The sequence below is a fragment of the Podarcis melisellensis genome, assembly GCF_964234715.1.
Source record: "Podarcis melisellensis genome assembly, chromosome: 9".
In the NCBI taxonomy this organism is placed as follows: domain Eukaryota; kingdom Metazoa; phylum Chordata; class Lepidosauria; order Squamata; family Lacertidae; genus Podarcis; species Podarcis melisellensis.
Window position 1 is genome coordinate 30,200,122 of NC_138541.1, and position 72,089 is coordinate 30,272,210.

The window sequence follows — 72,089 nt, forward strand, 5'->3', positions numbered from 1 at the left end:
CTAACAGTAGGGCCTGTCATAGTGGGAATTCGTGCTTTTGGTGAACAGATTTCATACTTCAAGCAGCTCACGGTTTGCACAGTATTACTTTACATGCTTTGATGCATAAAAGGTGTAAAGCCACTCCCGATCTTAGGAGGGGGGTTTGCGGGCTCACGACCCCACCCACAATCTCGCGGGGCTAACGCCAGCCCCGCGGGACCTGGATCTCATTATTATTCAGTGGCGGCGCCGCCAGCCAATGGGATGGCTTTAGGGGCGGGTCTTCCTGAGGGCACTTAAGGTCAGGATAGCTTGGGCTCGCCCCTTTTCCCTCTTTGCAGCAGCCGGGTTTCCCACCCACCCTCCCTTTAGGCGTGCGCTTTGGACTTTGCTATGGGCTTCAGCTGGTCGCCGCAAGGGGCCTGGTAGGAGTTTTTCCATTTGGCTAATTGGCTGAATTTGAAGCCACTTGGTTTTTTCGCCTACCTCGTAGCAAAACGTCACAACTCCTTAGTTTTGGCGGTTAGGCATTGGCCGGGGTATTGTTATGCAAATGAGATCGGGGGGAGGATCGCATCACCTCCCCCAATTCTTGAAGGGTGGTTCGTTAAAGGATTCCGAGGAGCGTCGCCTTGTCCGAAACCTACGGAGGCTAGGGCCTAAAGCGCGCTCCCGAGCGGTAACCCCTTGGGGAGCACCTACGGATGTGCATCTGGGGGCTCCCTCTGTCGGTGTTTAACCCTTCCCGGTTAGATCCGGATAGTCTGTTAGGGCCAATGCCTAAGGCCAATACCGCTCTTACCTGTAATCAATAAAGTTGTGGCCATTTTTCGCCCATTAACCTAAATTCTGTTGTCCGTGTCTTTATTTACCCATCTGTGGGAGGGGGCGGGTATTGCCACGCAATGTTATTTTTGTTCCAACTCCTCCTTCAGTAGGTCTACCTTTCCCCCCTTTTGCTATACTGGCTTTTCATGCCTTAGTTGTAAACTTTGTATTATAGCTAGATTTTGCTTTGGTTAACTTGGGGGGCTGCTTAATAAATCTATTTCTTTAACCTCTTCTCAGCTACTTGGATGAAACAGGTGAGGAACAGTGAACAGTGTTAGGCCTGTTTAGCATGAAAGAAAATAAAATATTTCAGCACACAAAGAGCTTGACGGTTTTTGAATGCATGACAGGTGTATTGATTTCTGCACCTTGCCATTTTCTGAGTAAGATGAAGATTTATTCTTCAGGAATCATATGGAAATGAAAGAAATAGTGACATTGTGATCAGAACATAAACAACATGAAATGCACTATAGCATAAGCCACTTCTTCATTGTTTCATTTTATATTTAAGCACATTTGTGATGTATAAAACCCACATGTGTTGCAAGCATGTAAAAATCACTACTTTTTCTTGAAAATATGAGAAGTCACAAGGAGTAAAGTGTGTGTGTTTTAACACCAACCTTGTCGGGCATTGTCGGGGGGGGGGGAGCAGTCAGGTTGCATTTTCTCCCATGATGACCCCTCTCTCCTTATGACCTTAAAAGCCACGATTTATGTGTGGAAATTACCATTGGGGTGTAATGAATACCATGCATGGGAACAAATTTCAAAGCTTAATACTATATTCCAGTGGTTCCCAAATAATGATATATAAGCTATCAAAGTTTCATGGAACAGATGGAAGTAGTCTATGGAAAGTTAGTTTTAACATAATTTAGCATTCAAAAAGTATGTTTTAAGCAACTTTCCTATTTACTTGCCCACTTGGCTTTTCAATTTCTGCTATTCAGTTTCAGAATGTCACAAGATTATCACCAGCTTATCTACAAAACCAATGAGGGATAATATGTCTCAAAACGTAATATTTCTACTGAAAACTCTTTGAAAAATGCATTGTCTAGATGGCATGAGAAATTAAAGTAGAAGTTAAAATATATACCTTGGCTGTTATACCATAGAAACTATAGTCTTCTTAATAACTTGGCATTAAGAATCAATTGCAACATGCATTGCATTAAAAATAAACCCTCTGTAATAATATTTCATAGTCAGATATACTTCTTTGTTCCAGGCACTGAAAATAAGTAGGATTCAAGGGTTCATAAAACTGCAACCTTATGATGGAAAAATTGATTGCAATCAAACTCACCTTGTATTACAGTTTTCTGACTAGGAAATAAGTTTAGCAAATAAAAGAATAAATGTACAACCAAAAGTGATTTTATCCTAGAGCAAAAATTGCTAGGTACTGAAGTTCCTCATACTGGAAAGCATTATACTGTGTTGTTCTTGTTCAGCTCTTTAAAATTTTTGTTTATGAAGACAAGGACAAAGATTGTGGTGATATAAGAATAGATTGCTATTATTGTGCTACATTACTGGCAGCTAAAATCAAAACCTTAGATTTACCAGAAACTAATACATTTGTGCTCGGAGAATAACTTTGAAATATTAGCTTTCTTGAATTTTGTATTTTGTGTCATTATTTTGAGAGCCTAACAGCTCGTGTGAATAAAGGACTCGGTAAAAGGAAAAAATAAGTTACTGACCCCCAACTTACTGGGAATGCTAATTTGTGGCCCCACATGGACAGGAGGAGGAAGGGAGCATGACCATTTTCCAACAGGGTCATGGTGATGGCTGGAGGGATCCTGGCTGGCTGATTGAAAGGAGAGGTGGTCTTCCATCTGGGAAGCCAATCAGAGGCTGCATTGTGGGAAAAGACCTGAGAGCAGAGCAGACTGAAGGCTTTTATTAAAAGGAGGGCTAGACTACTCTTCACATCCAGTGACTTCCTTACCTTCTAATGTGGGGGTGGTATTGTTTATTCTTATTACTATATGTTATGCATTTTTGTGTCCTTATATTGTTAACTGCCCTGTGATCTTTGGATGAAGGGCTATTTGTTTGTAAAAGAAAAGAAAATTGTTGGTTTATGCATTTCCCTCTGGGAGACTCGACTTCGAAATATTGCTGTAGATGTCAGCCACTGAGTTGTTCAGGGTTGGACAGAAAGTTTACCCCCAGATCAATGGGTTTTCACCTCCCTCACAGCATTATCATACAGAGATGTTAAATTTTGCAATCTTCTATTACATAAATATATTGTGTTATCTTTGTACTTAAGGTTCTCCCCATTTTATTCGGATTTTAAAATTCTCATTGCAGGCACCTTGAGACGGTTACTGAAATGAAAACAAGGTCAGACAAATGGAATACTCTCTATATTGAAGCCCAATTATTAGCTGCACTCACTGTTTAAAAAATGTGCAAGGTGATTGGCTTTTACTACTCCATGTAACAGTTGACTTGTATTATATGCTTTAAAAATATTTGAGTGGCAGATTGCAATGTCTACCATAATGTGATTAAATCCATACTTTAAACTATGAATGGCCATTACCCCCACCCCCACTTTTGACTACACATTCGAGTCATCAATTAAAATAAAACCTTAACATTCCACAGGAAGCTTGTCCCACTTGATTCAATCTGGCTACGTAATTAGCACCCCATTTATAGACTCCTCTATTTATTGTGACACTCAATTTATAGACTATTATACTAAGGTAGACGAGAAGTACCAAATTGTTTCAGTGCTTTATAATGTGCAAATTGAAATTCCAGGTATAGTGAAACACCATTTATAAAATACTGTGGAAAAAAATGAGTTCATTTTAACAACTCAATTTTATATAAAACCCTTTTGCATCTATTACAATCATGTTTTAAAATGATGTTCATCCTTATTAGCTGCATAACTGTATATTAGAATTGCTTTCATTAACTATTTTTCTGTTCTGTATATTCTCCGAGATCCTTGCAGCACAGCCGACTTTCCCCACGTCATCACGGCAACTGCCTTACAACTGCTGAGAGTTCAAGGCTGGCCAGAGATGGTCCAGGGAACTTTGTGGCTAAAGAGATTTGACCTCAGGCCTTCACAGGCCAAGTCCAACAATGAATCACTCTGGGAATTCAAAAGAAGCTATGAAAATGTTGTTATTGTTACACATATATAGCCCAGGCCATCTGTCACATCAGCTACATGGCTTCCCAGATGAACAAGTACTTTTTCCTTTCTGTAGTTACCAGACCCTGGTGAAGGAGGGATGTTCTTACAAGAGGGGAAAGAAGGGCAGCACATTTAACAGAGTTAGAACAGCTACAATTCCCATCAGCCCTCACCTTCCCTTGAAGTTTAATATTCACCTGAGACTTGCTGGGCTGAAGCTGCTTTGCTTGTGCTGCCATACAGGTAGAAATACCAAACGGTATAAAATATAGTATTGCAATCTCTTGGAAGTATGAAGGAAACCTCAGTTTTCTGTTGCATATGAATAGTAGCAATGTCAAGGGATGAATAGTAGCAGTGTTGAGGATGCTTATTTTACTGACTTCTAATTTTGTAACATGTACTTATGGTTTTGTTGTTATTTACTCTTTAGAAAGATGCCCTGCCTGGCATCAGATGGTGAACTGCAGATTAGAAATTTCACAGATAAAATTAAATGATGGCTGTGAGCTTCTTTCTGGGGGTACTGAAGGGTACGCAGTACCAGCACCTAGAAAAGCAGCACAGTGATGGGGGTTGAAGTCCAGCAACTTCTGAAGGGCCACAAGATTCCCTCTTAGAATGTTGGACCAGAACTGGGGGATCTGGGTTCAAATCACTAGTGAGCCATGAAGCTCAGTGTGTCCTTGCCTCAGCCAGTATTTCTCAGCCTAATAGCTTCCTTGTGATTTTTGTGATGATGGGTAGGGGAGAACCATATGCCCTGCCCTAAATTTCTTGAAGGACCGTGTGGTATGTGTGTGTTAAAATGTCCTTGAAAACTGGTTGTGAGATTAAAGGTAAGCTGAAATTTCCCAGAAATCTATTTTTTTCCAGCCGCCATCCAATTCCTCCTCCCAAAAATATTCAGACAATATGGCTTCCCCATTGCTGGCCATTGATAGTGTGGAGAATTTGGGAGCACAACTGTGAGTCCAGTTTAAATATTCTTTGGTATTTTAATATTGATAAAATAAGCAATAGGCTTGACTCCTTCTGAGACTCCCCCTCTTAGTCTGCTGTGTCCTGGATCCACCAGTTATGAACCAACTATATTTGTAGCATATATTCAACAATATATTTATATCATGTATCAGCAATCATATGTATATGTAGCTTTTTCATATTTTATTATTTTATAAGTATTCAGAGTTCTTTATTCAGGGTGTCTGGGGAGAAGGCTCATAGCAAAGGACTTGTGCAAAAGTAAAGGATACAAACAGTGCTTTCTTTCTTGGGGGGCGCGCGCAGGGTTACGCATACCCCTAAACATTTTGTGAATCTAAGTTTGGCCTCATTGAGGGGCAGTATTTCAATATGAGTAGGAAAATGAGAGTACCCCTAAACATTTTTTTTAGAAGAAAAAAGGACTGGATATAAATAACATCAGTCATTAAATGATACCAGTCTTCATGTGTACATAAATATATGAAGATTTTACATAAATGACACAAAACAATAAAACACCCTCCTCCCAAAGTTCTGCCTATAAAGCTGTCACCACTGAAATTGGTCACTATCACTTGCTCTCCCTAAAGCCTGGGGCAAATCCACACTTACCTTTTGTCCTGCTCTTTCAATGCACACTCTTAAAAGCTCCATGCTCAAGCATGTTGCATACTGTTTTGTTTGCCCAGGAGCTTTCCCCACGATAACTTGCTCTTTTGCACTCAGAGCAAATGTCATTTTGAGTTTTAAGCCATTTGCAACCATTGAGCCTTAAAAAGCAGGTTTTCACAGGAAAGTTCTGGAACATAGGGGAAGCTTTAAAGTATGGACCATGCATAAAAAGAGTGGCAGAAATGTAAGTGTGGATAAGCCCTTGGATCTTGCTCCTGGCACAGAACTAACATTGTATTGGTTCATTCGCTTTGACTCCCCAGCAGTCTTCTCAAAATGGCTACCAGCGCCACTAACTCAGGAAAATGAAATTTACAGGCTCTTTATAACATAAAAGAGCATAAGCAGATAAGGAACTTGTGGTTTTGTAGAACGACATAACTCATTCCATTTTCTTTTTTTAAAAATTCTCTACTAACATCTTGTGGGCGTTCAGAGCCTTACAGAGCTATGATCACCAGCCATCATGCTAACTGCCTGAAGTGGTAGCCACTCCCTCCTTTAACTCTCTTACTGAGCATGTGTAGAATTATTGGTTGCACATGCTTAGAGGTAACTGAATCTGTGTTCAATGGTGCTTACTGTCAGGAAAGTACGCTTAATATTTCAGCCTCAGTCTTTAAAACCCCACAGGACCCCCTTTTGTTGTTTCTATCATTGGAAGAGTCTAGTCTCCATGATGGATTTTTAGTAAAACTTGGAAATTTTACATATCCTGAGGCAGGGCAACTGTGGTTTGATGTGTAAATGTATCCTATGCCCCATTCCCTGTGCACCATTCTTGGGGAACCTTAAAATCACCTCACCAATAAACTACTACATGTATTTCTCAGTCAGCCCTTATGGGAGAGCTAAACTGAACCTAAAAAGATGAACAAAACTTTCTCTAGGCCATTTAACGGGGGAAGAACTCCATCTTATGTGAAAATTGGAAAGAAATAAAAAATAATTGCAACAGTCTGTGCTGAGGAGCCCCTTAGTGTAGTGCACTTAAAAGTACTTCAAGTAATAGCTTGGTGGAGTCTCAGAAAGCATATGAAAATGTTTCTTTTTTCCTCCCTCCTTTCCCCCTTAAAGGATACCAATTAAGCATCTCTAACTATATACAGACCAACAGTTTTCAATTATAAATTGCATTCTCCAGCAATTACAAAGCCCCTTTGTATCTAAACACATTCATTGGTTGTATTAAATACATTTTATTGGCTTAGGATCAGTAATAATCAAAGAAAAGCCATTTGGTCAGCCACCCTTGGAGCTCTTTTCAACCATGACTTAATATAAGGCTCTAACCTACATAAATCATGGGTGAGTGGTGCATATACAACACAGATTCAAGACTGGTCATTAGTTTTAAAAGTTCAAAACAAATGATTCCTTTCTGTGGAAAAAAGGGGAGAACAACATTAACTGCTATTAATGCTGACAATTCAATTGCTCAGGTTCCAATATTTTCTCACGTTTTAAAGAAATGCAACTTTCAAACAGTTATCCACAAAGAAATTACCAGGAGTAGTTACAAGGAAGCATTATCTAAGAACCAGATATGTTCATAAAAGCAAGGGTTCTGTACACCACTCCCAATACGTTGCACTTTCCTATTTGATCCAGCCTTCAAACACTTTTTGGGAGGAATAGTTGACACTGGGTTTGTCAAAAGAGTCTTCATGGGCTTCTCTTGGTTTTTCTTGCAGCCATTGGGAGCTTAACAGTGACACCACCAATGGTTCTTAATTAACATCTCCCCAGTGATACTTTGTCTATTTGTGTGTGAGAAAGATGCCCAGAAAACATATATGAAAATGGAGTATGTCACTGAAAATGCATTTCTTGGAAAGCAAGCAGCCTTTTCCACAGCAAGATCTTGTGAACATGCTATGAAATAAAATGTCTGTTTCTAGAGCGATGGGGTAGAAGTAGTTTTCATAGAGAAGACTGTAGCTTGATGCATATCTAACATGAGTGTCAGTGGGAGAAGACAGTCTATGCTAAGATTTGTATAATAACAGCATGTAGAAGGTAACTAATCCAGCCACTTTTAAACCTTATTCAAATGCACATTGTTATTCAGACAAGGCAAATAAGCCCAGGCCCTGTAAGGCCCAGTATTGTGAGTATTTCTAAACTGTTCCCACCTATGCCTTGCAATTGTCAACCTTGCATTAGCTGGTTCCAGTCAATGAATACGTAAAGTAATTCCAAGTTCCAACTACGGACTCAGCTACATTAGTAAAGAAACAGCTATTTGAATGTGCCATAAACATACAACATCAGATGGCACCAGAGAGCAGGAAATTTTAAAACGCGATTTTCCATAGAGATTTTTTTCTTTTGTTAAAACGATCTAATTTCTGACTTGCAGAGTTTTCTTCTGGTATTTAGATCCATCTATGGTTGACCAAAAATCATGCAACCTCAGCTGCTGGAAGTGTAAAAGCCTAAGTAGGTACTACTGCATAGGCTTTCTCTTACACTTTTTGCCCTGAATATGTGGACATTGGTGCTGGGTCAGTAGAATGCACAGCCATGGCACCATTATGCTAAGGATAACAACTGAAGAGAGATAGATTTTTCACAGCGGGCCAGTTTGCAAGATACAGGAAACCAAGCTATGGCTTAGTGAGTCTACATGAGCCTGCAGGCTTCTGGGGAGAAGCTCACAGCCCATTTGCTCCTCTCCAGCGCTTTTTGCTGCTGTGATACACTGGCAGTGGAGGCTGGGAAATTAGGGCAACAGAGGCACTGCCCAACCAACATCAGTTTGTCTCAGCCATTACCACCTCATCTACCTGCCTTCTTACTGATACCCCTTCCAAGGGGTGACAGTGGCTACCAGCTGCCTCTTCCTTATTCTCAGTGTTGCCCCTTGTGTAATGCAACAGAGAGGAGGATATAGACAAAACTAGGATTAGTTAGCTGTGCCCATCAGTGACTCTAGTTCTACATACTGTTGGCCTCTTTGCCTTCTGCCCACCAGTCCCAATGGCTACCAGTGATCACAGCATGCTGGGCTGAATATTCAAGAATGCACTGTGCTACCCAAGCTGAATTTTTTTAAATTCAAGCTAAAAAACATCATTTTCTAGCTCTACCTGGGAAATTGTCCAAAGAAAACCCAGAATGCGCCATCCACATTTGTGAAAATTTCCCAATACATGCACACACCCCAATATGTTTTCTTTTTCAAAAACTTTGTAGACAAAATATTCGAGTCCAAATTATCAACAAGCAGTCAATGAAAAGAGAGAGAGTGAGTTAAAGTTCAGGAAAAATGAGGGGAAGGGAATACCATAGGGAGAAAAAAAAATCATTGTTGCCTAACACCGTCGTCAGCTTTTTGGAGGCCATCAATCACCTTTCTTTCTGAAGTGTTGATACATCTGTTGAACTACTTGGCATTGGCACACGGGTGATAAAATCTTACACCTTTCGCCACCCCTTTGTGCATCTTGAGACAAATTAGCTACTGAAGAAAGAAACACTCAGGTCCTTCACAAGTCAGAAGGAAATGTTAAACTGTAAATATTAGTATCCCTCTCCTTCAGAACTGGCAGTAACTCTTCACTTAGACATAGGCAAGATCCATAGGCTCACAGATTATTTTTATTCCTCCTGCATGTTTTATTAATGCCACCCAGGCAGCCTCAAGTGGGCACGTGGGAAAAGGGGAATGAATCCTTCTGCTTTTAATATTGACGATGTGGGGATTGTACCGAATCTAAATGATATTAAAATTCCAGAAGATAAAGTTATTGCTCTCCTTTGACTTTCTAATGTTACTCGCTATAATATTGACGGAATTGCATTCTTGCAAGACTAAAAACCCATCTAGAGCGCAAAGGAGTATTTTGCATCAAGTCAGCAAATAGGTTTCCCCCCATTTCTGCCCCCTCCATCAGCTTCCATAAGGAAGCAAATGAGGCCTTTGTGGGAAATCATAGCACACTGTTCCATTCGATTCACAGAGATCACCGTGGTTTATTATTATTTTGTTAATAAACATTCAGTAATGTGATATTTTCCAGTAGCCTATGGTTTATATGACAATTTTAATCCTATTGTGTTTTGTAATTGTTGGTGAATGGCCACTTGGAACATGGCATACCATGGGAAAGTGGGGTAGAAATAAATGATGAAGACATGAGAACACAATACAAGAAGTTACAATGTCACTGGCCGTATCAGTCATAAGTAGCACCATACAGTATCAGAACAGAAAAATACAATGTGTTGGATTCATCACTGTACATTGTTCAAATGTAACCAACTTCTGCTTGCAAAATGCGACTTCTGCTTCCTTTTTCCCTCCCGTCGCACACCATGTCCAAGGCTTGGTGTACTTTTTCTATGACTAGATAGAGTTTATGTTCTGTGAAAAGTCACCTTCTGGGCAATCGTGTGACTTAACTAAAATGATATCAGTTGATGGACCAAAGTAGTATAGAAGCATAGAATTGTAGAGTTAGAAGGGTCCTGATTATTACCTGATTATTACCTAGCTCAACCCCCCCCCCCCATGATACAAGAATCTCAATTAAGCATACATGACAGATGGCCCTCCAACCTCTGCTTAAAAACCTCCAGGAAAGGAGAGTCCACCACCTCCCAAGGCAGACCTTTCCACTGTCAAACAGCTCTTACAGTCAAAGTTCTTCCTGAAGTTTCGTTGGAATCTCCTTTCTTGTAACTTGAATCCATTGGCAGGGGGAACCACTACAATTTGAGAGCCCAAAGATCGCCACTGCTTTCCCCCAATAGCACTTCATCTTCTCCACACAGAATGCCTGCTACTTGCTTGCTCTTTCCCTTGCTTCAAACATAGCCAAATACACCTTTTTATTGTTTTTAACCCCTCTTGGAAGCCTAAAATCATTCTGAGTTTTGCCACCTCCCTTTACCTTATCTTGGTTACCCTTGTATACACTTCATGATTTCTCCTTTCTTCCATTTAGCAGACCCACAAGAAGCTACTGAGACATTTGAGAAATTTAGTAACAAAGTTCTGCAAAACTGAAACAAGAAGGATGTAAATCAAACTACTTAAAACTTGTTAGCCTGAATGAAATAGTCAGGACTTTGAAACATTTCTCATTTTTTAACAATACAGCCTGAGTCTACATTTGCTAAAGATGAAGGGACTCACACACCAGCCCTCTGAAAATTTAAACATTCACACACACACACCCCATTTCAATTCTTGGAAAATAACACTGGATGGGAAAAGGAATGGGGTAAGGAAAACACAACACAAATCTCATGAAAAGCAGCTTTGTTCAATGCCATTGATATACAGGGCTTCACTTTTATGTCTTGTGTGCTCATAAACCAATACCAGTTATGTTACCAAAATAGTAGTTACTATTTCTCCATAGAAATTAGTGCACTTCAGGGAATTTACAGTGCAAGGGGCGAAAGTGCTCTAAAGCATTTGGAGCCATCTGAATAACCCAGCATGTTTTCTGGCCATGTAGATGTTATTGCTGCATTCTCCCAGCTTCATGTTGTTTCCCTAAGTAAATCCAGTTTCTTTGCAAGAGAACCAGTCCTTTAAGATAAAAGCCAGGCCTGGATTCTCACGGGAGATATGATTTTTCTGTGAGGATGTGCAGAAATGTCAAGAGATTCCTTATCTTGAAGGGTCTGGGGATTGACTGATAATGCAATCCCTGGTGGGGCTGAGTGTCTAGACTTGCTCCCTATATGTTATGTAGTCCACAGGTTACAATGTGGTACCTGTGGATACACATGTGCCTGCAAAGGCCTTTCCTGGTTCCCTCAGAGTCCCCTCCTCCCTGCTGAAGTTTCACTTTGAATAAGCATTCTCTTGTAGTCATGATAATAGGTTGCTGTTTGTCCATGATTACACTATGTGTGTGGTGTCCAGGACAGTTTCTCTTTATTTGCAAATATGCCCATAGGCTCCTAAAGGTTGGCAACTCCTACTCCGCAATGACTGGAACAGGCACTCCAGAGTTTCTGACAGGGGTCTTTTCCCAGCCCCAGTTGGAGATGCTATGAATTGAATCTGAGGTCTTCTGCATGAAAAGCACATGCTCTGCCATGGAGATATGGCCCTGTCAGGTGACTTTGGAAACCTCAACCTTTGCAGAAGTACCAGATAGATAGAGGTAGATAGATGATAGATAGAGATAGATAGATGATAGATAGATAGATAGATAGATGATGATATAGATAGATGATAGATAGATAGATAGATAGATAGATAGATAGATGATAGATAGATAGATAGATGATAGATAGATAGATAGATAGATGATAGATAGATAGATGATAGATAGATGATAGATAGATGATAGATGATAGAAAGAAAAATAGAAAGAAAGATAGAAAGAGACAGAGACAGACAGACAGACACAGACAGACACACAGACACACACACACACACACACACACACACAGTGTTCCCCCGAAAAAAAGTATTTTCAGGGGTACTCTCATTATGACTCAAGAAAATCACCATTTTAAAGTTCAAATCGGGAAAAAGAAATACACTAAATGGACAAAAGTACAAAGATTCACAAAATGTTTAGGGGTATGCGTACCCCTGCGGCCCCCCCAGAAAAAAAGCTCTCAGCTCTCTCTCTGTGTGTGTACTCTCTCTCTCTCTCTCTCTCTCTCTCTCTCTCTCTCTCTCTCTCTCGGGTTGGGGAATAGCTCAATTGAAAATTGCCCGCCATGCCTAGCATTTTTTTTTAAAAAAACAAACCAACAACACACATCCAGATAGGGTTGCTACCCATGCAATTAGCCTAATGTCTAGCTTGACCCTCAGTTTATATGCTTAATGTTACATTTAAGTAAGCCTTTTCCTGCTCATTTGTAATGAGATTGAAGTGCTGTTGTTGTGGGTATTGCTATTTTTCTGTATATACCTTTCCTCCAAAGAATGGTATGGTTTAGAAACCGGCAGATATACTTTTAGCGTGCTTTCGTTCCACTGTGATACAATTTTCTTGCAAATTGAAAATGGAAATTATATTATTTGACTTGCACGAGAGCTTTAGCTCTTTGTATTCTGGTAATTTCCAGCATTTCACCCCCTCATGATCCACATTTGTTCAGAATATTTGTTGATAATCTCTTTATGTGGTCGAAGATTAAAGTCTAAGATCAGAGCAGCTTGACCTCTTTATTGTCTTTTTATATGGCTTGTCTGCAATTAGGAGGCAGCTGTGGAACATGGCATCATTAAAGGAATAATTTGCTGACGGAATGACAAAGATAATATGCCCAGAGGGATTTTTCCCCATAGTAATTGTGCTGGGCAGTTACGCATGCTGTGAGTGATAGAGATTTTGGACAATTTGCCATAGACCATGTAAAGCAAGCAACAGCTTTATGCAGACAGAAATAATATATATAATTTCATTTTTAAATAAGAGAATTCTAAGAACTGCAAGCAACTACAACAGAGAGAGAACTGGGAGCCTCTCTTTTGTCCAAACCTATGTAATTAATGTAATACCAAGATTGGTGAATAAATAACACTTATAAATATTACTGCTGCAATGGGGAAAGAAAATGTAATTTGCAAAGAAACCACACAAGGTCCAAAACTGACTGATTTTCATTACTGCACTACAATCAATACTGCCTTACAGAACCATGTTCTAAGTTGAGCACAAAATCAGAACAGAACCACATGACAGAATGATGTAAGCTCTTGCCATCAAACTCTTAAAATATGACAAAAGCCAACCTCAGTTTTATGTAGATTTCTTTCCCCAAACAGTGTTGACTGGGATACCATAGGAGAAAATGGGCAGTGGTATCATTATGTATGCTTTTTATTCAATTAGCTGGATCTAAAGTGTGGGTGGCGCTGTGGTCTAAACCACGGAGCCTTGGGCTTGCCAATAAAAGGTCGGTGGTTTGAATCCCTGTGACAGGGTGAGTTCCTGTTGCTCAGTCCCTGCTCCTGCCAACCTAGCAGTTCAAAAGCACGTCAAAGTGCAGGGAAATAGGTACTGTTCTGGCGGGAAGGTAAACGGCGTTTCCCTGAGCTGCTCTGGATGGCCAGAAGCGGCTTTGTCATGCTGGCCACATGACCCAGAAGCTGTATGCCGGCTCCCATGGCCAGCAAAGTGAAATGAGCACCGCAACCCCAGAGTTGTCCGTGACTGGACCTAGTGGTCAGGGGTCCCTTTACCTTTAAAATGCCATGAGTAGAAGGCTGCTCATGCAACAGAGGTTCTGCTGTCCTCTCTACATCCGCTCCCAGTGCCCATAGAAAATATCTCCAGGAAGCCCGAGCTGCATGGGATTGGGCAATTGTGACAAATTAGGCAGAAACATTAGCTTCAGTTAGTCGTGTGCACATCAACCCAATTTTTGGCAATTCAATCCACAGTCAGCAACACTGGTTAAGGTGGTATCCTTTACAGTTCAGAGCATCAAAAACACACAAATAATTTGCAGCATGGTTCACATGCTGGAGTATACATCTAACATTTGGACTGTTCCCTAAATATTAAAGTGAAAATTGAAGGGGGCGGGGGAGAGATTTCAAATCAAGCTGCACCTGGAAATATAAAAACATAAGGCACTAGAGCAGTAAAATGGACACCTTTGATACATATTAAACTGGAGTTTTGAAAAGGTAGTATGGCTTGAGTATATAGCTATAAATTTTAATGCTCCAGAGCCATAAATTAAGTGCAATTTATTGTAGAAATGTTCATATTATTATTTTACACACTCTCAGTGCTCCCTTATTCTTTCATCCACTCTCTCCCAACCGTGACTCACTGCCAGCCACTCTGCGTTGGCCTAGGTAGAGAAGAAAAGAGGTTAAAAATACAGAAAAGCTCCTTTGGCAGGTGCCATTTTCTTCTGCATCCTCCATTATTTCCTGAGTACCTTGATGAAAATTCTATTTAGTCATTTAATAGTTTCTAATCTGCCTTTCAGCCAAAATGTATGCCTCAATCATGAAGAACACAGAGCAGTGTGGAAGGTTTGCACTAAAGAAAAGGAAGCACTTCTTCACAAAGTACATAGCTGAACTTTGGAATTCTCTACCACAAAATGGCCACCAACCCAAATAGCTCTGGAGAAATTCATGGAGGATGAGGCTATCAATGGTCACTAGCCATGATGGCTTTGTACTACCTCCAGCACTGGTTGTAACAGAAGAGAAAGGGGCCTCAGTAAAAACAGCAGAAGTGACTATGTGCCAGAAAACAAGTAGGGTGGACTCCCTTTCCTCAGCTCGCTGGTTGTTAGAAAGACAACAACCAGAGTTGAGGGTCAAGTTATGCAAGCTAGAAGCTGGCAGGCTGTGCAGCTGGGAGACAAAGCTATGTCTGATTTCTGGAGGTGTTAATACTGCGAACCCCTCCATCATAGACTCATGTTGCATATATGCATGAATAAATCATATATCATAAAGACACCACGGTCTCCTCTGTCTCTCATTCCGAGGAAACACAAACCCAGGGTAAGCACTTGGAACCCTGGAATCTTGAAGAGCTCAGAGACTGGAGTGGTATACAGCTGTTCTAATTTTAGCCAAAACATTCTAATGGAGACAGGAGGGGGGATTTGAGATGAGCAATTCCTATAATTCCAATATTTCTATTGTTCTACTGTCTCTTCCTAGCGTTTCCTGTCATTTCTCATTTTACTTCTTCTGCTTAATTAAAAGTTGGATGAATGTAGTGAGCAATGACTGAACTGTTTATGGTTTTTTGTTCCCTGTTTTAAAGTTATCTTGGTGGTTGATTAGATTTTAGTAACTGGGAATTAGTAACTAGATTACATATGCTGACCTTTACACAAGGTATTAGGAGCTCAGGGTTTCTCCTGTTTGAGATAAGACACATTTGAGATAAGAATGCTACCAGAGTCAAGAAAGTTCATAACGGGGATCTCTTTTCACATGCCAACCTTTTTACTCAAGCCATGATCTACAGTAATAAACCATAGAAAAGTTTCAAATTGACACACCTATTCACACCCAAACCCCTGAAAAGCTTCTCCAGATGGTCAGGGAACTGAACTTTAATACAGAATAAAATAGATTCATAGAAAAGGGAAAGACTGACTATTTCTGCAGCTCGTTCTCCCAAGCTTTAGTGCTATTTATTACCCCAGCCCCTTGACCATAAACAATCTATACTCATGGTCATATTTTTAGACTATTAGCAGTCGGATGCTCTTTCTCAACTATGGTTTCTCCTTGTTAGTTGTTAAATTTAATTTAAGGAGGCTTTAAAAAAGCATCTTGCTTGCCATCAATTTTATTGCAATAAATTTGGATTATTATGCTATGATATAACTCAATTAACTACACATTTATTTCTGCTTTATGGCGGGGGGAGAAATCAATTCAACCATAAAAGGTTTCCTTTCCTTCAGTTGCAGCCTTGTGTGACTCCAGAAAAGGGTGATCTATTTATTCTAAATATGATAGTATTTTATTGTAAAATCCAGATCTGTGCCAACCAAATAATGTCTACAACAATTAAACAGTAGCTGCTATCCTAAGCATACATCGTAGCTGAATCCTATGAATGTTTACTCAGAAGTAAATCTGAGATCAGAGGGATTTACTTCAATTAGTCATGAAAAGAGAACTATAAAAAGAAAATCTATAGCAAAGCATCAAAAGTAATACACCAAGAGGCAACAGTGCCAGTACTAAAATGTCTCAGAATGGCATAAAAACAGGTTATTGTTAGCACATATTTAAATGTTTAAGAAATCCATCAAATGAGAAGCCAGAAGAGAGAGGCAGTCATGGTGCTACTACAGGGAAGTCTGTTTCTCACATTCCCCACCCCCCACCTGTTACCTAATCTCACCTATGGCCAAAAGACAGAAATGGCCCTCAGAGGGCGGTCCTCGGCCACGCCAGACCTAAGTAGGCGAGGCCACGCCCCCCACACCAGCCAATTGGCTGGCACGGGATATGACACAGCCGAGGATTCCCTGCTATCGCGTGGGGCTGGAGCCAGCCCCCGCGAGTGTGGGGGAGGGGCATGAAGCCTGCAACCCCACCTCCTCCCCAGCTCGGAAGTGGATTTCTCAAACAGAATGGCTTCCAAGTGAGTTAGTAAATAAGAGTTGCATTCATTTATTTAATTTCCATCTAGCTCTGAAATAGAAACTAGATTCATTTTGCATTTAAAGATAAACCTACCTAATGCACACTTTCCAGAAAAATATGAGAACCAAAAAAATTCATCCTCCAAAATTCACAATTCTCTGAATTTTGCAATGCCAAGTAATGCGTGAAAAAAGGAGCATACGTATATTCATATATTAGTGAAAATAAGATAAAATCCAATATATTAGCATACAGGCCTGTATTTTGGAAGAAATTTACACTAAAATGCTGACAAATTTTGATGAGGGTTTTTTTTTAAAAAAAAAAAGGGAAAAGGAGGTGATCTACAAATGTGGAAAACAGAAGTTAATATTAGAAAAAAACAAGAAATGAGATAAACTCAGATTGACAGATTTGCTCACCCCTGTTTTCAATACATATCATTTTTAAGTGATGGAAGCAATAGACCTGAGCAAACATAGTTAGAGAGCAAGAGTGAATGTAGGTTACAGTACAGTCACATAAAGTAAAATTATATGCTAGAATTACAAGCCCTTTTTGGAACTTGCCACCAAAACAGAGCCAAATATAAAGGCTTCGCAGTATTTCAAAAAAAGGCTCACTGTCGAGTGTCCAGGGGAAGAGAGCCACAGCTGTACATAAGTTGCAAATCATGTGTTCTATGGGCAATTGCATACTGGGTGTTCTCAAAGTGATCAGGAAGTGATAGGGTCTGTCCCTTAAAAATGTGTAATAGGCCAGTGGGAGGCTTCTAGATAGATGAATCTTCTATTCCGTTAACATTACATTACAGCAATAATTCAAAGTTGGTGCAGATGTTACTGCAGCTGGCTCGCCCTTGGACGTTACTCCTTCTGCAAGTGGTCTGCTCACATGAACAGTGCAAAGTTCCTGTACCGTTTACACTTATCCATGCTTGAGTTAAGAGAGGGAATCAAAAAGTGACCTGGAAACAGGAACTCACTTGGTTGGATTTGTAAAAACAACAACTTGCCGTGTGTCAGCTGTTATTTGTGCAGCAAATTCACCTTTAAAGTATAGCTTGATTTACTTCATGTAATGAGATATAACAATAAAGTAAGCACATGTCATGAAAGCGATTCTAGGACACTCTGAATTCCTATCCGATGGGGAGGTGGAGAAACAATTTGATCCCCACAATATTAGTCTATAAGTAATACAGCCCAGGGAGAATAGCTTCATAAAAGATATTCTATATCTCAGAGTGGGAATAATCTGGACATTAAACCTAGATCCCTCAACAAAGAAAACCACTCCTTTCTGTGGTCTGGTGTAAAACCCATCTGACTCTTTATATAGAGTTTGGTGGGGTTTAGGGCTTAGATCTAGCTGCCTCCAGGTAATACTCAGATAAACAGGGATAAGCCCATAATACCACATGACATTCAGGCAGTCAAAGAAAGGACTGGTAGAGAATTATAGGAAATAGGGAGACTAAAGCCTGAGGTTCAGGGCTACATGCATTCACAGACATGGTTTTCTGTCTGTTTCTGGGAATGGCTCCAACTGATCTCCACCAACAAAGTATTATTTGAAAGCTCATTGTGTAAATACAGTGATACTTATGGAGTTTAATTGAGCAAATGCCACTCAGAGTCCTCGCTAAGTTCTAAGGTTTCTACATTCCCCACTCTTTGGCCCTTGGCCCCTCTGTGACACCAGAGCAGCTGTGCCAATGGTAGCCTGGAGGGCTGTGGCCCTTTGGCCACCCTCAGGCTCTCAGATGTCACAGAGAGGCTTGCAAGGTCAGTGCCAGGCAGGTGCCTGCCTTAGGAGTCACTTGCAAGAGCCGTACTCACCCACTGCAACAGCAGAGCAGTTCAAACAAGAGCATCCTGGCTCAGAAGAGGCAAACAATGGAGCAGGTATATTTTTTAAAAAGGTTGCTGAGTTCCCAAGGGTCAATTTCTTAATAGCAGCCGTATGTGTGTGCTGCCCCTAGTAAATGGTGGGTCTTCATTGTGAGGTGTTTGGTTTGTTTATACATTCTTCATTCTCAGAATAAAACTAGTCAGTCTATATTTGATAAGTGAAACCTATATATAAAACTTCACAGGTCAGGCAAGAAGTCAGAGGCCTGGGAGAAGAAGCAGGACACCAGAGAAGAAGAAAAGAATCTTAGGAGAGCAGCTCAGCAATATCAAGAGCTCACCCATAATAACCAGACTTCAACTAGTTCATATAAAATGGTTATTCAAGGCATTATAACCTTCTCTCTCCCTCCCTCCCACTTTCAGGCATTTGATCCAGTGTTCCTCAAGCACATGGTTGGCAGAGGGCAAGGGTGGATGTCTGAAGCAGGGAGACCCCTGCATTTATTTATTTAAAGCATTTCTGTATTGCCATATCCTAAATTGTCAGGGTGAGGTACAATATTAAATCATAAAAAATATCTAAAACAATACAGGTAGTCATTAAATTGATTGGCTTATAAAATTAAAATTATATAGCTGCAAAGGTCTGCCATCTCCTACCTATAAAGTAGGTCCATCAGGCTGCTGGAATACATTAAGCAATTTCTGCTTATACAGCTTTATTTCTTATGTCCATAAGGGAGGGGAGAGTCCAAATAAATCAGAATTACCAAAAAGTTTATTTGAATAGACAAAAGTCTGTGCTTTCTGCTACATTTTTTTCAGTCAAAATGACTGAAAACTTGAGAAACCATTCAATATTGTTGTCTCAAGCTGCATTTCTCCAGTTTTATCATCACCTTTTAAAATGGAATCTTGAGCAAATAATCATCTTGAGAGATAACAGCGGACAGTATTCTCAGAGTATTTATTTGTTTTGTTTTTCAATTTTCTCCTGTCAGCATCAGGACAGAAGGCTGGGTTGTGGCTTCTGCTATAATAAACCACATCCAGCTATGGGACTAAACCACTTAGACCTGGTGCAGACGGTATGTTTAGAAAGATTGCTTGTATATTTTTCCATGGAGCCAATTAACAGCTGATGTAGGGACTCAGCGGAAGACTGAAGCAGCTGCTTTCATGATTAGGAATCTTGAATTCCAAAGTTTCAGTCCTACGCACACATGTGGAGCTGGTAGAGGCAGTGCGAGCACACTAGGTGGATGAGGAGGAACTGAGCAAATCTGTCATCCACACATTGGGCCAGATTGCGAGACAGGAATTTCCAGTCTAGCCCATGAACACCAATGGGCTTAATAATCCGTCTAAATGACATTGATCCTGCAAGCACTTCTATAGTGGAAGATTACCCAAACAAAAACTACTCAATATAAATTGTTGGAATTGAAATGATTGCCTTGTTCTAGGAGGAAAAGCTATTTACCATATTTTTCGCTCTATAAGACGCACCAGACCATAAGACGCACCTAGGTTTTGGAGGAGGAAAACAAGAAAAAAAATATTCTCAATCCCTCTTGCTGTTCTGGCTTCTGGGATAGCTGCGCAGCCTGCATTTGCTCCATAAGAAGCGCACACATTTTACCTTACTTTTTAAGAGGGGAAAAGTGTGTCTTATAGAGCAAAAAATACGGTAAGTCAATGGGCCATGCTTCCAAGTAATGTGTTTAAGGTTAGGATGAAAGGATTAATACAAATTTTAATCTGTTGAAAATAATATGAATCAAAGCTATCTAAGACATTTGGATGCCCAGTTAATGAATGCCCTCATGCTTTAGATAAGTTCTGATTCTTTATATGGCAGCTGCGTGTGATATAGCTTCTTTTGAAGTTAATAAAAAAAAAGAACCCTAGACATTAATATGAAGATAAGGCCATGCCCCCTGAGAGGAGGGAACAAGATCTAATTACTTTTCACTTCTCTGTCAGTCTGATGACAGTTTCACCATATTGATAGCTACTAAGCTACAGCTGACCTTCTGGGATTCTTTGACATTTTGTTGTATGGCAAGGCATTCTTTTCAGAGAATACACAGTGCTGAAGAAAAGTGCTGAACCTTGAGAAAAAACAAAAAGACAATAAATCCCATAACATTCCTTTTGCTTCTATCATCAAATTAATTTGGCAAAGGGTCCCCCTTTCATTTTGACTATCTATTTTGTGCCTAATCAACTGAAATTATTCTTCCCCTTGTCTCATTCACCATTTTTCTTCCTGCTTTGTCATTATTAGGCACAGTTAAAATCCTGAGTCAACCATACTTTAGAGATTAGTATATGGTCTATTTTAGCTAGAACTCCCTATTGGCATCATTGCCAAAAAATAATGAGCTGTTTTTTTTTAAAAAAAAGAAATTGTTTCTTTGAAACATGATTCTTTCCATATTGAAGAAAACAAGCTGACTAGACCAAGTCATTGGAGCGCATTGGGAATGGGTGTGTAGGGTGAACAACAAAGAAAATTAAAGAATGCATTCCTTAGTGGCTGCCTCTTCCCATATTTGCTTCTCCACTTCATCAGTTTGGTGGAGAAATACTGTTCTCTGTCCCAAACATAACTGATGGGAGAGCTGAGTGATGATTGGGGATCATGATGGTATCTACTCTGTGGAGTACTCTTTCAACTGAAAGGCAAAAACAGCTGTGTTTGTCTCTAAGGAGAAAAGGAACCCTCCAAAATCCAGAGCTGAGATCATGTGAGTAGCCAGGATTTTTGTTGGAGGGGGGCAAGCTTTTGTTGGGGGCAGAACCTCAGGTTTGTATTGATTTGAGGGGGCGGCTGCGCCCCTGCTCCCACCTCCTTGGCAGTGGCGTAGCGTGGGGGGTGCAGGGGGGCCGGCCGCACCGGGCGCAACATCTGGGGGTTAGGGTTAGGGGGTGCAAATCCACGGATTAGGGGGCACAAATCCACGGGTTAGGGGGCGCAAATTACTTGCCTTGCCCCGGGTGCTGACAACCCATGCTACGCCACTGCTCCTTGGCTACGACCCTGGGTGGGACATAACTAGGCCTATAGGGATGGAGGAGAAAATCGATTCAGTATGCATTGCAGCCAAATCCACCAATTTGCACTTTCTGAAACAATGCAGACATAAACTCAGCTATCCTTCGAAATTATCCAATCCAAATTAATGTTGCAATGATGTTCTCCAGGCAATGTTTACAGAAATGCATATATTAGAGAAATGTGTGTATAAAAATGAAGCTATTATCAAATATAACATGGAAAAAAGATTGAATTTGGGGAAAATTCTTGCAAAAATGTGTACATTGATAAAAACCACATATAAAATGTGTTTATTAGAAGAAATTTGCTCTAAAATGCTGGTGAATTTTCATAATTTTTTTTTTAAAGACAAAGCCTAAGAGACACCACTGAATAATTGCCCATGTAAAATGAATCTCCTCCATATGGGTAACTTTAGGCTCATGTGAGTATGGGCCAGGAGTTCCAGTTGTTCACTGGACTAAATTAACAAATATTGGCAATAACTCACAAGAATTTCCTTTCCCTCATAAACGATACAGTGGACGCTCGGGTTGCGAACGTGATCTGTGCGGAATGCATATTCGCAACCCGCAGCGGCACAACTGCACACGCACGGGTTGCAATTTGGTCTTCTGCGCATGCGCAAAGTGTGATTTAGCACTTCTGTACATGCATGACCACCAAAACCCAGAAGTAACCAGTTCCGGTGCTTCCGGGTTTTGGCGGTCCGCAACCTGAAAAAACGCAACCTGAAGCATCTGTAGCCCAAGGTATGACTGTACATTAGTATAGTGAGTAGATATAGCATGCATTAGCAGAGCCTAAGAAAAACAAAATTAGGCAAGATGGTGTTTAGCTCAGTTGTATTCTATTTTGTATTTTTATGTTGTGAACTACTCTGTGATCTTCAGATGAAGGGCAATATACATTTATTTATTTATATTATTATTAATAATAATGTTACACAACATGCAGTGATAGTTTCATTGACCTCGCTGCACCTAAAAGAGAGTTAATTAAGAGTGTTGCCCTGGAGAAGCAAGGGAAAAAGAACATAGCAACACAGAGAGAATAAATTTCCTCTACCCTTTGGCACATACTTAATTCCTTATGCATTAATGAAAATGTAGGGGAAAGATACATGAAGTTAATTTAAATTCTCCTTACGTGATGGAATTTTAAACATGCAAATTATTGTAGGGGGGGGGAATGCAACGTCAAACAATGTTAAATTAAAACCAGAATAGTTTGGTCCAAGTCCCAAATAAGCATCAATGACCTGAAATCAATAGAATTTTACAGGGAATAAGATCTTTTTAAAAAGAAAAGGCAAAAAGAAAAGAAGCTAATATATGCCTGTTGGTATCACCACATGGCTCAGAAAAGTGTCCAGAAATATTACATTCTCGCAATATAGGATGTCCAATTAAAGTGTGGGGTGGTTAAAGTTACAGTGTCTGACTAGGGCCTGGGAAACCAGCATAAAAATAATCACTTAGTCATGATGAACACAGGGTGACCTTGGTCCAATCCCTGCCTCTCAAACTAATCTAATTCACAGAATTGTAGTGTGGATTGGATGGGGAGGGAGAAGAACCATGTTTGTCATCTTGTGTTCTTTAGAATTAAAGAGGGAAAATAAATGCAGCAACTAACTAAAATCATACTCATAATAGATCAATTGATTTAGGTTACTTAAGTCTACTTGTGCTTCAAGACCCCCAAGCCACCCCAGGAGAATAAAGACACAAGGACACAAAATTTAGGTAAATGTTAATGGGCAATATATAGGCCACAACTTTATTGGTTACAGAATGTGAGCTTGGGCATTGGCATCAACAGACTATATCTGACTCCTGCCAACCTTGCAGGAAGTCTAGAAGTGTAAACCACCAGTATGGGGATCCCCGCCGATGTGGATCAACTCAATCTCCCCCCAGGTTCCCGTTGGGGTTGTGCTGTGGGTTTAAATGTTCCCCGGCAGAGCCCTGATTGGCCGCCTGGCAAATGGCTTGACGCGGGACACTATCCCACACCACGCTGAGGCGGGGGTGGGGCCTGGTGGCCTGAGCGCAACCTGGTCTCACTTGGAAGAACCAATTTAACAGGTCTACTCCGAGTAGCAATGTTACATTTTGCCAGTTTCTATTCCAACATGTATTTGTTAAAGAAAGGGTTGTATTTGTTCCCATCACAATTCCTTTGTTCCTTCCCGACAGGCCTCTACAAAATTATTTGTAAATATAAATTATCTGCCATCATGTTTTATTTTTACTACAGCAATGCTATTTTCTTCTGGAACATGTAAACAGGTCATTCAGAGGGAAAAAATGTTGCAAACAGACTGACTGTTGTGTAGTTAGGAAAGCATCAGAACCTTCCCCAAGTTTTTTTGAATAAACATTCAAAAACTTCTTGTTGATAACATTTAGATAGATAAATTAAGGATCTGTACAGTTATGTAACATGCAGAAAATAACATATGTTGATAAACCAGAAAAAGGAGCTTAGGGAAGTCTGGGGGGGAGGGGAGGGGTTATGTTTTGGGGAAAGGGGAGGGGAAAATAGGGGGGATTTAAGGATATGTTTTTTTTAATAATAAAATATGTTGAAATTATTAATAAAAAAATATTTTAAAAGAACCTTCCCCAAGCTTTGTTTCCTCCTTACTCAGCTGGAATACTAACCCTATTTACCTGGGAATAACCCCCATTGAATACAATTGGTATTACTTCTTAATTTGTTGTTGTTTAGTCGTTTAGTCGTGTCCGACTCTTCGTGACCCCATGGACCAGAGAACACCAGGCACCTCTGTCCTCCACTGCCTCCCGCAGTTTGGTCAAACTCATGCTGGTAACCTCGAAAACACTATCCAACCATCTCGTCCTCTGCCGTCCCCTTCTCCTTGTGCCCTCCATCTTTCCCAACATCAGGGTCTTCTCCAGGGAATCTTCTCTTCTCATGAGGTGGCCAAAGTACTGGAGCCTCAGCTTCACAATCTGTCCTTCCAGTGAGCACTCAGGGTTGATTTCCTTCAGTATGGAGAGGTTTGATCTTCTTGCAGTCCATGGGACTCTCAAGAGTCTCCTCCAGCACCATAATTCAAAAGCATCAATTCTTCGGCGATCAGCCTTCTTTATGGTCCAGCTCTCACTTCCATACATCACTACTGGGAAAACCATAGCTTTAACTATACGAACCTTTGTTGGCAAGGTGATGTCTCTACTTCTCAAGATGCTGTCTAGGCCTGTCATTGCCCTTCTCCCAAGAAGCAGGCATCTTTTAATTTCGTGGCTGCTGTCACCATCTGCAGTGATCATTGAGCCCAAGAAAGTAAAATCTCTCACTACCTCCATTTCTTCCCCTTCTATTTGCCAGGAGGTGATGGGACCAGTGGCCATGATCTTCGTTTTTTTGATGTTGAGCTTCAGACCATATTTTGCGCTCTCCTCTTTCACCCTCATTAAAAGGTTATTTAATTCCTCCTCACTTTCTGCCATCAAGGTTGTGTCATCTGCATATCTGAGGTTTTGATATTTCTTCCGGCAATCTTAATTCCAGCTAGGGATTCATCCAGCCCAGCCTTTCGCATGATGAATTCTGCATGTAAGTTAAATAAGCAGGGAGACAAAATACAGCCTTGTCGTACTCCTTTCCCAATTTTGAACCAATCAGTTGTTCCATATCCAGTTCTAACTGTAGCATCTTGTCCCACATAGAGATTTCTCAGGAGACAGATGAGGTGATCTGGCACTCCCATTTCTTTAAGAACTTGCCATAGTTTGCTGTGGTCGACACAGTCAAAGGCTTTTGCATAGTCAATGAAGCAGAAGTAGATGCCTTTCTGGAACTCTCTAGCTTTCTCCATAATCCAGCGCATGTTTGCAATTTGGTCTCTGGTTCCTCTGCCTCTTCTAAATCCAGCTTGCACTTCTGGGAGTTCTTGGTCCACATACTGCTTGAGCCTTCCTTGTAGAATTTTAAGCATAACCTTGCTAGCGTGTGAAATGAGTGCAATTGTGCGGTAGTTGGAGCATTCTTTGGCACTGCCCTTCTTTGGGATTGGGATGTAGACTGATCTTCTCCAATCTTCTGGCCACTGCTGAGTTTTCCAAACTTGCTGGCATATTGAGTGTAGCACCTTAACAGCATCATCTTTTAAAATTTTAAATAGTTCAGCTGGAATACCATCACTTCCACTGGCCTTGTTATTTGCAGTGCTTTCTAAGGCCCATTTGACTTCACTTTCCAGGATGTCTGGCTCAAGGTCAGCAACCACACTACCTGGGGTATACGAGACATCCATTTCTTTCTGGTATAATTCCTCTGTGTATTCTTGCCACCTCTTCTTGATGTCTTCTGCTTCTGTTAGGTCCTTTCCACTTTTATCCTTTATTATGGAAATCTTTGTACGAAATGTTCCTTTCATATCTCCAATTTTCTTGAACAGATCTCTGGTTCTTCCCATTCTATTGCTTTCCTCTATTTCTTTGCATTGCTCGTTTAAGAAGGTCTTCTTGTCTCTCCTTGCTATTCTTTGGAAATCTGCATTCAATTTCCTGTATCTTTCACCATCTCCCTCGCATTTTGCTTGCCTTCTCTCCCCCGCTATTTGTAAGGCCTCATTGGACAGCCACTTTGCTTTCTTGCATTTCCTTTTCATTGGGATGGTTTTCGTTGCTGCCTCCTGTATAATGTTACGAGCCTCCATCCATAGTTCTTCAGGCATTCTGTCCACCAAATCTAAATCCTTAAACCTGTTCCTCACTTCCACTGTGTATTCATAAGGGATTTGACTTAGATTGTATCTTACCGGCCCAGTGGTTTTTCCTACTTTCTTCAGTTTAAGCTTGAATTTTGCTATAAGAAGCTGATGATCTGAGCCACAGTCAGCTCCAGGTCTTGTTTTTGCTGACTGTATAGAGCTTCTCCATCTTTGGCTGCAGAGAATATAATCAATCTGATTTCGATGCTGCCCATCTGGTGATGTCCATGTGTAGAGTCGTCTCTTGTGTTGTTGGAAAAGCATGTTTGTGATGACCAGCTTGTTCTCTTGACAGAACTCTATTAGCCGTTGCCCTGCTTCGTTTTGATCTCCAAGGCCAAACTTTCCAGTTGTTCCTTTTATCTCTTGACTCCCTACTTTAGCATTCCAATCCCCTATAATGAGAAGAACATCCTTCTTTGGTGTCACTTCTATAAGGTCTTGTAAGTCTTCATAGAATTGGTCAATTTCAGTTTCTTCAGCACAAGTAGTTGGTGCATAAACTTGGATTACTGTGATGTTAAAAGGTCTGCCTTGGATTCGTATCGAGATCATTCTATCATTTTTGAGATTGCATCCCAGTACAGCTTTCGCCACTCTTTTGTTGACTATGAGGGCCACTCCATTTCTTTTACGGGTTTCTTGCCCACAGTAGTAGATATGATGGTCATCCGAACTGAATTCACCCATTCCCGTCCATTTTAGTTCACTGATGCCCAGGATGTCAATATTTATTCTTGCCATCTCATTTTTGACCACCTCCAACTTACCCAGGTTCATGGTTCTTACATTCCAGGTTCCTATGCAATATTTTTCTTTACAGCATTGGACTTTCCTTTCGCTTCCAGGCATATCCGCAACTGAGCGTCCTTTCGGCTTTGGCCCAGCCGCTTCATCAGCTCTGGATCTACTTGTACTTGCCCTCCGCTCTTCCCCAGTAGCATGTTGGACGCCTTCCGACCTGAGGGGCTCATCTTCCAGCGTCATATCTTTTATATGCCTGTTGTCTTTGTCCATGGAGTTTTCTTGGCAGGGATACTGGAGTGGCTTGCCGGTTCCTCCTCCAGGTGGATCACGTTTGGAAAAAACTCTCCACTATGACCTGTTCATCTTGGGTGCCCTGCTCGGCATAGTTCATAGCTTCTCTGAGTTCTTCAAGCCCCTTCGCCATGACAAGGCAGTGATTCTTAATAGACATGGCTAGAGTTGCAAACAGTGCTGCAGCTGTTCAGCAATACCCATAAACCTTCCAAAATAGGAGTGTCACTTAAATGGCTTTAAAGAAGATAAGACAAATTCATGGAGAGCACAACTACTAGCCATGATACTATGTTATACCTCCACTGTCAGAGACATTACGTCATAGTCTCATTGCCGAGCAACAACGTGGAATAATAGCCCAGCCAACCAGAAGAGTCTCTGAGGTGTACTTGCCTGGAAGCAGAGTCCAGGTCCAAAATCAGGTCCAGTCCTAGGGTCCAGCAAACAGCAATCCGTGGGGTCGGATTGTCCAGGGAACCCAATGACCATGGGGTCAAGACAAGCAGGAAGCAGCAAGGTAGGGCCAGGAACTACAAGTATTGTCACCAGCATTTGCCTGCTGCTGGAAGCTGTGCTTAAGAAGGCTGAAGCCAGCTGGTTCTCATCAGTGCCTTCTCCTCTGAGTCCTTGAAGGCTGATCAGCTGCAGGTGGAGACACGTCACCTTCTCCCCCTTCAGGCTGCTGTTCAGCAGGTGAAACTGACTCTTGGCACATGACACATTATGCTTCTGGATACCAATTGCTGGGATCAGCAGCTGGGTAGACTGCTGCTCGCAGGCTCCCACAGGCATCTGGTTGGCCACTGTGAGAACAGAACAATCATTGTATATTCGTTATTATGTAGCTGTCGGTTAAACCACAGAGCCTAGGACTTGCTGATCAGAAGGTCGGCGGTTCAAATCCCCGCGATGGGGTGAGCTCCCATTGCTTGGTCCCTGCTCTTGCCAGCCTAGCAGTTCAAAAGCACATCAAAGTGCAAGTAGATAAATAGGTACCGCTCTGGCAGGAAGGTAAACAGCGTTTCCATGTGCTGCTCTGGTTCGCCAGAAGCAGCTTAGTCATGCTGGCCACATAACCCGGAAGCTGTACGCCGGCTCCCTTGGCCAATAAAGCGAGATGAGCACCGCAACCCCAGAGTTGGCCACAACTGGACCTAATGGTCAGGGGTCCCTTTACCCTTTACCTTTATAGCAGAAATATTTTTTGCTGTGTTGAAAAAAAATACTTTTCTGCTGCTCCACGCAATCTCTAATAGAAGAAAATTCATCAGCGCAAAATGGTGGGCTTTCTCACCATGGCTGCCAGCTGATGACTATGGTATATTTTTTCCACATACATTATCTGTGTTGTGGAGGAGGGAAATCACATGCATTATATAAATAAGAGGGGATTGGGGAGAGATCTTTTTTTATTAGAAACATATAAAGAAAGGAAAAGAGGGCCCTATATCACTTCAATTTGTTCTATACTGTCCACAGAAGGAAAGAGAAGGGGAATATGTTTCAGCCAAAACTAACAAACATCCAGCTACCCCTCATTCCACATTCTCTGGTTTTGAGCTTTTCCACTGAAAAGAGCCCCATAAGTCAAGAATGTTAAAATTACCAGGAAGACTGTGCACACACAACTCATCACAAATCCTGGCCTAGCTATAACCACATGTTACAGTGTGCAAGTATGCGTACCAGTTCATCATAATCTTTCAGAACCGGGGGAGGAAGAGGAGGGGGAAATGTCACAAACTGATCTATACATTTGCACACGCAGAGGTACAACAAAAGAAGTTTCTGCGCTATGGCTCCTGTGAGAATTGCGTTTCCTGAGGGTTGTAAAGGCAACACACTTTAAAATGCACTGTCTTAACATTGTTCTCTACTGCCTCCTCCCTCCCTCCCACCTTTCGACTCTCACAGCTACCACATGTGATGGAAAAAGTCCAAGCCAAACACTCTTACCAGAGCATGCTATAAGACAGATGACTAGGCCTCAGGCTTGGCCACTACAATGCTGTTCTATTCTGTATTTATTTTTGTAGTTCAAAGACCTGGCAGCAGCCCATCTGATGCCTGCCACAGGGACTGGTACACTTGTTATTACTGCGGTGAAAATTTCAAGCCTACAGTCAGTGTGTGTGAGAGTGTGTATGTGTAAACACACTCACACACTTCAGTAATGTGCCAGCCACCAAGACAGAAAATGTACTAATAGCAAGAGGGTTATTTGAATTAAGCCAGCTTCCATTGATGATAGGCTGCCAACTGGTGGACCTTTCGTTAATCACAGCAACCCTGTGAAAGAGGTTTGTTTTCTCCTTATCTTAGGTCACTCAGCAGCCCAGCAATAAGCGATCTTCATAAAGCATTCTTTATTTGTTTCCAAAGGTGACATGCCTTTCCCCCACATTACTTACAAAAGCAAGTTATCATCACGTATCACTATCATTTTCATGCACTTTCTTTCTTTTTAAAAAAGTGATGCTATGCAATGCACTAGATTTTTTAAAAGTCAAATTAGTATATAGCATAATTAATCAGCATAGTGATTTTCCTGCCATACATGTTCAATGTAGTCCCATATATTATTTCATTCTCCGAGATAACTGATTTAGCCTAAAGAACATTTTGGGTGCAACCCAGAAAAAAAAATCAAATATATTAAAGTCTCATTAAAAGAAATCTGAAATAATTGATTTTAATGGGGCTACAGTATATTATGTAACTTCTACTGTGTCGTGCCCTTTGCAATAAACATTAAATTATTACAGAAGAACAAAAGCTACATATGATATGAAAATGTGGCTCAGAAAAAGCCATATCTAGCCTAGTTTAGCATCAAAATAAAATTCTGGGAGAGGTGCATTCTCTCACCTTCAGCTACTTCAGCTTTTATTAAAGAGGAATTGACTTGACTCCAGTTTCATTTAGATATCAAAACAGTCCCAAGATTTGTGGTGTATTTCTTGTATTTCTTTCAAGAAATGTTTGCTAGCATCAGAGTCAGAGCCAAACTGATTAGGGCTCCAGGCAGCACCAGAAAGATTCATGTCTGTGAGTGAAAGTTCACAGAACAATGCTGCCATGCTGAAAGGGGGGTTGGCTGCTCTACTGAGCTCTGACAGGGCATTGTGGGGGGCAGCCTCAACCATGGTAAAGGTCCATGCTGTACATGCAGAAAGCACAGGTGGATGAAAGCTACCACCAGTGGTTTCCTTCCCCTAGTGCCCAAGGGAAGCACCCCAAATGGAGCATTTCTTGGGTGAGGAATGAGTGGAACTGGTGCAGCCAAGGCATAGCTGTGAAGTGTCCCTTATTTGGCGGGACAGTCCCTTATCCCAGCGCCATGTCCCGCTGCTGTCCCTTATTGATGAGGCTTCATTTGGCTGCTGGCTGGGCTTTCTGCCTTTGGCTCAGAGGGGCTCAGAAGTTGAACATACCTGTGCCCAGAAAATCCCTTATTTTGGCTTCTGATCCCTTATTTTCAAGGCTGCTGGTCCCTTATTTTCAAATCTGTAAGTTGACAGCTATGAGCCAAGGATCCACTGGATCATAAACTGGCCCAGCTACCAGCAACGGGACTGATCTGAGAGTTTCTGCTGTTCCAGTTTGGAACAAGCAAAACATGGAATGAAACCGTTTTGCCTGCTGTGAAGTGCTCCTTGCAACTCCACTGCTCCCAGGTGGAAAGTACGACTGCTCCTTTTGTGCCTTATCCCTTAAGCTACTTTGTATACGATTATACATACTTCCTTGCCAATTTATTTAATCAAAATATACGGCAACCCAAAGAGAGGTTTCTTCAAAATGAAATGTCTGACTTGTATATTATTAGAATAATAAAAAACCCTTCCACTGTATGATATTGGTTTTCTTCTTTTGACTGGGCAGCATTTAATATGCTTACTATCGCTGGATTTCATCTTGTTTTAGAAATCACTTGCAGCCAACCTGCAAAATAAATTTAATTTTGATTTATTTTTCCTCCTAAAAGATGTTTCTATGGATAATCTTGAAATAATAGGAAAAGAACAGTGGGCAGTTTTATGCTGTAAGGAACATTTTTAAAGAACATTTGTATGTTTATATATGGTCATTTACACATACATTTCTGCTCAGGATAAATTAAGAAATGATTGACATCTTAGTAGTATAAATGTGGTTTTCAAAATGCTCTTCAAATATTAAGAAGCGAATTGCATTTTTACCAGCCTTAATGTAACAGAAACAAACATGTTACATATACTTACCCAATAAACTTATTAAATGTTTACTTATTAAATCCAGTCCTGGTGGAAATTATACGCAGAAAGACTATGAATCTGTGATTTCTGTTTTGTAAATGAGCTATCCCCATTATCTAAAATCTGTCATTTTTTTGAGACAATGGAAATGTTCATCCTCTCCAGACTGTATACAAATATAGAGGGAGGAATTAAAAAAACGAGTAGCTAATAATTATCAAAAAAATAAACAGATCAATATTCATTCTTTGTTCAATGGGATTTAATCCCAAATAAGTATTTATAGGTTTATGACATAGGTCTAAAAATGGGTTGCATCTGTATGTTGCAAAGGAAAATTTCCTTCCAATGAAAAAAACATCTTCAAAAAAGCATTTTTCAGCAGGATCTGAGCAGGGGAGGAAAGTTAAGCTTGCCTTCCCTACCTGCTGTGATCCCAATTTTTATTAGACACACAATCAGCTGCTATTTCCAGTATTTAAAATATGTCTATTCAATGTAAAAAAACAAACAAAAAACATTTAACATCATATCTGGTTTGCTCAAGAATGTAAAAAGAAAAGTGGCATAAGACATTTCCAATTATATTCTAACCATTACCTCTTTCTATGACACATCAACTGGCTGTCCTGGCCCAGATTACTGACAAGTACCGGTAATCTGGTTGACAAAGGAACCACCAGCTGGATACAACGATGCTCATTCCTACTTCCTGTGAAGCTTCGTTCTGGAAATCCAAGATAAATAGAAGGGTAAAGGTTTTTTTATTTAGGAACATAAGACAAGCTATACTGGATTATGCCACAATCCCATCTAGTCCACCTCTCTTTTCTCACTGTGGCCAACCAGATGTCTATGGGAAACCCACAAAGAGAAACCAAGAATGACAATGTTCTTCCCACTTGTGATTACCAGCAACTGATATTCAGTGACATACTCCAAAAGTGGGGATAAAAAACTTAGCCATTGTGGCTATTAGCCACTGAAAGCTTTATTCTCCATGAATTTGTCTAATCCTTATTTAAACTCAACCAACTTGGTGGTCATCACTACATCTTCTGGGAGCGAATTTCATAGCTTAACCATGTATAGCATGAAGTACTGCTTTCTTATGCCTGTTCAGCTTCTTCAGATGGTTCTTGATTTCTAGTATTATGAGAGAGGGACAAATCCATGCTTAGCAGATGATATAACTGAAATAAAAATCAGAAGTGGAATCATCAGCTAATCGTTACTGATTTTCCTCATTGTTGTTTTTCTTTCTCTTTTGTTCCTTTCTTTCCCAGCCTTTAAAAGTTTTCTGCAAACTAAAGGTGTATTTATGGTATATTCATAGTACTTGTGGTGATTGGTGGGGTGTGTGTCTTTTTCAGAACAAAGCCACATTATGTTAGACTGAGCAGGGTCCATGCAGAGTTATTAAAAGAAAGATGGGAGGTGGGGGTGAGGGAACATTCACTTTGCTTGAACAATATCTTGTGACAGCATATGAAATTCATACAGAAAACAAAGCACAAATTAGCAGCTCATCAGCATCTGTGAAGCCACACAAAGTACGGAAAACATATTCATTAAAAAAATGTGCATCAAATAGATGTGTGGCTCTACACCTGGTTGAAAATTCATAACTAAAGAATAATGAGTGGCTTGATATAATATCCAGTAAATTTCAGTGGGTTCCAGTATATATTACATACAGAACTCTTTCCTCAAGGCCAGAAAAAGGAAACACACTCCTAAAATTTGCAAATGGCAAAATAATAGGGAAGTCTGAGAAAAGGCTTCAGATAGGACAAGCTTCAAATAGGAAGAAAAATGTAAAGAGAAAATCTGTATGTTGAAAAAAGTATTTCAATTTAAGCTTTATTAATTAATTTCACAGGATGACCCTAATTGTTGATATTTTGAAATTTTCTTTATTCACTCTGAAAATATAATTCATACTTTTATTTAAATCTCTCTTTTTCTTCCCACCCCTCTCTAGTATGGTCCCATTAAGTTTAGTTTGACTTACTCCATTGTGCATAGGATAGCCATTTGGTCATTCAAACTCTTACTATGCTTAATTTTGTAAATCTCTAACACATGTGCAGATAGAGAGAAAACGCTCCAACTCCAGTGCCCAACCCTGCTGGAAGAGGTTACCTTACCAGGGCCGAAAGGCTTCTGGCTCAGACTGCAACCCCATTACTATGGAGGAAATAAGATGAGGTTAAATTATAAATCAGACTTGAGGATATTTATAGAAAATTGTTTCCCTATATTTGTTTGGATCTTGTGATAATTGCTGGCATCCATCAGAAGAAGTACCGTAATGGAGCAAAACAAGCAACAGTTGTAACAGTGAGTTGCTAGAACAGAAGGTGTGTCCTTGTGCAGTTATTTTACTATGACCCCAAGATTTTAAAAAATGCCAGTTCAGACCCCACAACAGTCATACCCAGAAACAAACGTGTCTTATTTTCTCCTTATTTTTTTATTGAATTCTGTGGCCTATTTTGTTGCCCATTCACACAGTTAGGATGAGAAAGCTTTATGGTGCTATTCACTGTCTGCTTGGAATATAAGCATCCAGAATAATTAGGTGCCATATGCAAACCCATAACTCCTAATTATGAATAAATATTATTAAATTCTTGGTATCTGAAGAAGTGTGCATGCACACGAAAGCTCATACCAAGAACTGACTTAGTTGGTCTTTAAGGTGCTACTGGAAGGAATTTTTTTTGTTTTGACTATGGCAGACCAACACGGCTACCTATCTGTAACTATTATTAAATTGTTAAATTATACCAAGACTCTGAACAGAAAGTGCCTCGATGAAAATTGTATGCAGGGCGGGATGAGGGGGACAGAGAGATAGCAATATTTAAATTTAGGACATTCAGGACACTGGTACCAAAAGCTGAAACTTAAGAGATAGACGAAATGTGCATGGCTACTGAAGATTAATTTAACACTGTCTGAAGACTGAAATCTGGCTAAACTAGGACATAAATGTAAAACAGAGTGTTGTTTTTGGCTCCTCTGTTTGCTCTTAATAATCCCATTCTACTCACCCAAAGACTCATCTAGACTTTGGTTTATATTCCCTATGGTCTGACACTGACCGAATTCACATAGTAAGAGACTTACCTAGCCATAAATATTTTAGCTGTTGTTCTGTTCAGTCTCAAACTAAAACGACTTGGAAAGGTAGGATTTGGATAGGGAAAAGGTTGACAAGAAGTAGAGAAAGTGGCAGTGCTTCCTCGTTGGGTGGGCCTCTCCTTCTCATGCAATCCTTTCATGCTAGATAAGGGCTGCTGACTTTGGATGAAAAACAGGGACAGGCCAGTTGCATCTATTAAAGATTGTTAAGATGGTCTCTTAGATCAACTGAGGCTTATTAAGTCTGGTAGCATGGCCAGAGCCACAGCTACAGCTATTCTATCTTGCTTTAATTAAAAAAACATATGCAGTTTTTCACATCATCATCATTCAGGGTGGATGTCCAAAAGTTTTCAAATGAAGTTTTGGTTGGAAATTTTTTTAAAAAATGTATACATGCTTTAAAAATCAACTTGACCCAAAATGTATGAATAGGTGAATAGTGCAAAGGCAAACATAGTTGCACACCACGCCTACCTCCAAGTAGTGTGAGATTCCAGCAGTTCCAGGCACTTTTCCAGGGTTCGTGTTTCCTTTTGGAAATGAGGCACAGTGGAGACTGCGGTGTCTTGACTCAATGGTCAGCCAAGGTCACAGCTGGCTTCTGCTATATGATCAGAAATGATGGTGGAGGGGGAGGAGTCCACAGACAGACTGACAAGAGATATGCAGAAGTTTGAGTTGTTAAAAGCAGGGCTTTTGTTCAGCCCGAACTCACTGTAACTCAGTTCTGGCCCCTCTCGGGTGGACACCATTGCCATTCTATGAGAAGAAGGGAGGTGTTCATGATGAGTTCCAGCACCTCTTTTTCTAGAAAAATATCACTACAGTCATACCTCGGGTTGAATGTGCTTCAGGTTAAATGCTTTCAGGTTGTGTGCTCCGTGGCAACCTGGAAGTAACGGAGCACGTTACTTCTGGGTTTCGCCGCTCGCGCATGCGCAGACGCTCAAAATTACGTCACGGGCATGCGCGGAAGCGGCAAAACACGACCCACACATACGCAGATGCGCCGTCGTGTCTTATGTTCCATTCAGGATGCAAAAGGGGCTCTGGAACGGATCCTGTTCGCATCCTGAGATACCACTGTAATTGAAAGTTACCATGTTGCGGAATGGTGCCTCTTTTTGAGATTACCAACATTACTAATACCTTTGCCTTAAAAGAAAAATATATCTTATTAAATCATCTCAGTATCCACAATATTTTAGGCACAAATAAAAGAGAAAGAAACCCATATTGTTGCTGGTGGCAACCTTCCAAAATGGGTCATCTTTTCATAACCCAACATGAAATGCAAGCATATAATAGTATTTTGTTACATATTTTTCAGACATATGACTAAGGGTGGGGCTTCTATTGATTTAGCCTATGGCTGGTATTTCATTAAGTGTTATAACAGCATAACAAGATTCTCACGTTTATTCAAAATTAACCTGTGGCTAGCACCAATTTAATACATTATAAAAGCAAAAAATATTGTACCTGTAGATAAAGCTTTATGATATTTGTGAGCTAAAGCCCCTATCAGATTTTAAATGACAAATTCTGCATTTTCTCAATAAAATATCTATTGCCTCCACCAAATGCATTTTTCACTTTGGCAAAACCTTTGTATTTTTAGATCATCTTGACTGAAATGGAAAACTATGATATAGTCAAGAAGCAAGCAATTCATGTGAGGTCTTCTAGGTAATTTTCCTGTGGTTTTCCTGTGAATGTTACAATAAATCATAGTTCTAATAAAAAAAGCATTGAATATGCATTTGCAGATGGGAAAAAGACTATGCACAATAGAACAAGCCATTGTGTGTACACATGTGCTCTATGTACAAGTTTGTAAGAATAAAACAAGACTGTATGTAACCTTTGGTAGTAAAAGCCAACCCTTATGTGGTTCAATATCTCAAAGACCACCTTTGCCAAATGAATAAATCTGGGCATAGAGGCAGATTTAGGGGAGCACAACTGGTTCGGTTGCACTGGGTGCAGAGCCTCAAAGATGATATACAACTGTGATGTAGAATGGCAGGCAAGAGGTGGGCACATTGAATTTTTGTGTCGCATAGGGCACTACTGAAATTTGAGACCCCAAGGTCTGCCACTGCTGACGTGGTGGATGCTAGTGGTGCTGTCGTCTAAACCACCGGGCGTCTTGGGCTTGCTGATCAGAAAGTTGGCAGTTCAATGGGGTGCGCCCCAATCATTCTGTCCCAGCTTCTGCCAACCTAGATATTCGAAAGCACACCAGTGCAAGTAAATAAATAGGTACTGCTGTGGCAGGAAGTTAAACGGAATTTTCGTGTGCTCTGGCTTCCATTACAGTGTTCTGTTGCAACAGAAGTGGTTTAGTCATACTGGCCACATGACCCAGAAGGCTCTCTGTGGACAAACGCTGTGTGCTGGTCTCAGGGGAAAGGTTACCGCTGGCATAGTCAAAGTCTGGTCCTGGGTCACTAGCCTGGAAACAGTTCACAAGGAGCGAGGCGAGGTCCGAAGCAGAAGCCGGGCGGGGACAGGAACACTGGAGGGTCAGGTCTGGGTCCGGGCAGGAACAGGTACTCAACAACGACTTTGCTCCTGCAACCTGGGACCGGGCTGACTGGCCTTTATCTCCTCTGAGACCAGGGGTGGTCTCAGCCCCCAGGAGACCCACCTCTCCTGGCCTTAAGGTGAGCACTCCTCCTGGGAGAAACCAGTTCCCTTCACCTCTCTGCCCTGAGCCTCTGCAGTTCAGGAGAGGCTGAAGGGTTACTGGGCCCAGGGGGAGACTCACCTGTAGGCACTGAGTCCTCAACCACCTCTGGAGCCAGAGTGGATTCACCTGGTGCCTGCTCCTGAGGATCCGGCACAGGTGCAGGCGCTTCAGAATCAAGGCCCTGCCCCAGTTCAGCCGGCCCTGGAGTCGGGGACTCCTGTGCAGGCTGGGATTCCTCCGGTTCAGCCTCTGAATTGGATTCCCAGGCCATCACACGCTGGCTGAAGCCCCTTTCCATGGGCTCTTTCCATAGGAGCCAGTGCCTAAGGACCGTGGGGGCTTCGGCCCCAGCAATAAAATATTTGAGAGGGCTAGGCCTCCACAAAGTTAATGGGCATTCCCATTCAAATGGTCTGTGTGCACTGCATCATGTGATTGATTATGCGGGGTGAGGCTTACCTGAGCCCCTGCAATATTTTATTCAAGTTGGCACACCTGGCTCTTTCCAATGGAGGTGCAGTGAGTGGCGAACCAAGCCCATGATGTGGATGTGGACCCACATCCATGATGTGGATAAAAATTGAATTACTTGGGTCTGCCTGCCTTTGACTCTGCTCCAGCTACTGTTGGCCTCCTTGCTTCTGCCCTACCAGTCCCAATAAACACTAGTCACCACAGCCTCAGCATGTGAGAGCCACTCATGGGGTGGGGGAAACTTAGTTGTCTTTTCTTCTAGAAAATTGTGCCAAAATGTCTGGCAAGGGGAAAAAAGGATTAGTGAACAGAAATCCATGGGCTTTTTCTCATTGTTTAAATGGAACATTTATGATATTGGGTCAGCTGACTCTATCCTTTTAAATCTGTCCTTTTGCTCTCTGATGTTTATTACCCTAATCCTCTATCAGCTTTTTATCTCCTATTCTTTTCTATTTGGGATAATTTCTGCAATGATCATCTAAATTTTACTTTAATTTCAGTTCTACTTTTTTTTAAAAAAGAGCAAGACAAATGCACTCTTCAGTGAGATAAGTCCCCCCCGCCCCCAGTCCATGTGATCACTCATTGCTATAGGGTTTTATGCTGGAATGAAGGCCAATTCTTCAAACAATGATTTTTTCCCTCCACCTACCTTGAGTTCACAAAGAAAGCTTACTATTCCATAAATTTACCTAAATCCATTATTAATAGCAAACATCTGGTTAAAAATTGAGTTAACGTCCTTGGAAAAGGTTTGGAGATGCGTATTGTTTAGCATTACATTATGGGTTTAAAATTATACCAGATGAAACCGCATGAACCAATTTTTAAAACTATCTCTTAATTTTTTTCTGTATAATGTGACCAAACTTTTTTTAAAGATAAAATAAATTGCAAACAAATGATAATTACAAAGCAAATAATAGTTACAATATTTTGATACAATATCTACCCTGGTGCATGCAATCATTATTACCATTAATTAAAAACGTATGTGGCACATATGAGATATAGTGGACATTTACTAAATCAGGCCCCTATCGCAACATGGGGCAAAGTTATCATACTGAATATATATATCTGTATTTTTAAAACCCACTTTTATCTTAGTTGCTAAGAACAATCCATCAGAAATGCTTTACTCTTTTAATTTAGGAATATTACAAGTGTGGCCTGCCACAGCAATAGTAGATAGGTACTCTCTCAGACCCAATGATTATTGGAAGTGCATTTTAGACAGAAATGCACCTAGTCCATTTACACCTACCCACCCAGATAATGATTCACTCTCTGGTTTCTACCATCAGCTATAGATTCTTCTCATCATCATACACACAATCACAAATATAAACATGCATATTAACTCTTATCAAACACACACACCACACAAGCATACAGAGGATGCTTTTTGGGGGAAATCAATAAATAAGATTTTAGAAAACATGCAGAGGATGCTTTCATATTCACTATTTTAGGTGGGATTCTGTCATATTCCAGCAAATTCAAGTTGCACAATTGAAGCTGATAGTTCTTGGGCAACAAAACCATTCCCTGACCCCAAACTGGATGTTTTGTTGTAAGGAAAATGAAGAGGACATGCGATAGAAAGTGTGGGACAGTATTTGTTGAAAGCAACTTTTCTTCCTGCATACAAATAAGGAGAATGGTCATCAAATAGCTGACGCTGACTGCTGAATCAAGAGGCTACTGTATCAGACTCAGATACACATTGGCGACTGTCATTCTAATCAGTTGTTAGTCGCACAGTTGTCAGGAACGCTGTGGGATGGCTGTTGGTGTTGGCATGCTGACTTGCTTCCACTGTACTTGATTCAGCCTGAGACAAGAAGTATATAGGATCAAGACTATTATATGCTGGCATAGTGGTCTGTAAAACGATCAGGAAAATATAACCTCATCTATATGAAGTTTTTAAAAAAGGAGAGCTGGGTTATTTTAATTTAGAAATAAATAAAATGACTAAGATGGGGATATGATAAATGCTCTTGCACAGCTTCTATTCATTACAATGAGGCTTGCACTGATGGATTGTGCCCCATGTCATTAACAATTTATACGGTAAGCAGTCACTTGTAGTAGAATGGAACAGAGGAGTCAGAAGCTGTATTTATATAATATAGTGGAAACTCTTTTATTAATAGAGCTCCCTTTGCCAAATGGAAACTCCTCTTTTGAAAGCTGTTTACAATCTTTTCCAAAGCTACTTAATGCTGCTTTTTTATCATGGCTAGAATTACACAGCTTTTGCTAAATGGAAAGTCTGGTTTTAAACATCTTCCATTTTGTTTGGTAGAATGTCTCATGTATAATCCAACAGCTTCTGCTCAATGAAGTGTCTTTAGACCTAATGCCCGTGGCCTTTACCACAATAGATCTAGACAGATGGATAGGGAGACCAGCAGATGACAGATAAATGATGGATAGAAACCCATACAGAGAGACACACAAACGATCAAATGCACATAAACAGCAGCAAAAGTGTACTTACATTAGCCTTTGCTTTTGTTCTGACAATCGCTTCTAAACTTATATTGCATAAGGAGAAGATGGTGTTAACTACATTATTATTGTTGTTGTTGTTGTTGTTGTTGTTGTTGCCTCAATCCTAGTATCAAATTATCAGTGATAATGAAGAGGAACAGCTGATGCCCAAGTGCTGGAACATTTGAAATAGCCACATAATAATTCCTGCTATCAGACTATTTTGAGACCTGTCCCTTTTGAGCCATTTTCCACCAAGCGGGACTGAAATACTTTTTGTATAAACAGACAAGCTAGACTCTTTACAGTGAACCTGTCTCTCTAGTAGTGTTTGTTGGGAGGTATAGGCAAAGAGGTTGGTCACCAATGTGATGCCCCCCATATGTTGTCGGAATCCAAGAATTATTTTAATTAAATAATAATACATAATAATGCCCTGAGTTCAACCATAGAAGACCTTCTCTTAGTGCCCCTACAAGCTTGAGGTATAGTAGAAATACCACAGAAACAGTCTTCTCGGTGATGGCCCCTTGTTTTTGGAATGTGCTGCCTGAGGGAGTGCTTCAACACTAGGCATTCCCTTTTTTCTCCTCCCAAGCTTTTAAACCCACTGCTTTTAAACTTCCTGTTTTAAATTAACTGTTTCTATAGTTTTTAATGTGTTTTTCTTCTGTGGCTATTTAAGGTTGTCTTTACTATTTGACTTGGTTTTTAGCTTCTTTCTGTAATCTTTTGAACCTGCTTTCATACTTGCTGATGTGGGTTTTTGTTTCCTCACTCTCATTTTCTTTCCTCTCCTGTTTGTATGATGCCCAGAGAGTAACTGGGCATGTAGCAAATGTAGTTAATAAAGAAAAATACATTACAATGGAACTCTGTGCTTGGAGTTCCCAGCATAATTGTCTTTTTATAAAAAAATAACTGTGAGGACATGTGGGGTATATGTGTATAGGCCCATTATTTCTACCGCACCGGTACCAGACCTTCCAAGTGTTCCAATTTTCCAGGGATGTCCCTGATTTAGAGAAGCTGTCCCAGTTTCTGATTTGATCCCAGAATGTCCCATTTTTCCTTAGGATGTCCTTATTTTCATTGGAAAAATGTTGGAGGGTATGGTAAGATGTCTCCCTTTTCACTGGAGAAATGTTGGAGGCTATGAAGTACATGTCATAAAACTGAATATGTCCAGCTTTAATTATGATTTAGATGCTCCCACAGCAGAACAAATAAAGGAAAGAACAGTATTGATTTACAAGTATGGAATGTGTGTTGCCTAGAGGTAATTCTGCTAATGGTGAAGGAAGCTCTGAAATTATTCAAGAGACAGTGTCAATTATCAGGCTTTGGAAGGGGCAACACACCATTGCCAACAACTGAGAAAATGATAGGAGGGGAAAAACATTAAGATTGTGTCCTGGTTTCCAAAGATAGTAAATGAAGAACGTCTGGAAATGAATAAACAAATTGGAAAAAAATGTTGATTTTAGCTTCATTTGGCCCTGCCTCACATATTGCTTCTTATGTTTCTTTCAATATGCAGCCAGGTTAATTGGTAATAAGATTGTTTTAATTAAGGAAGACAACTTGTGTGTGTGTGATTATTATTCACCCTTCACCAGAAGGTTGCAAATGAGAGTTGCAGTGTCAGAAGCAGGTTTAAAAGTCAGAGTTAATATTTAGTGTAAATCATCCTTGCTTTCCCATTCCTGCTGCCCTGAAAACTCATTTAGGTAAGTTGAAAGAATTAGGGTGGTAAGAGATGGTTGTATGGTGATTCAGGACCTAGCACTACCCAGAGGGATTTTTGTCTATTTTGGTTTGGAGTGGAGTGGATTTAGTGATGTGTGCGCACGCACACACACACATGAGTCTAAATGGCACCAAATACATAGTTCCTTCAATTGCCACCAGAACCTAGGTGTGTTCCCCCTTTTGGATTACAACAGCAATGTATAGAAGTGAGAGCTGGACCATAAAGAAGGCTGATTGCCGAAGAATTGATGCTTTTGAATTATGGTGCTGGAGGAGACTCTTGAGAGTCCCATGGACTGCAAGAAGATCAAACCTATCCATTCTTAAGGAAATCAGCCCTCATTGCTGACTGGAAGGACAGATCCTGAAGCTGAGGCTCCAATACTTTGGCCACCTCATTAGAAGAGAAGACTCCCTGGAAAAGACCCTGGTATTGGGAAAGATGGAGGGCACAAGGAGAAGGGGACGACAGAGGACGAGATGATTGGACAGTGTTCTCGAAGCCACCAGCATGAGTTTGACCAAACTGTGGGAGGCAGTGGAAGACAGGAGTGCCTGGCGTGCTCTGGTCCATGGGGTCACGAAGAGTCGGACACGACTAAACGACTGAACAACAAAAATGTAAATAACAAAAATGTATTTTGCCCTACTAGTACAATGTATAGTAATATTTAGTAGACAGATAGGTGCTTGAAATTCAAAGGCAATCAACCATTCAAATAGCAGGCAAAAACAGAGATATGCATCCCATTCTATACTGATTTCCTTGGCTTCCTGACTGGTACAGCAGTCTCAGTTGATGATTGCAGAGAGTTGATCTCTGAATCGTCTCTTTTCATACCTGCAGCAGCATCCAATTGACTGACCATGTGTGTAGCAGGTGTTCTGCATGCAGAACGTCTCTGTTGTGAAATGTGAGCTGATTGTGGAGTCTTGACCACACAAAGATCAGTCATTCATTTATTAATGGCAAATCAAGTTTTTATAAAGCCCACTTTAACATATATTGGTTATATTTAAATCAATCTAGTTAATTCCTCTGAAGAAGATAAGGCCACAGTCATTGGAGGAATGCATATAACTGTTTAGTCTGTGTGTTTACTGGTTTATGGGAAACCTTAGCTGCGCACAAACATAGCAGTCTTTAATGTTAGGGAGGAATATATTTAGCCATTTTAGCAAGGAACTGTTGTTTTAATGCTTTTGCCTACAAGTTGTTGCTGTTGTTTGATTTGCATCTGGTCCAGCAACCCCTAATTCGGTAAATTCTCAAGTAAAGCTTTTATCTGGTCTCCTAAAAATACTCTGACTACTTTCAAAGAAAGCAGAACAAAAGTACTCCCTTTAAATTCCAGGCACTATTCATCAGGATGTAAGAAGAGCAAAACCAAGTCCTGTTTGAGGCACAGAACTTTGATGTCTGTAAGAGATTTCCTGCAAATCAGACTACCATGGCCAAGTGTCATTTTTAGTCCACCTTCTCTAAAATAATTGAACTTAGATGAGGAGGAATTTCTCCTTTATTCTCTTGCCTGAGTGCTTTGATGAGCCAGCTGTCTGAACATCCTCATAGACCAAACTCACCATACTGATGGACAGGCATTTATTTTATGAAGACTTTCAGCTAAGCCGCAAAATGAGGAAATTATATTTGAAGAGGAACACTGAAGTTGGTACTTTTTTGTCTCAAATTAGGATATGGATGATGAGGGGGGATGATAGAGGTTGTGATGGTGAGCTTTTGTAGCTAACTTCCAACAAGCTAACATATTTTACAGAACAAATACACTGTGAGCAGTCTGGGAAGGAATTATACACTTAACTATAGATTCCTAAAAGTGCATGAAAGCATTGGTATCTCAAGTGTTTTTTTAGAAATGGCAAGGGGGGGGGGGAGAGCTAAATATCTGAAGAGAGCAATATGATCATCCTTCCTGGTAAACATGTATCTAAGGAACTTCAACAGTCAACTCTAGTCCCAAATCTCTGCTTTTTCCATTTGCAACCACTCATGCATTTATCTTCACACTGGGAAGCTAAATCAAAAAGGCAGTCTTGGATATATGAATTAAGATTTGTGCAACCTGTGCATCCTTCCCTTGTAGGTATTCAACAATCGCTACAATTTAATCATTGTATCACAAATGTGACCATGTGAGTCATAGGTGCCCATCAAGTTTGGGTGGAAATAGGAGCAGGCCACCAAAAAAAGATGTAAAGCAAAGAAGCAAGGGATAGTGGGACAGCAAGGTTGATGGATGCACAATAAAGCATGACTGTGAGCTGGGGCAGAAGTGAGAATATACAAGGCCAAAACTGAACATGAAAACACAATGAAAGGGAAGGCTGAATAACTGTATGTGCACACAAGCTGATTTGAAAACAACAAAACAATGACTTAGATCCAGTACCATGAGAACAAGGACCAGCTCAGCCAGTCCTACAATTAGGCAGTGTGAGGCTGTTCCTCCTGAACCCCTTGGCTGTACCCTTTTGCTGAATGACAGAACTGTGTGTGCCCTATGGCTGGTTCTGCACCCCCATACCTAGCCTGATACTGTGGATGACACTATCCATTTATCAGTACTAGAGGAAGCTTCAACTGTTAGTCCAGTTAGCTTCTGTACATGGAAAAGGAGGGTGCCATTTTGTCCTCCACCTCAGTCAGCAAGATGTCTTGGGCTGGCTTTGAAGAGTAGCAAACTGGGAAAATGCCATCTTTAAAGAAGTTATATCAGATGGATCTCATCATGACATGCATCTACAAGATAATGTGCTTGTATGCACATGACTCTAAAAGGCAGAATTTATCAGTCTGATATTGGTCTCCTCACTCCAAGAGCAGAGGCCTATCGGTTTCAGTTTCTTGGCTAGCTTCCTTGTAATAAATATAGGCTTGGTGCATAATAAAAACCAGATGAGTAGCTCTCAAGCTACAGATGTCTTCTTTTTCTTGTGATTCCAGCTAAGATTGTTCTTACTCTTCATAATCTCCCACAGCTGCCAAAAATCCATCTTATCTTTGCATGAGGTGAAATTTCCATTAGCAGCTATTATGGTAGCAGGGGTCAGACATTCAGTGTCAGATGAGCTGCTAAAAAGAAAATGTAGGCAATGAAAGAACGTTTGAGCTGAGATGGAATATATTTTTTTTAAAAGGAAATCCACACAAAATTATTAAACCAAATTAACATGCATGCAATAATGTATTGACAATGTTGCTGACGCCACTGAAGGTATATCCACAAAATGGAATAATATTTCAATGGTTAAAAAAATAATAATGGAAGGTCCATAGCTCAGTGGTAGAGCACATAGCTTGCAGAAGGTCTAACATTTAATCCTTGGCATCTTCAGAGAGGATTGGACTAGGAAATAAGCTGCTTCCAGTCAACACAGACAAAGCTGAGCTACACGGGTCAAGAACATAACGCTGAAGAGCATAACGTATTCCTATTATGTTCCACTTTCAATATGTAAAAGGAGCTATCTTTTGAAATTTGCACTTCTCTGAATTTTATGGTCTATTTTTCCAAACAATGTACACAAACAGGTGTATATTAAGAGAATATATGTGTGTAAAATACCATAAAAGACATTATAATAGGCATGATAGCATGCAAATATGTGTACATTAAAATAAATTTACACAACAATTTGTGGACTTTTTAAAATAAAATAAAAATCACAAGCTGTTGCAGAAATGTGGGGAACTGACCTTAAGATTGGCAAAACGACAAACCCCAGAGAAACAAAAATTGACAAATCTGACCATCCCTAATATCCAGCAGGTGTTTCATTTTCTTTTCTGCATAAAATATCCAGTGTCAGCATTGCAAAGCATTAAATAGCTGACATGTCAAAAAGTATGAAAGAGATTTTCAAAGGAACAAGAAATGGACAGCAATCCATCTGCGAGACTTTTCCTTGACTTTGTTGGTTATGAATGACATAACATTGCTATGCCAGCAGTGCGGTGTACGTTTTCCCCCCTCAGTCACTGTATCTTCAGCAAATGATAAGTGTGAAGTGGATCTCAGTTCCATGAATGCAATTTGTGGGTTGCATTTAACTAGTAAAATATCCCAAACAGAACTTTTTGATCTTTCAGTTACAACTAGAGACATTTTCAGGAAACTATCGCTTTACGTGTTCTCATAAACTAGAAAAATGTCTGTTTTTGTTTCATTCTTGCAGTGAAAGACGACCAATAGTTACTCATTGGTTTCCTCGTGTACATTTATTGGGCTGATAAAGACTGCAAGATGTAGTGAAAGAAACTCTCGGTTTATTTTACTTTGGCAATAATAAGAGCATGTAGCCAATTTTAAAAGCCTAAATAAAGCCAGAAGAAAATAATTGGTATATCCTGATATAACCAGTACACACAGAGAGACAGACATGCTCTCTCTCTCTCTCTCTCTCTCTCTCTCTCTCTCTCTCTCTCTCTCTCTCTCCACTCATTCTTTTACAGGTACCTTCCAGAAATACAGCAAAACTTTTTTTTACTAGCCAACTGTTTTTAATTCTTTGCCTCTTATTTTTAGGGTTATTACAGCAAAAATTTCATTGGAACCATAGGAGCTTTGGTAATGGAAGTGAAGAAATAACTTATATGGTACCACAAAGATGCAATTTTTAAAAAAGAACCATTGACCAACAATGCGCCCAACTCAGATATCATGTTCCCTTCATAATTCAAGGAATATGCCTTAGAGAGTAGCTAGTGGTGAGGCATGGGTCTTGTTTAAGCAGTGGCTCTGCTCAAATTTAAATGCGCCTGCTAGTGCTACACTCTTACAGTCAACTAAAAAGAAGCTTCATATCTAACCACAGAAATCTGCTCCACCTCCACTATTCATTTTTCCATTCTGTAACAGTCCACAGGGCACATGAAAAGTACTTGACGCTTTTTCAAATCACTAGCTATAAATTTTATTTTAAAAAATATGAACAGATTTCAGTCCAGCCTGCAGAGTTGAAGTGAAGGTCATTACATGCCAGCAGTCTAAGAATGGCTGTAATTATACCTTTTTATACTATTTTTCTGGTGCTATATAGAACGCATCATAAAAACACAGGAAACATTAATCTACAGATTACTGTTATAAGCAGAAAATGTCTCCCCCCAATTAAAAATAGCCTTAACCTTTTAACATTTTTATTTAAAATAAAAACAAAAACACTTTTCCCTTTAGAAACATGCATATTTCCTTTAAATACCCATTACCTAAATGAGGGGGAGCCAAAAATCACTTAAAATACCATGCATAGGCATGTATTGATTTAGTTACATTGATTTCCATGGTAGTAAGTTGACTTAGTTGCATAGGTTTAAATTGGGTAGCAATGCAAATAAATTTTCTGTCTTACGTTTCTTCCAGTTATTGGATTGTAATAGCATTGATTGCCATCAAATTAAAAATGAAATTACAGAACTGAAAATGATGCCCCAACCTGGATGTCTATCATAGCCCAGGGGTGCTTTAGTAAAGCACACACAGGAAGAACATAAGGAATTGCCTTAAACTGAATGGTCCCTCTAGCTGAGTATTGTCTATACTGGCTAGTTCACCAAGAGATACCAGGCACTTAACTTGGAAGGATGAGCTCCACAGCTGAGCTATGACTACTTAGATCTCATTTGCTGGATAGGGACGAGTGAATCTAATCCACTTGTATTGACCAGAAGCTTCACTTTGGCTTCATAGTACACGCAACATGTCAGATTCATTTCAGTGGAAGGAACAGGTAAAACCACCAGCCACAACAGCATACCAATAGTGGCAGGAGGGTCCTTCCATTATGTACTGGGAGGTGACAGTAGCGGTGGTACGACTGCAGGGTTGCTGAGTGGATGCCCTGATTATATCAGTACACACCCACCAGCTTCACACCTCCGCTGATGCCTCTCAGCACCACAAGATATTTGTACTGCCATGCTGGGCAGCTTGTACTTTTGCCTAAAGAACCACTGCATTAGCTAGCACTCATCTCTACATGTAACATAGGTCAGCATGAGGGTTTACTAGGTTCCTACAGACAATGTAAACAGGAACAGAAATCCAAGCTTTGGAAAAAAAACACGACTGGCTTTTACTAAATACAATGCAAAGCAAATGCCCACAATGTTTCAATACTAAAATTCAAAGCAACTGCCCACGGGACGTCAACCACAACAGGGGATAATAATTACCAATCAGAGATGGTTCACTGAAAGCAAATGGTGGATGACCAGTCCTCTGATCTTCAGGCAGAAGTGGGTTCTGGACCTTCTCCTGTCAGTCCAGGACAAATCGTCATCTATGGAACAGGCAGGCCACCCTGCATTATGTCACCCACTGAGTTCTACTTCAAAGTCTCTTCTTCAGTTGACACAACTTGAACTAATTGCATCCTATATTCTCATTTGCTTACCTTCTGTTTTTTTTCCCCCTCTTGCCTTTTTATAACATTTGTTTTCTCCTTATGCTAGAATCTTCCATCCCCTGTGCTTGCAAAAACTGGCTGAAGGCCTCTTGGTACACTTGCATTATTTCTTCACCTGTTATCTATGTGGTGTGATAACTGCATAAATGGTCTCTGTAAGCATACAGGTGAAGGAGGAACCATTCCTAACTTGTAAACTAAAGCCATTTTCTTTCAGCTGTTTTCTAGTACCTCTGATCATCCAGACTGAATAGCCCCTATTTGTTCTTTTCTCCTCTCTCACACACACATCACGCTTCCCTTTCAGCTGCTTCCAAATCGTGCCATCTCTGCATGGCCTTCCTTGATTTAGTTCAAACATCAGCTTGACAGCTTTGCAGTCCAGACATACCTTTGCATAGTCCACCTGTCTTTAAATTGTGGTTAACAGCATAAAGCTCCACACAGACTGAGAATCAAAGGTTTGCCCATGTCAGGCTACTTTTGCTCATACCAAAAGTGTTGTCCATGGCAAGCCAGGTTGGCCAGGCCAACTTAAGCAAGCCTTCATATGCATCTCTACTTCCTCCATTGAAATGAATAGAAAAGAATCACTAGCAAATAGCATTCAAGTTCTGCATTCAAACCCATTCATCCACAAGGAATCCCTAAACTTAAGTATCTGGCTGTAAGACAATAGGCCCACTTTTGAGCAGGAACTGAAAGAAATAAAGCCAGAAATAAGAACGTTTACCTGACAACATCAAGACTACATTCAATAGATTGGTTTTTAAAGAATTGGCTTATGATTACTAGACAGCACTCAAGAGTTCTGGGCTGGAGCAAACTATATGTAATTTATAGTATTATTTATCCAGTATCTCTTTTATCAACCTATGTGGTCCATCTTGAAGTAATTGTTTTTCTCTGTGAATGCATCTTCATTTTATCTCCATCTGTTTTTCAGATCAATGATTTTTTTTTTATGAAAAAGGGATTGTTCTGGTTTTGTCTATTTATTCCACACACATACATGACCATTGAGTGCATACTGCTGTTTACAGCAGAATGTCTATTAATTAAAGGTTCAAAAATGCCTTTAATTGTGAAAGAAATCTATCGGCCTTCAGGTATATAGCATTAAATTGTCTTCTTTCCCAATTGGGATAACTTAATAACTTAAATTAATAGTGAAGATATCTGTATTGGAATATATGAAAAGTCATCTTCATTTTTTCAAATGCAAGTAACAAAAGATGGAATTATATATAATTTTTACCATATTTTATGTGGATAAAGCACCTTGTGAATTAGTTCTCTCAAAACACATCACATGGCATGTCCCCTTTTCTTGACTGGGCAGCAGTTGTTCATTCTACAAAAGAACCTGAAACAAATAAAAACACACTGAGTACAATTTTACTCAAGTCATATTTGTTGTCTCAGATCCAACTTTATGGAAAATAGACACAAATCATGTACCAAATAAAGAATCTTTATGGGCACAATGGAACAACAACAACAAAATGCATACCTTTGCCCCATAAGGTTCAACAATAATGTTGAACACTCTCCGTTGTCTTTTTCTTTGACTAGTGCTTACTTACACACCTGGCCCCTACTCTTACCTGGGAGCCTAGGGGAGTCACCTTCTCCAACGTCTGATGGATCTCCTGTTTCAAACACTAGAGACAGATCTCCAGCTGTATTTACTTACCATTAGTTCCTACCGAGGAAATCAATCACCCATGTCTATTAACAAGACATTTTCCTATTGAAAGAAGGTCAGCTTGTTATAACATCATACACCCTTAGGAAAGGAACCATAGCTCAGCCACAGAGAAGATGGTTTGCATGCACAAGGTCCGAGGTTCAATCCCCAACATCTACGTGTTAGGCTGAGAGAGACCTGTCTGAATCCCATGACAGCCACTGCCGGTCAGTGTAGACCAAAGTGAGCTAGATCTGACTCAGTATAAGGGAATTTCCTATATTCCTATAATAGGTAATTCCTAGAAGAAAATGTGATTGTATATACTGGGGGAAAATAATCACACATAATTATAATTAATCCAGCCTGCAACAGTATTATTCCATGTGACATTATTACTCAGTAACCCACTGACCTAGTTTCAGTGCAACAGAGTTCACATCATCCACTGAAGCAGACTTGTAATGAAGTTTAAAGATACGTGAAAGAAATTATCTGACCTACAGTGCCAGACTGGGCAGTACTAATCTGCCATGAGTTATAGCTATTTTGTCAATCACTAAGGATTAAACAGATGTAGAATGATAGTATTTTAGTGCTTCCTCGGATTCCGTAATCAGGTTTCAGCCATTAGTGTTCAGTCACTTGCCCTTCCTGTTTCATGTGGTAAAGAGGGAGGGGAGGGAGGGAGGGAGGGAGGGAGGGAGGGAGGGGGAGAGAGAGAGAGAGAGAGAGAGAGAGAGAGAGAGAGAGAGAGAGAGAGAGAGAGAGAGAGAGAGAGAGAATATATGGACTGATCAGGTACAGCACCCAAAAAAATTCTCATGACAATATAATATATATTAACCAATTCAAAATGTCATATATTCTTGCTAGCTCTCCCTATATTTATTCAAAGGATGCAGCCATCTACATGCCAAGTACAATGGATGCACATTATAATAAAGAACACAATGGGAAAGCCATTGTTCTGTTCTGCTGAAGGACAATGTTATCAGCATGACTGAAATGCTCTAAAATCGCCCATTCTGAATATCTGCATGTATTTTCCTTGCAGGAGGAAGCCAAATCTCTCCTCCCCACCCTCGCCACGTTTAAGAGATGGTGAAAGATTGATTCTGACTTTGTAAATGGTGTTCATGACTTGATGATTCAGCCCATTTTTCTGCAAAGCAATCCTAAGTTCTCATTCAGAAACCATTCACAATTTATTAATATGGTCATTCATAGACATTTATAGCCCACCATTCACCATGCAGTCCCAGAACAGGCTACATACAGCTCAATGCAATTAAACACAAAAACATTAAATGGGAAGGATTTTCAGAGCTCCTTGTTGATGTCACACATCAGTGCTCAGTGCCTGAAGAATGGAGCAAGTAATTGGAAGAGCTATTGGTGCCTTCTTTGAGGACTTATTAAGATGGTCCATTGAGAGGCAGTCGGATCCTTTGGCTTTTATTTTATTTTTTTTATTTATTTATTTTATTATTATTAGTCAATGACAAACCTAGACAGCATCTTAAAAAGCAGAGACATCACCTTGCCAACAAAGGTCCGTATAGTTAAAGCTATGTTTATCCCAGTAGTGATGTATGGAAGTGAGAGCTGGACCATAAAGAAGGCTGATCACCGAAGAATTGATGCGTTTGAATTATGGTGCTGGAGGAGACTCTTGAGAGTCCCATGGACTGCAAGAAGATCAAGCCTCTCCATTCTGAAGGAAATCAGCCCTGAATGCTCACTGGAAGGACAGACCGTGAAGCTGAAGCTCCAATCCTTTGCTGCCTCATGAGAAGAGAAGACTCACTGGAAAAGACCCTGATGTTGGGAAAGATTGAGGGCACAAGGAGAAGGGGACGACAGAGGACGAGATGGTTGGAGAGTGTTCTCGAAGCTACCAGCATGATTTTGACCAAACAGTGGGAGGCAGTGGAAGACAGGAGTGCCTGGCGTGCTCTGGTTCATGGGGCCACGAAGAGTCGGACATGACTAAACGACTAAACAACATCATCATTATTATTATTATTATTATTATTATTATTATTATTATTATACTATCCTATACCTGGGGGTCTCATGGCAGTTCACAGAATAAAATCAAGATATAAAACCACAAAATACCTAATAAAAATAAAAACAACCCAATAGCCCAAATGCCTCAAGCTGACCCACAAAGCCTCCCTGTTGAAAGTCCCAGTTGGCCTGTAGAATGGAAAACTGACCCAGGGGATTACCACCTTTGCCCACTGGCTTGGAAAAAAGCAGTTCCTTGGTTTTCTGAGCTGCCAGAATTTAAGTGTCTGAGATGGCTAAAGTACAGGTGGCAGCCTACTTGTAACAGATCTGACCCAACACAACTTGGAGCTCCATCTGTAAGCCTGCCCACCTAGCTTCCTTGGGCCACCCTGCTAGCTTGGCTCTCATCCCCTCTGCCTCTTCATCCCCAAATACCTTCAGAGACTGCTTTGTCCCTTATGATGTTTAACATGAACCAAAGGATTGTACATTTTAAGCCACGAGCTTTCTTCAAATTATGTCCACATTTTGTTGAGCATTGCCAATCACATTGGATTCATAATTGGAACCACAGGCTGCTGTGGTACCCTTGGAGGCTTCAATATAGGAGAAATGAACGAAACCACTTGACCACAGGATATTTTAAAAGTCATTGTAAATATGTGCATGCAGCGAAATGGGTGATATAATACGCTGCTCATGTGACCATTTTCCACCGGGATGAAATCACGACTTTCTACTGGAACTGACTTTGTTAGTTCAGGGAGCCATTGCTGACTTCAACTGTGTTTATTTCTATTATTTTCTTAGTCTGAGTGGCAAAGGCCATTAAGTAAAAGAATTGCCACACTCCATTTCTTCTTTGGAGTAGGCTTTTGTGCCCCTTGCTATGCGGCTCATCTGGCACCTTCTTTATGGTCATTCTAGTGCCAGGTGAATTTTTGTTCATTCTCTTGGGCCTCCAAAAAACAACAACAAATTGTGATTTTACAGTTTTGCACCACCGTTTATATGCTGCGTAATTTAGTCATCTGGTTTTATTCCATCGGCTGGAAACGTTTAGGCTGCAAGGTGTTATTTTATATTTGCCTTTTACGACGCAACCTTTTAGTATTTTAATTGTTATTGTATTGTGTTACGTCACCCTGAAAATTAGTGAACAATGTAATTGGGCAATCTTATATACTGTAACTATAAGAAAGAAATAAATATGAGTGCAAGATCTAAACATTAAGGATACAGTACAGAAGAACTATGTAGCAGAAAGACATGATTGTGAAACATCTCAAGGTGAAGAAAGGTTTTGTTTAAAGTCAACTCAGAAGTTCAAGCTTATTTCTGGCTTCTGCTTGCTTATCTATAAACATACCAGCAAGGATTACCCGATGATTTCACAACAATCATGTGAATGGGGATTGGGTTTGGGAGGGGACAGGCCTAAGGTTCATGCACAGCTCCATAGGACTATCAGAGCTCTGCAAAACATTGATGGATCACATTGCAAGTATTTACCATTCAGACTACTATTATTGCAATTAGTAGCTCACTAAAAGGAAACTCAGAGTATGTGCTTGACAGTGTTTGTATAACAAAAGCAGAGGCAAAAACGACTTGCTCCTGTAGCTGGATATGAAAACTAAACAGCTGGGGAACTGAAGAGCTGAATTATTTATATACAGAGGTATTAAAAGTAAATAAAAAGCCACATAGTAAGCTCAGCAATTCCATTTGTCTTTTCTGAACTCCCTTCTCTCTCACAACAGAGCATTTTGTTAAAATAGAATACAGAGACATTCAAGTGGGATACTACTATTTTGGCATGTGCAAAAGAAATGTTGACACATAACTCATTTTTTTTTAAATTGGGCACTATTAGCAAGTGCTTATGAAATGCTCATTAGAGTTTTCAGAACTAATGTGTTAAAAAAAAACCTCTCAAAATTCAATGTACTTAGCTCAGCTCCATGTTCTCTGTATTATGCACTTAAGGATGTGTGCATTCATGTATTCTTATTTTATTATTAATAATAATAATATTTTTAACTGCCCTTCAACTGATGGTCTCAGGATGCATAAATAGAGTAAAATGTAACATAAAATCAACAACAAAACCATAAAATTCTATTGTAAATCACTGCAGGATGCCTCACATGAGGCATAAAGCCGGATGAACCACATGACTTTAATAGGCAATAAAAAGGCATCAACAAGAGGACAAATGTATCTCTAATGAAAGAGAGTACCATAATTGGGGTGCCATAACCAGAAGGCCCTGCTATATATCAATTTGGAATATTATCAATGGAACTGTATGTATGCAATATGGGAAAACTTTTGCATACTGACACACCTAGTATAGCAATTATGATCTGCCATCTGAAGAAAATAATATTAAGAGGAAAATACTCTTTTTGATTTTCATAACAAAGGATTATGCCTGTTTCTGTGAGACATTGTCTTTCTTTTACAGATTTTCTAAATATCCATCTATAATCTATAAATCATATATGGCTAAAGAATTAGGGTAGATTCCCCCCCTTAAATACCACCTTAATTTTCTACCATTTAAGATATATGGACTTTGAGCATTCAGGAGAGAAACAAACAGTGTCCATGAGAAGAAATGGGAAGGATCCCCAAAAAGGTGAAATCAGGCTTCCTTCAGAAAGGGAAAAAATGCAGGATCATAAACTTGGAAACATTGCTGAAGGTCCTCTAGTTCAATCCCTTGGTGGTGATAGTGTAGCTACACCATTTCTAACAGATGCACATTTATTCTTTTTTAAGAAGATATCTCCAGAGATAGGTAATCTGCAACATTTTTCAGGAATCTGCTTCCATTGTTCAATGGCTTATCTTTTAAAAATACATACATTATGTTTCCCTAATATTCAGAATTTCATTACCTCATCAACCTTTTCAGAATCAGGATCACAGTGTTAAATGCAGCACCCCAGTATATGCAGCACCTGCCCTACTCAGTTAAACTCAGAGTGTGTTTCCCATGGGTGCAAAACTCTCTGCTATGTATGTGAGAAGTCAAAATATAAATAAAAGAAAGAAAGAACCCCCTCCCACCATCATATAAACTCTTAATGTTCATACATATATATGAATATTTGTGATGAACAAAACAGAGGATTTTTTATGTTGCTAGTTGATGCTAAGTGATTATGGTGCTCATCAACTTTGACATCAAGACTGAGCATTCAGCAAACAAAGCCTTTCTGAGCATCCCATTCTCAAATCTGTATAACTCCCACCTTGGAAACAACATGGTGCCATTTTTATCAGAGCAGCTGATGAAGATGGAAGCCAAATGTTTTGCCACACAGATAAAAAAATACTTGCAATTAATACTTGTTAATTTCAATAATGTACAGTGGTACCTTGGTTTGCAACCATTTTGGATTACAACCACGTCAAACCCGGAAGTGCGTGTCCCTTTTTTTATTACAACCCTTTTTTCTTTTCTTTTTTATTACAACCCTTGGGAGGGGGGGGGAGCCTCATTGGCGAAAGCGCGCCTTGGGTTACAACCTGTTTTGGTTTACAACCAGACCTCCGGAACAGATTATGGTTATAAACCAAGGTACCACTGTATATATTTTGTTAGTGATTAATGGAGTCCTAAAAGGGATTCAGAGCAGGCTTGTGTTAAGTGGAGTTTGATGCTTTGGTATCAGGTTTTTTTAAAGTCATCATAAAAAAACTGTCAGCACTTTAGTGTGCATTTCTCTTAATATACACATTACTGTAGGTTCTTTTGCCTAACCTGCACATCTTTGCAAGTAATTTCCTCTAAAATGCTTACCCTTACATTCAAAGCCCTGGGGCGCGAATGTCTGAGAGAATGCCTGCTCCCATATAGACCTGCCCATGACTTGAGATCTTCAGACAAGACCTTCTTCATAGAGGGAGGTACATATAACGCAAGAGAAGGCGTCTGCATGTGGGGAATTCCCACCTCACTGAGGCCTCTTCATTTTATTCTTTCAGGAAACAGATTGAGCTGTGTCTGCTTTAACAGACTTTTGGAAGGGATACGGTGAAGAGTTGTTAGTTGATATACAATTGGACTGGTCTGGAAGTGTCAAATAATTCAAAACTGCTTTTTCCTATTGTTTTACATTTATGATTTTTTAAATTATATTTGACCTGTATTTTATGGTATTGCTTTTATGTTTTTGTTGAGGTATACTTACCACCAAAGGGTAACATATAGGACTGGTAAATCAATCAATAATATAATGCTATTTAACATGTCCACAATATATACATTTTAAAGCACAATACCCCCTAATATGCATATTCTTGTACGCATTATTTGGCTGAAGAACTGCATCATAGAAATTTGGAATACAGTATATGGATTTCGAAAAAGAGCTGTGCTTTAGTCTGCATGTTGGTTCGGCTCATGCAAATTAGGTGCATTCACATCAAAATGGAAACCAAACCAAATGTCTCCCCATCCCTAATATGAAACAGTATTCATACATTCAATTTCCTGCACCCACCCCACAGTCTAGATCAAGAATAATCCCGGGAGAGCTCCAACAGCACCAAGGTTTACAAGGGCCTTGAGAGGGACTGTACAATGCAAAGAAAACCTTTATTACTGTGCAGCTGTTGGGTTCCGTGAAAATAAAAAAGGATATTTGTAAGGGTGCTTTGATGTGAATGCTCAGCTAATGGCAGGGGTCTGGATATAACAAAAGAAGGTGGAATGATTACAGTCATGTTCCTCTTTTCAGGTCTGAATCCACTTTTTTTGGTCCCAAATATGTGCTTCAGCAGCCCTTCATACAATAGCTCTGGTTATTATTTCAGCCTGAATGAAGTCACCTGAAATACATCTTATAAGTTCTCTAAAACATGTGATCTCTGATCTAGTTCCACCAACATCTTTATTATCCTATATTATCAAAATTTAATAGTCCATATAATGACCTTGTGTTTCAGATCTGATGCCAAATATATCTGATTTTCTTTCCTGGCATTTCAGGTGCTCTAGGGAGTAATCCAAGTACATCTCAGCACTGCTATTTTGGAAGGTTTCCATATTCATATGAACATGGACGAGGTTTCCACATAAGGTAAAGCTGTGGGGAAATATGAGAGCAATGGGAGATGGGGCAGAGGTAAAGAAAAGTGCAGAAGGGGTGGGGAGGAACTTACTAAAAGAAGGTTGAAATAACTACATATCTCACACACACTCACCATTTGGAACCATTGCTGAAACATGGGTAACATTAAACAAATGGCTCGGCCACTTTTCTTTTTCCAGGAATAAGGTAATGGATAGCAGGCTGCCTTGAATCGGTCTTGCCAAAATGTTAAATTTGACTACTGGTCATTTCAACTTCTCATGTTTGTTCACCTTAACTAACCTATAGAGGCAGGCTAGTATAATTCATGTTGCACCGATGAAAACAGAGGCCTGACATGATTACTTCCCTAAGGCCACAAAAAGATTTCATAATGTAAATGGGGCTCATGAACTTCAGTTCTTGAAGTTGTAAGCCTGGCTTTCTAGACTAGCACCAGACAGCTTCCCACACCCCATGAAGGTTTGTTTATCCATGGGGATTGTAAACCAAGGGTAGGAGCCAACACTGAGCAAAGCAGATCATGGGCAAAGCCACTCTTCTTCTCTTGCTGCAATCTCTCCTCTTTTTCTGACCTGAGAAATTGAGAGAGATGTTGGAAAGTAGATGGGGGCAAAGATGGGGGCTCTATACAGTCAGCAAAAACAAGACCTGAAGCTGACTGTGGCTCAGATCATCAGCTTCTTATAGCAAAAGTAGGAAAAACCACTTGGCCAGTAAGATACACTCTAAATCAAATCCTTTAAGAATACACAGTGGAAGTGAGGAACAGGTTTAAGGATTTAGATTTGGTGGACAGAGTGCCTGAAGAACTATGGATGGAGGCTCACAACATTATACAGAAGGCAGCAACAAAAACCATCCCAATGAAAAGGAAATGCAAGAAAGCAAAGTGGCTGTCCAATGAGGCCTTGCAAATAGCAGGGAAGAGAAGGCAAGCAAAATGTGAGGGAGATAGTGAAAGACACAGGAAACTAAATGCAGATTTCCAAAAAATAGCAAGGAGAAACAAGAAGGCCTTCTTAAACGAGCAATGCAAAGAAATAGAGGAAAACAACAGAATGGGAAGAACCAGAGATCTGTTCAAGAAAATTGGAGATGTGAAAGGAACATTTCGTACAAAGATTACCATAATAGAGGACAAAAGTGGTTAGGACCTAACAGAAGCAGAAGACTTCAAGAAGAGGTGGCAAGAATACACAGAGTAATTATACCAGAAAGATATGGATGGAAGAAACCCTCCTCCTCTTCATCCTGAAAGGCAAAAGCAGAGTTAGTGATGGGAAAGGATAAGAGGAAGATCCTTTGCTAACCTCTACCTCAACCAGCTCCTCCTCCTGTCCTGGGTCTGGCTGATTGCCTTGCCTCATCTCAGCTCCCTCCATCTTCATCACTGTACCTAACACTGGAATTATGGATACAAGAGTAGGAGACAAGCCAGATTTTTGCAGATGGAGTAGGCAAGAGGGAAGCTGCTCCCAGCTAGCCTCTGCTGCAGTTGTGCCACTACCACAAAGGAAGTCTTTGTCAAAAAGCAAACGGGGGGGGGAACCTACCCAATCCCCTTCTGACACTGTCGGGTGGATGGGATTAGACTGAGGGCTGCATCTGGTTCATGGACATGGAGGCTTCCCACTACAGATCTAGACTGCCATACCCTCTTGCAGAAATGCTTTAGCGTACAAAGTTTCCATCAGTTTCAGAGTAATCCTCCTTCAAGGGTTAATAGGATCTTTAATTTCTTTAGCTCTCAGAGATGCTAGGCATGAGACTGCTTATGTGTAGCTAGTGAGGAATAAAAGTCCTTAACAGTCAACTCTTAATATCCAGCAGAAAATTCTGATATTGCTAATTTTCAGGGCTGATTCGTATTGTTTTGCAAGAACCTCATAAGCAAAATGCCTTTCATATCTAATTCCCTGCTTCTGCTGTAATGCTCAGTGTGGGGTTCACAAATTTCATCACCGATGTAATCTATGAGTTCCTGCAGTGATCAGGAATGCCAACCATGTTTCCTCCAGTCAAACAAAACTAGTTATTGCTTGTTTGTGTGTAAGCATATTCACATTCAAAATTGCCTAGGAAATAGCATTGTAGCTGACACACACACACACACACACACACACACACTTAATTTCCCCCGGAAAAAATAAACAGGGGGAAATCTCAAATGCCACTTACCAATAAACTCCTCCAGCATTACTTCCAACTTTCTTTGCACATTTTGTTTGCTCTGTCTATCTTTTGCTATGACATTTTCTCTCTCTAATTTTATCAGTAACAAGCCTTGAATAGTAGCACTGCAGTCTACAAGCAGTCTTTGCACAGAGATGAAAATCAGACTTTTCTAAGAATAACTTTTGAATTATTGATATGTTCAAAGAATACTTAGACTCAGCAGAAACTCAACCATTTAAAAAGGAGTATTGAGCAGCATATATTTCTTTACATCATCCTACACTTTAGCAGCTGAATCTACATCTGCCTCAACTTACAGGCAGGTAGAGTTTTCCAACCTGCACAATCACTTTATTTATTTGAGGCAAGCGAAAGTGGAAGAGATTTAAGCATGGGGTATGTTCATGTTAGAAAACTTGAGTGGCCACTTATCATCAGAAAAGAAGATATATATTACTCAAAAAGAAAATAAATACAGACACATATTTGCATAAAGTTTGCATATGCTAACAATATATGTAGAGATACAAATTACAATATAATATATATAACTGGCCATATTGGGATATATTGTCACCAGGTAACACTCCTTCCCGCCCCAGCTGTGCTTGTTTAGCCTGCTGTCCAACTATGAAAATTTGATGGGAAATTCATCGCCCTTCTTCTTCAAGGCCCTTCCTCCACATAGATCTTTATCTTTAGATGAGACATCCCTTCACAAAGAGCAATGGTTCACAAACTGTGTTTTGGGTACCACCAGTGGTCCATGAGCTTCATTCAGGTGGTGAGTGGCATGTATGCATTAAATATTCATATTTATTTTTAATTGTATTTTATTGTTTATTTTTGCACTTTTTGAGGGTTAATATGTGAGAAACGGGGGACGCAGGTGGCGCTGTGGGTTAAAGCCTCAGCGCCTAGGACTTGCCGATCGAAAGGTCGGCAGTTCAAATCCCTGCGGCGGGGTGCGCTCCCGCTGCTCGGTCCCAGCGCCTGCCAACCTAGCAGTTTGAAAGCACCTCCGGGTGCAAGTAGATAAATAGGGACCGCTTACCAGCGGGAAGGTAAACGGCGTTTCCGTGTGCGGCTCTGGCTCGCCAGATGCAGCTTTGTCACGCTGGCCATGTGACCCGGAAGTGTCTCCGGACAGCGCTGGCCCCTGGCCTCTTGAGTGAGATGGGCGCACAACTCCAGAGTCTGTCAAGACTGGCCTGTACGGGCAGGGGTACCTTTACCTTTACTATGTGAGAAACAGGTTTCTCTTTTTCATATTTTTGCACATAGGTGAATGCAAACAAAGCACTTAGACGCAATGTTTCATGTACGAAGCTTGCATTTGTGCAAAAATGCTGTATTTCTGTTTAAGATATATGCAAATGTGGACAAGCAGGAGAAGACTGGGTTCCACTCATATGTAGAGATGGAGGAGAAATATGAAACAGTTCCCATTTAAAAGAGAACTTGCTTAATTTGCACTTTCTACAACAAGATGCTCCCTGAAACACAATTATCCTTCCAAAATTCACTTCTCTGAATTTTGCAGTCCAGTTCTCCAGACAAGGAACAGGTACAAAAAATCATATACTTGTGTAAAGTGTGCATATAAATGCATATGTTAGTGAAAATATCATACAAATTCATTATGCCAGGGAAAATCACATCCCAAAAAGTGACAGCCGCATACAAAAACGTTACAACAGTCAAACATCCTGAGCTTTGATATCACAGTCCCCAAACAATCTGGAGAAAGCTGATAAGGAGTCTCATGCTTTATGTGGGAAAAACTAAGATATTGTTGTGTTTTGCAAAACACTTGTTTCAGAGTAAATAGTTTCCAGCTGATCCTCTGTAGAGAACTCCTTTGTAGTTAGTGGTTTGAAAACTCCAACTAAATACTCTGAGCTCATCCCTCTTCCCAACAAGCATAAAATGTTTTTGCACAAGTATGGTAAGAGTGCTCTGAAGATAAGGCACATTCAACATTCAACAGAAATGTTTTCAACTTTGGGGCACCAGCTCAGGAAAACCTTATCTTCAGGCTCTGTGGATTATTCCCGTCACATCATAATAATTTGTAGCCCTCAAGCTATTAACCAAGGTCTGTTGCTCATTCACCATCAAACTCGGCACAGTGAATCTATCAAGGAATGAATTTTCTGCACATCTTAAAGTGTACCTCCTGCACAATTTCAGTTTTCAAAGCTGGACCCCTATTGCTTTATTTGGTTTCCATGGCTTTATGTTTTATGACAGTGTGATTAACAATTCAGTTTTGCTACCACTGCAAACAACATGTAAGATATTCCATATGGTAACTGCCGACAGTACTACAGATCCTGTCTATAGGCAAGAACCAAACACCTGTAACTGTAATGATAGATGGATTACTGCTCAGCATGAATTTACAGTAGGCAGTTAGCAAGCTATGTAAGTATCCAGCAATACAGCTGGTCTATGAGTTGAATGTAGCTTCTCAGCATTTGTCTACATAAATAAAAGTAAAAGCTGCATGCCTTTATTTCAGGTCTCTTTGGCTCTAACAATCCTCTGATGGCTGAGTGATATTGGAAATTTGGCTGGAGGACTGTTTGCATTTCCCCCTACAAATCAAGCACAAAGCAGAATTTAGGGGACCTAGGTGCACTCAGTCTCTAGTAGCTTTGTTATGAATTTCAAGGACCAGTTCCCCATGATCCTGGCTTCTTCTCAGTAATCACAGTTCAACCAAACCACAGGTCCTCATGTTCAGACATCTTGGAGATCTTTGAATCTCTTCCTCTGGTATGCATAAAAAGGGTGTGTGTGCAAGCCTGAGGATCATGCAGGATCATTCATATAGCAGGGAACCGTCATTTCACATTTGATCTGACACAAACCTGTTTGTGTGTGTATTCACATGTCACTGCTGTATGAAACCAATTCAATGTTGTATGGACGTCCAATCATTGATGAAGTCCATTTCCTCTCAAAAGGACTCCATCAAATTTCAGCACATATTTAGCATTTTAAGGTTCCAAACTTTGTGGTATGTTTAAAAAGTTATATTTTGCAAAGCCAAGAAATAAATGTTCAGTCCTGGTGTAATTTTTTTTCCATCCTTCTTCGAATGCCACTCTTAATCTTTTATTTTTATGTGTCACTGTAGTTCAGTGTTGTTTACTAGCTATGGCATCATTTTGACTTCCAACATCTAAGCCAATGGATCTTGATTTCTCATCTTGCATTTAAGTTGTGATTATGTATTTATTCATGTGTTATATTTTTATAGGTTCAAATGCCCTTATGCTGTCTATGAATCTTATATATGAATTTACAAGCTTAAAACTGGAACCTAATACTTGATTTTTAAGAGGCGCTATTAGGCAAAATGTGTGATCTCATGATTCCTGGATACTGTAAAATTTGGTTTTGGTTGGAAGACAAGGGTTTGAGTATTATTCAGCCAGTAAAATTTGTAATTTTCCAGAGGTTTGCCAAGCAACAAGCCTCAAGTGTTTCAAATCTCCCACAGTCCTTTAGATATAGCATAAAGGGATTTTCGTAAATTACCCACCAGATCTTCTACCACAGATCTCAAAACACGATCATGGCAAGCATGACATTTATAGACAATAAACTTGTTTTAAATTCCACAGTGTAACAAATACTGTAATATTAGAGAGGGCAAGGTTTGCAAACATTAATTTTGACCATGTGTGGTTTGAATGTCATGAATTTTAAATACTGGATTTCATTTTTTCTGTGCTAGATGACTTTCAATACATTATCTTGTGTTTCATAGAATTCATATACCAGGAAAGAACATGATTAGCAGCCATTACGTTCCATGGGATGATATCCAATGTTAGTCATACTCCTATAAGACTCATTAAAATCAATTGGTTTAACAAGTCCATTAATTTCAGTGAATATGACTAAGATCAATATCACCCCGTGAATCTGTGTAATCCCTTTTTTAAAGCCATCTAAGGTGGTGGTGATTACGACATCTTGTGCTAGCAAATTCCAAAGTTCAACTCTATGCTGCATGAAGAAGAGAAGAGGAGGAGGAGGAGGAGGAGGAGGAGGAGGAGGAGGAGGAGGAGGAGTTTGGATTTGATATCCCGCTTTATCACTACCCTAAGGAGTCTCAAAGCGGCTAACATTCTCCTTTCCCTTCCTCCCCCACAACAAACACTCTGTGAGGTGAGTGAGTCTGAGAGACTTCAGAGAAGTGTGACTAGCCCAAGGTCACCCAGCAGCTGCATGTGGAGGAGTGGAGACACGAACCTGGTTCACCAGATTACGAGTCTACCACTCTTAACCACTACACCACACCAGCACTATGGCCAAGAATCACACAAAGAGCCAATCAAGCCACTAGATGTGGTTGTGGCAGCCAGTGTAAATATGATGTGGATGATAATGATAGTGGCAATATGGATTAAATGGAATTTCAAAGACGTGCCAGGTTGACAGCCTGTCCAAAGCTCAATTCATGATTAAGAAAGAGGACTGGAATTTTGGCCAAAGGTAGAATAGAAACTTCTTATTGCAAAGTAACCTTTACTGATCACTTGGATTTCCAGGAGGACAAAAAAAATCCTTTTTTAATGTCTCTTAAGTAATTATCTTACCTTGGAACGAAGACAGGTAGAGTCATTTTAGCCAGGAGCTGAACTATTGGTTCCAGAAAGTCTGGCTGGTGTCTTGACTTATTCCCATCAGATTCTAAAAGAAACCTTGAGTTTTCTGCCACATCAGGTATATCTGTTCTAACCTACTAACTTATTACTATTTATATTTAGTAGATAATTTTGCATTCTTTTAGAAACTAGTTTTAGTGCCAATGCATTCTGAAGACTGAGTCACCAGGATCATTTAACTTGTTGACAAATAAACATTGGGAAATGAATGCATATAGCATTACCTTGGCAAACAGCAGTTTGGGATTAAGATTCCTCTAAATTTAAGTTATAAGCATCCATTACCTCATCCTTTGCCAAAACTGGGCTTTCGTTGTCAAAAGAATGTTTCCATTTAAAATTCTAATAAAATGCTGGATCTCACACAGCACAAAAACTGCACTGCTTTAGTTTAATTTGAACACAGTTAGAGAAACAATTCATTTTATTTTGCTGTCATTTCCAATTAATGAAAAGCATTCATTAATCACGCTTTATATTGTGAGACATAAAGGTTAAAATTAGTGTCACTCCAAATCCTATAAACTGTAGTTAGCTGGTAAGCATTTAAATACTTCTTTGTCCCCCTTTTAAACAGCATTTCACCTGCAGTAATATTATTGTAATGGCAGTTTAGACGAATATGTTGGAATTCTCTATTAAATGCCCTGTATAATTTTTAATTAGAATTTATGGTGGTTATTTGGAGAACTATATTAAGTACATTGAAACCATATGGCATTGTGGTTTCATCCACCAAAGTTGCCTCATCAGCTAAGAGAAGTATAATGATCAATATGTTTATTACTCATATTTAATAGTGTACATTAAGCTGCGTAAGATTACTATTCCTGCCAATGACTTAGAAATATGAAGTGCAAGGCTTATTTTAAGCTTGTTGGAGGGTTTTTCAGTAGTTTCGGGATGTAAAAAATATCTTCATTGTTTAGTTATGTTTCAAGTTTGGACCACTTACTAGATGTAATCTTTTAGTCCTATTGGGCACAATCCTTGCAGTGCTACTGCTGGACTTAAAGTCGAAGAACAGAGTTGCAGAGCACAGCTCTCCCCAGTGTCGCTTCTGGGCTGATGCTGATTGCTGCAGTCTAAGGCCTGTATAGTTAAAGCTATGGTTTTCCCAGTAGTGATGTATGGAAGTGAGAGCTGGACCATAAAGAAGGCTAATCACCGAAGAATTGATGCTTTTGAATTATGGTGCTGGAGGAGACTCTTGAGAGGCCCCTGGACTGCAAGAAGATCAAACCTCTCCATTCTGAAGGAAATCAGCCCTGAGTGCTGACTGGAAGGACAGATCCTGAAGCTGAGGCTCCAATACTTTGGCCACCTCATGAGAAGAGAATATTCCCTGAAAAAGACCCTGATGTTGGGAAAGATTGAGGGCATAAGGAGAAGGGAACGACAGAGGACGAGATGGTTGGACATTGTTCTCGAAGCCACCAGCATGATTTTGACCAAACTGTGGGAGGCAGTGGAAGACAGGAGTGCCTGGCATGCTCTGGTCCATGGGGTCACAAAGAGTCGGACACGACTAAATGACTAAACAACAACAAAGAACAGTATCCTTAAAAAATAATTATTGTAGTCTTACAGATTTACTAGACTCCAACTCCCATCAGCCCCAGCCAGCAGGACCAATCATCAAGAATGATGGGAGTTGTAGTAGGGTTGCCATATTTAAAAAAGTAAAAACCAGGACACCCCGAAAGTTGTTGAGCCTTTTTAATTGTGGAGCTATTTTAGAGTTGTTTTCCAATTGACTTGCCTAAGATGCAGGACAAAGTGCCACCTTTCGGAAATTCTCCCCGGACATCAATTCCGGCTTTGAAATCCCAGTAACATCCGGGGAAATCTGCACATAAGGCAGCTCTAAGTTGTAGTCCAGCACCATCAGATGGGTTACAGGTTCCGTACTATTGTTTTATCCTCAGGGGGAAGTTGGCTGGGCATATTACATGTTAGTAGTGTGTTCTGTAGTTGACACATGGATCCTAAAGGATACCCACATAAGAACATTAAGTACAGAGTCTACAATTACCTTGTTATGCCACTGAATCCTTGACCACATAAGACATAACCAGTGTTTGAAGAAGGAATAGACAAATTGATTTCCAATCTATATCACTTTTGCATGTTTTTACTCACCATTCCATTCCATTTCTGCACTCCCCTGGTGGGAAAAAAGAGTTGTAAGAATCCTCCTCTGCTCTCTTCAGAGCACTTCCCCCTTTTCATTTTCAAGGTAACCTATGATTACTTTTGCTATGAGATATTTCATGTGTGGAGCAGAGCAGATAAATTATTTATTTATTTTTAAATTGCCATTCTGAGGATCAGGCCAAAAGGAACATATAGTATGGTAGCATGTTTATGATAGGCATATGTACTGATTTGGGAGAATACATATTTTTATGTGCAAAAGAGCACAAGCTGCTTGTAATCTTATTAAGGCATAAAATGAGAAAAAAGATAGGATATTTAGAGTAATGTCTCTTTCTACAGAGATCTCACTCATGACAAAGAAATAGAGGCCCATATGTTCAGCTGGTATAAATTAGCAAAGACAGACACAGAGTTAATTGTATTTTTATTCAACCACCCTTCCCTTTTCTGAATGCACTGCATGTTGGTATAATTGAAAAATAGCTGCAGTTCTTCACTGGGTGAATAGTATATTCACAGAGGGATTATACATGTCATCAAACTCATGTCTTCCTTATTATATGAATTTACATACCGCTGTGAATCGGCAGTGCTATTTATATAAGATAAGCCTACCACACATTCTGCAATGGGCCTGCCTGTAGATTAGATGTCTTTGTTGCATTTGAATTACTATATTTGAATTATTGTTCAGCATTCTCATTTCCTGCTCCTCTGGGCTCAAGATTTCTTAGCTAAGGTTGCAGTTCTATGTACACTTACCTGGAAATCAGCTCTGCTGAAGTCCAGAGCACTATTCAGGCATTTGTATTGTGGCTTAAATCAACATGCATCCCACCACCATAACTCTATGAGTTGATGCTTGGCTGGAAAATTGGAATTCTACATCATCCGGGGATCCTACATGAGTAGGACAGACTGTCCAATGTGGACAGTTACCCTCCAACTCATGGAAGTGATATGGATAGTAACTGGGGGGTGGAGCTAGTGCACTGGCATGTTAATTGAACCAAGAAGATCAGGGGTTGCCAACCTATTTAAACTTATGAGCACATGCCAAGGGTGCCACTACCTCTGGCCACGTTTATTCCTTGCAAGAGAGGAAATGCCAAGGGTGCCACTACCTTTGGCCACGTTTATTCCTTGCAAGAGACAGGAGAAAGTGCGCACACACATCACTTTCCCAAAAGATCTTGATGTAAGTGTCCTAAATTTTTTTAGGAAAAGAATGTATAGTGCATACACAACCAATTCTATATTGGTAAAGTCTCTGTTCCTCCCCTGACCACTGATTTTTTTTAACCAAGGTGGTATTTATTATTTGGGTTAATTGATAATTCAAAATAAACCTCATGAGCTGTAGCTTATGACCACTTAGCCTCTTGGGCTTGCCGATCGGAAGGTTGGCGGTTCGAATTCCCACGACAGGGTGAGCTCCCGTTCTGTCCCAGCTCCTGCCAACCTAGCAGTTCGAAAGCACGCCAATGCAAGTAGATAATAGGTACCACTGCAGTGGGAAGGTAAATGGTGTTTCCGTGCGCTGCTATCGCAGTGTTCTGTTGCTCCAGAAGCAGTTTAGTCATGCTGGCCACAACCCGGAAAGTTGTCTGTGGACAAACGCCGGCTCCCTCTGCCTGAAAGTGAGATGAGCGCCGGAACCCCATAGTCACCTTTGACTGAACTTAACCGTCCTGGGGTCCTTTACCATTTACCTTTAGATGACATGAGACTTTAACATTCATGGGCATGCATTTGCTTCTACCATCCACTAATCCTACTACATTCCTGGGGAAAGGAGTATGTTGTGCTGGCTGGGTCTGATGAGAGTTGTAGTCCAAACTCTGGTGCAGGGAGGGGAGCCAGAGTTTGCAGAAGTATACAAATCTTTAGGAAAAAGCCCTGTGGACTGAACAATCCTCAAAGCAGTCCAACAAGGACTGGGAGTGCTCTGTGGCCATAGAATGCTACCTGATTGGGAAGGAGGGGCAATGGAATGAAGCACAATGAAGATGGGCAAGGCTGGCTGTTTGTTTGGGGCATAGCAAAGGGATGCTCCACAGGGCGACATTCTGCTACACCCCTGCATTCTGAAGCAGGACAGTCCCAGGAGGTCTGACTATAGACAACAATAAGCCAAATTGACACGGTAAATTATCACATGAATTAAAGACTAAGCCTAAATTCTCGGTACTAATAGAAAAATCACGTAAAGCAAATAGTAATAGCAGCTTTCTAGAAGAGTTTCATACAAAGAGATTAAGGTATTATACATTATTGTGAGTTGAAGCTGGATACAGTTGTCAATTTCCATCAGCATCCAAAATAAGCAAATGGTTTATACATCATCACAGGATGCCTGTTCTTAGCTCTATCACATTATATCGTTGGCTTCATCCAATTGGCAGTGTGGGAATATGTCACACTTTCTCCCCCACACTCCCCTTGTGCATCAGCAATTTCCACACTGTAAAAACCACTGCCAGAACAAGAAGCTGAGTGCTAATATAACCTTCAGGTCAGCTGGTGTTTACCCTGTTGACCCGCCTCTTGTGTTTTGCCTGATCTGTGGAAGATGTCTAAGTTTGCCATTCACGCCAGCCAGAGATCTTGACTTCCTCTTGTTTCATTGTTCTCAAAGGGCAATGTTGGCCTGCTTACAGAGGCAGCAGCTATTGCTAAGGGAAACGCAAGCTTGGCTCTGAATCCTCTCCCCCCAACCAGTTCTTATCTTATTCTGATCAAGAGATAAGAGCACCAATCTCTATTTCCCGTTGATACAAATAGGAAAGACAGTTCTAACTGCACTGGGGAGAAGGTCAATATATATCCTCTCTTTCCACCTGCCTCTCCCTTTTGCTTGCCTTTCTACTCTTATTCTCTTTGAATTTGGAGATGTGGCTTCTCAAAAGGAAAGGCTAAGAAGCACAAGTGCGTCGGTTGGGGGAGCTCTCTTCAACAATTTCGTAGCATCTCCTGAAGACCTGATCAAAGTGTAAATGGCCTCTCGCCTGTGGTTTACTTTGTTGATAAAATCACATACAGATGATACAACTTGGCAACAAATACTTTGGCGGCAGAGTTTAATCTCTGGGTATGGTGTTTTCTTCTTTTTATAGCCTTGTTCATTTGATGTCGCTCACGAAAGGCAGTGTCCTCGGAAAGATGAAGATCACCATTTTATAGTTGGGCTAAATGCATAGGCGCCACAGTCCCGAGACACTTTTGTAGGAGTCAGTTCCACTGAATTAAATGGGACTTCCTTCACAGCAGACATAAATCAGATTATACTGGGAGAGAAGTGTTCTTGCTGGTTAAATGTTTCCCAGCTTTGGAATGCCTTTCTTTCGTAGTCCTAACTAAATCTGATTCTGTGCAACAATACAGGATATATATCACCTATTTATTGCAACAAAGCTTTTTGTGATTGAGAATGAAAAGGGGGTTCTCTTAACACCTGACCATTGAAACAGGCATGATGCAAGAGATTAATAGTCAAATTGCCCCAACTTTTTAAAAAACACTTTTAAGTAGTGATACAGAACTCCAGTTTTGATTGGTGTGGCAGAGGTCTGTGAGAGTGGGGTAAGACATATCTCCATACTATTTTCCAGATCCAAACCCTTCCATGCTGTTATTATCCGCCAGTGGGAAAATATACACGTACAATGTAGATACCTGTAAAAACAATTCTGCTGCAGGGTTCATAGTAGCTTCATGGGGATCATTTACATCCAGGAAATGGAGTGGGATGGTGGATTAATCCGCTTCCCCAGTGCCTCTGCTTTAGTCAAATTCAGAACTCTGTAGACTGTTTTAAATGGAAAAGGGAAAATGAGTTTTCTTGACACAGGTCACTGATGTTAGATCTGTTTTGCCTCTGTAGTGTTTTGATTCTAATTTGAAATTGTTGTTGCTCCCCGTTAAGAAATGATGTGGGTGAAAAACCCAAATCAATATATCCATTATTATTTTTTTCACAAGCTAATAGTTCTCGCTTCCCCATGATATTGTTTGACAACTCTTTTGCAATCTGGCAAATGTGTAGTCTTCCACGCTTTGGACAAAGGAATACATTAGCTGGCGGCAGAAACAAGCTGTTCATTTAAACACATGATTGCTGCAATATAACATGTAGTCTAAGCCTTGGGTTGGATCTATTTATGTCAGATATACTCATTGCACCAAACGCAATGAGGATGAGCATGCTAAACAGATGCTGTACCATTGAGCTAGGGTGCGATATGCAAAACTGCCATTGATTGTAGTTTGCACTCCTTAATTTTTCGTGAAAATTATAGAAAGGTTATCAGCATTGCAATGTGAATTGTGTTAGTTGTATTAATTGTTCACAGTTACAGCAATGTTGCAAGTGAGCTATGATTCTCCAGCTTCTGCTCCAGCTCTAATATGGTCAAAGTGTTCCTGCATGAGTTGCTTACCCACAATGTGTACAATAGATTATTCATAATAGTTAAAATCCACAAAAAGTGAAAGGGATACTTAGCTAAAAAAAACAAAAACCCAAAATCCTCTTCCCCATTAAAGTAGATTTGTGTTTTGTATTTTATTGGTCAGATTCTATTAAAATAGTGCCAATTGCTTTCTGCTAAACCTAAGGATTTTACTAGCCCAGTTTGTCTTGCTGGTAAATGGCTTGAAGCCAGCTCCATGTGGTAAGACAATATTTGAGAGTGAGAGAGAAAGTTTGACTTGGCTTGAGAAGTTGATGGACCATAACTGAGTTACCCAGTTGGTTAATTATGATGTCAGTAAATCCAAATACTTTTATAAGCACAACCATTTCTCCCATTAGCTTCCCTTCTTCGTTAATTGCAATTAGACACCCTGGATATATATTTCTAGGGGACCGATGGACATTTGTGACAGTTGAAATAATTCAGCCTCTGGGCTTGATGCCTCACAATGAACCAGATGCATTCAATCATTTCCTGGGAATGCACAAGCTGTCGTGTCACTTCAGTAGGACAAGTATTAAATGAAGGAGATATATTTGCACACTGAATCCAAAGCTGATAACAGGAGGTCTCAAATTGGGAAATGCTAAATCTGGGAAGTGCTAGACTAGCAACCTAAATAACACTAGAATGGCTTCCTGAGCCTTCCACTTTCTTCTGCTTAGGGGATGTCATGTGAAGATTGGGCATCAAAAATAGGCAGAGGCATCTTGTGTTACCACATCTGGATCACAGCCCCTCAGGAATATTCAGTTAGGCTTACAGACAACAAGCTTTCTTTTCAAAAATACTGACTTTCTCCTCTGGGCAGGGCCTACAGAAGATTCTAATGTGTCAGTTCTCATGGATAGAACCTGGCTGGTCTGAGAACAAGGTCAATAGCGTACACACACACACACACACACACACACACACACGAGTCTGAGTTGCATGTCAAATATAGGAAACTTGTGTGTATCAAGTCAAGCCATTGATTCAACAAGCATTGATTAGATCTCTGAGGGTGATTTCCCCAAGCCATACTCCTCTACCTGACATATATGACACCAGGAGTGTGCGGCAGATATAGCCATGGCTTCAAGTGAACAATTGGGAG

The 72,089-nt window shown here is 40.2% G+C and overlaps 1 long non-coding RNA gene across 1 annotated transcript; it reads left to right on the plus strand.

Annotated features, from left to right (window-relative positions):
- The first annotated feature begins 27,716 nt into the window (after positions 1-27,716).
- Positions 27,717-60,348, plus strand: LOC309378392. The gene is made up of 3 exons (XR_014172046.1): positions 27,717-27,949; positions 57,393-57,483; positions 60,276-60,348. It is a non-coding gene; the product is annotated as an uncharacterized lncRNA (long non-coding RNA).
- Positions 60,349-72,089: the final 11,741 nt, after the last annotated feature.